Source organism: Furipterus horrens, unplaced genomic scaffold (assembly GCF_987537825.1).
Source record: "Furipterus horrens unplaced genomic scaffold, mFurHor1.1.pri manual_scaffold_6, whole genome shotgun sequence".
NCBI classification, from domain to species: Eukaryota; Metazoa; Chordata; class Mammalia; order Chiroptera; family Furipteridae; genus Furipterus; species Furipterus horrens.
The window spans coordinates 1,205,072-1,274,393 of NW_028327176.1; the positions used below are offsets into that span (position 1 = coordinate 1,205,072).

Genomic DNA, 69,322 nt, shown 5'->3' on the forward strand with positions numbered 1-69,322 from the left:
CCCTGAGTGCTCTCGGAACCAGCAGCAGCAGCCGTGCACAGGGACTTGTTAGAAGTGGCTGCGCAGGGGTCCCCCCACCCACCTGCTGAGTCAGACGCGGGGGGCCTGTGGCCCTGTGCTTCAGGAGTGACAGTGTCATCAGGCGTCACAGGATGGCATCCTGTCTCCGGTGTCCAGCGTCCGCACTGCTGAAGAACTCGGGCGTGAAGCCAGAGCGCCGTGCTGGGCGCTGTCCCGGCTCTCAGTGCCGCCCGGCCAGGCTCAGGGCGCGGGCCCTGGGGAGGCGGGGCCGTCAGCGCGGACTGCCAGTCCGGGAGGTCTTAGGTGGCTCTGCACGTCCAGGGGGCCTGGGGCGGGGGTTGCTGCGGGGAACGTCCTTAGGGGCAGTGTCCCCGCGGTGGGGCTGCGCGGCTCTGTGACCACCAGTGAAAATTCCCACCCAGAGGCAAACGGGCCCCATCTGGCTCGTGAGCAGATTTCTCCGCTATCTCTGAGCAATGTAAACAGTAACTGGGAGGCAGCCAGATTCCCCGGCACCTCCTGGAAGGGGCCCGGCTGGGGGGTCAGAGTGCACCAGGGGAAAGGCCGTTCCCAGGGGCCAGGACTGCAGTCTTCTCAGAAAAGGCTGCGGGGAGCAGAGGAAGGGAGGAGTGGCCCGAGGGGCTTCCGATGGCCGAGCGAGGTGCAGTCCCAGAAGCGTTCCCGCTCGGAGTCCACCCGCAGCAGGCGGGCCAGGGTGGCGGCATCACCCAGGGTTGTCTCTGAGGGGAGTTCTCACGTTACTGGCGCTTTTTAAAAATAAAAGGTGAGCCCTGGGTGGACTGAGCGGCGACCAGTGAACCAAAGGGCTGCTGGTTCGATTCCCAGTCAGGGCACAGGCCTGGGTTGTGGGCCAGGTCCCCGGTTGAAGGTCTGGGAGAGGCAACCGATATGTCTTTCCCTCCCCACCTCCATTCCCCTCTAAAAGTAAATAAACTTAAAAGGGAAAACGAGACCTCAGGGTTTGCTCCCCCAGCGTTCCTGTTGGTCGTACTGCGCGTTAGCTCCGTCATGGCGTCCCCAGCACCTACTCTACCCGAAAGCACGAACCCTTTTTCTTTAAAGATTTTATTTATTTTAGAGAGAGAGGAGGGAGGAAGACAGAGAGGGACAGAAACATCAATCAGTTGCCTCTCCCACACCCCAACTGGGGACTGAACCCACAACCCAGGCACGTGCCCTGACCGGGAACTGAACTAGCGACCTTTGCTTTGAGGGACGATGCTCAGCCCACTGCTCCACACCGGCCAGGAGCCTCCACCCCACAGTGTAAGCTGGATCTGCCCATCCCCCCACAAAGACATGTTTGGGGTACGTGTTGCCTTCAATTGGAAGTTCAACAAGGGGAGTGAGCCTGGGGTCCCCCCCGGGGCCAGGCCTGCATGAGCAGTAGGTGCGCTTGGTGCTTCTCTGCAACCCCACGCGGCGAGAAGGGAGCGTGTCGGGCGTGTTTACTTCTTCTGTCCGAGGGCTCACCTGCCAGCGGGTCATTACCGCTCTTCTTCACGCTCAACTGATTTCCGAAACCCTCACGCTTGCCTTGAAAAAAGAGACGGAGAACAGCCTGGGTGGAGCGTGGAGCCTCTGCAGGGCCTGCAGCCCGAGCCCTGACCCCCGCGTCCGCCTGTTCCCACACTCTGTGCGGCGCCCCCCGCCCCCCAGCAGGGCAGCAAGGGCTTCAAACAGGAAGCTGTTTGCAGATAACGCTGCAGGCGCCCAGCCTGGTTTGCTGGGCGGTGGGGCAGCCCCGGCGCGCTGGCCTCCCTGCGGGCCTGCAGGCACAGTGTCCTCGCCGCCCGACAGTCAGGACGCCCCTTTGCCTCCTGTGCGCCTCAGGTAGGGGACACCCTGGCCGATGGCTGCCCGCTCGGAGACCAGGACGGGGGTTGACCAGAGCCAGGAAGGCGGATTCCAGATGGTCCGAGGGGGCCCTGGGTGGGAGAGGACTGGACACTGTGCTGAGATCCAGACTTGCGTCTGCGTTCATCGGGAGGCAGGAGTTCCGGGTCTGATCAAGTCACCAGCATCAGGGAGTCACCGTGGCAGGGTCCTTGGTCTGGGTACTGGTGTCCAGTTGGGTCGCGCAGGTTCAGAGAGGGGAGGCCATGGCTTCCCTCCCTCCCAGCCCAGCGCGCACTGCAGCTGGAGGGCCAGGGAGTCATTCCTGTGATCTGTCTCAGCGACAGGTAGATCAGTAGCGGGGATCCTGGATGTGGGGGACAGACAGACCATCTCACACAGCATGGGGGTCATCTGGTCTCCCAAAGTGGAGAAGACAAAAGTGTCACGGGGAGGCCCGTCCTGCTTGACACCGGGGCGGAGAATGGCCATCCCCCCGGCGAGGCGTGAGTGAGGTGTGGATGCTGAGTGTGCATGCCCGTTAGCGGCTGTCGCACATGTGTACAGAATGTCTCTGTTTGCTGGGGACACTGCCTGGCCGTACGCAGAGCAGTCCCCAGACTTGCACGGCTATTCCCTGTATTGCAGTTTTGAAGAACCTGTGTCCCGGAGAGGACAGACAGGGTTTGCGTACAGCTATGCGGCCTTTGTGAAAAGATAAGAAAACCGTGCTATCCCGGCGGAGAGCGGCCCTTGCTGTGGCCATGGGAGGCCCCTGGGGCCCCACCGGGGGTCGGCCGGCTGCAGCCCAGCTCCGGGGCTTCCTGGGCTTCTCCCCAGGCGCTGAAGGTGTTTCTAGAGCTCTGGGTCTGCTCTGGGGACGTAATACCTTGTGCAGTTGTACGTTTGGCAGGTTAAACCTTCACTGTTCATTTCGTCCTTGTCCTGTATTCCTGCTGAGACTCCCAGCGGAGTCCCCTACCCTCTGCAGAGCCGCCGCCGCCTCCCCTCCTGGGCCCGGGCCTGCAGATCAGGGTGCAGCTGTTAGATTCGGGAGGGGCTGTAGCTTCTCCGTTTATAAAACGAAATTCCTCCTCCCAGATGGCAGGAGAGAGCCAGGACTGGGGAGCGGCTCCCGCCCGGGGTCTCCCCCACCACCCACCATCCTGCCCGCAGGACCGCGGAGCCGGCCAGGGTCAGGGCGGCCCGGGGTGGCCACGGATGTGAGGATGGCAGTGGGGTCAGCGAGCGAGGGAGGGAGAGGCCGGGAGTCCAGCTCAGCTTATGCTGCTGACCCTCACTGCTCCCTGCTCTCCTGGGATGCAGCCGTGGTCTTCCTCGAAGCCGCTCCTCCGCCGTCCACAGGTGAGCAGTACACCTGCTCAGCATGTGCTTCTGGCTGCAGAGGCAAGTCCATGTCAACTCCCGACACCTGAGACGCTTAAAAAGTCTCATCCCAGTTTGCATCCAGAAAATACCAAGGTGCGGGCGTCGCTGGCCTGAGTACACAAGTCGGTGCAGCGAGAGTTCACAGTGACATGTCACGGAGGTGTAATCGCCTTGTGACGTTACGTCATTTCTGGGAGGGCAGCTAACCCGCTGCTGAGTTCATGATGGTCAGAGGCACAGGGTGGCCATCTGCCCTGGCTGCAAACTTGGGTCTGGGACAGTGACAGCGGTGGTGACCAGCCTGTCCTGCCCATGTGGCCGGGAGCGCTGTGGGCAGCAGACCCGGCAAACACTCCAGGCCGTGGGCGCCCTGGCGCCGAGCAGAGCATCGGATGACCCGAACCACATTGTGAACTCCCGTCTGTCTGCCTGTTCACACACTCAGCGCGGCATCTGCCCAGCTCAGGCCTGAGCACTCCCAGCTCTTTCCAGGTTGCAGACCGGGGTGCGCCGCCCTCTTCCAGCCGGCATTAGCTGACGTGGACCGGCTGGGCCCGCAGAGGGGCAGGAGGAACACGCTCAGCCCGGGGCCGGCCAGAGGGCATCTGTTTCCTTCGTTCCCTCTGGCTCTGCTGTGTGTGTGTGTGAGCAGAGGCCGCAGCCAAGTGGGGGGCAGCAGAGGGTCGGGGAGGCGGCTGGGGTGCCAGCGACCCTGACCAGCTGGGACGGGATGAGGGGCCGAGCCCCCAGCTGCCCGCTCAGCTCAGGTGAGCAGCCGCCCCCTTCAGGGCGGCCCTGGGGTCAGGTGCGATGCCGGTGTCCCCATCATGTCCCCGTCACACACGGCGAATACTGGCCTCTGTGCTCACCACCAGACAAAGCACCGCAGTCCAATGAGGCCACAGCCATGCCCGCTGCTGGCCGGGGAGGGGGCGGCCCGATGCCCACATGGGCAGGCGGCAGCGTCAGCGAGCCCAGGCCCAGCCGTCGTCCCCACCGGCCCCAGGGGCAGGGCCGGGAGGCCACCGCCTTCCGTGTGATTCCTGCCCTGTGAAGGGGACTGGGTGCTGGGCTTGTGAAGGCTTCAGGGCCTCCTGCTGTCCCCAGGGCAGGGCACGCTCACCTTCATCCCTGGGTCAGTCTGGGACCTTGCCCGCCGGCCCAGGTCACGGATGCTGCGGCCTGTGTCCCAGGGGAGCATGGCGCGGGCTTGTCCCAGCAGCTCCAGCTTCCGGCTCTTCTATTTGTCTGGAGGCCCTTGCAGGCCGTGAGGCCACCCCACAGCCTGTGGTCACAGTGACACTAAGGCTGTCACTAGGGGGTACTTGCTGGGGGCCGGGCCCAGGCAGAGCTCTGGGGGCATCAGAGTCACAGGGAGCAGGGGGAGTCTCGCCTCCACTTCAAGGTGAACCAGGTGGACAGAGGAGAGGCCACTGGGTCAGGGCACTGGTCCCGGCAGATGCATCGTGGTCCCCAGACTTGATGCCATTCAACACCTGAGCCCCATGTGGCGGGGAGAGGTGGCAGCTGTCCTGCCCCACCCTGGGGGTCAGGGAGCCTGAGCTGCCTGAGCACTGTGGGTGAGCCTGGGTGCTGTGGGGGTGCAGTGGTGTGTCCAGAAGACTCCACACGGTGTGACGTGCCGTCCTGTGACAGTAAGCCAAGCACAGCCGTGCAGCCTGCTGTTCAAGGATGCACGTCTGCGTGGGGGTGCCGTTTAAGAGTCAGCAAGAGAAGGGGGGCTCACTGTCCAGGGGAATGCTGGTGCCGTGTGGGGAACCGGGGGGGGGGGGCGGGGGGCAGGCCCGGGACGGCAGCACGTGACAAGATCTGGTGGGCGAGGCCGGCCAGACGTGCTGCGTGGCGTCCAGGCCTGTGAACATGCCTTTGCGTGAAGACGGTCCGTCGTGGGGAACTAGAGGAGGGGGCTGCGTAGCACCTCACCAGGCGGTAAACAGAGAGGCCGAAACCACAGGAGCGCCCCCACAGCAGCCCCCCTTGGCCTGCGGGGCGGCCGGCACACTGCCCCCGGCTGCTGCTTTGGGGAACCCCTGTCACTGCGCCTTCCTTCCCCCAGGAGCGGCGCCCGCCTGTGCCCATCATGAGGAGCGCTCTGGCCCTGCTCGGCCTGGCCTGCCTGTCGCTGGTCCTGCCCGGGGAGCCCCAGCAGCCGGCAGAGGACGCCTGCTCCGTGCAGATCCTGGTCCCGGGCCTCAAAGGTAACCCGCGGGGACCCGGCAGGCGGGCGGGGGGCACCCCCTGCACAATCACACAGCAGCCGTCCCGGGGCTCCAGGCCTCAGTCCCGGGGCCGGGGCCGGGTCTGACCGTGGGGGCCTCAGCTCCCCGACCCGAGGAAGCGGGGGCTGGAAGGCGTGGCGTCCACAATCCGGCCGCCCGGGAACTCTGTAAACTGGGAGCCACTCTGCGCAGCTCAGGCCTCGGCCCGGGACATGGAGAGGCTGTGACCCGTGTCCCCGCTCAGCACTCACCGTCACGCGGCCCCAGGATGAGCGGCTCTCCGGTCCTTCTGCAGACGAGGACCCTTGGGTGCAGGGATTCAGCGAGCGGCCCGTTGGGCTGCGCGGCTCTGAGACCTGGGCGCCTGCCTGGCCCCCCGGTAGCTCTTTATCCCCCTGGGAATCGAGAGCCCTTTCGCGTGTCGGTTTGTCTGCAGTCTCCCTGCTGGTGCGGCGGCCCTGCAGACAGCGGGGGGCGGGCCAGCCCGGAGCCCCGGGCCCAGAGCGGCTCTTCCGGTGAAGAGTCACTGGTCTCTGCAGAGCGGGGGTCCTGCACTGCCTTGTCCCCACGCAGGTCCAGCTCCGCCCCTCGGGGGCCCAGTGCAAAGGTGGCAAGGAATTTCGGGGCAGGGGCAGGGCACCCCGGCCACGCGAGGTGAGCCCGGGCCCGGAGCTCCTGTGCAGGAAGGCAGGTGGCGGAGGGGCCAGCCCAGGCTGCCACACACCGGTGGCCTCCGCGTCCCCAGTTCCATCTGCACTCCCCTCCCTGTGTGGGCCGTGGGCTGCTGGCAGGTGACCAGGGGACACCCTGCTTTCCCTGTGCCGTGCGGGCACCAGGAGGACAACCCGTGGCCCAAACCACCTGCTGGCTTCTGTGTTTGGACTTGTAACAAACACACTGACCCTCTTTAAAAAGTAAATCATGTTGGTAGCAACTCAAACCGTCGGACGTTTGGGTGAAAGGGTGAGTTTGGCCCCTGACTTTGCAGCCTGGTGTGGGTTTCCGGTGGGACCCTGTCCCAGGCGGATGTGGGTGGGCTCCAGGGGTCCGCACGTCCCCTCCTGTCTAGTGTCCAGGAGCAGGGAACACCGGACCCTGTGGCCCCACATGTCGGTGGGGAGTCGGGGTGGGTCCCAGGCCTCAGGCATAGTCCTTGTCTCTCTCTGGGTGAACATGGTCTGCAGCCACTTCTCAGAAGCGCTGAGGGGGGAGCTTTGTGCATCGGCTCACGTCGGCTCTGTGGGAGGGGGGACTCGGGTCTCGCTCTGACAGCAGAGGCCCAGGGACAGCGGGGTCCTGCTCTGTGACGCGAGTGGGCCAATTAGAAACAGCCCCTCGTCCAGGCAGGAAGTTCATTGCTCTGATGTTTAGATCGGCAGCAGGGGACAGTGGGGGCGGGGAAGGGAAGAGAGACCCCGTGGCGATAAGCAAGCTGGGCTCCAGACAGTAACAGTTCAGGGGAGACAGGCCCCCCCACCTCCCCTGTGAAGGGAAGACTGGCCTCCGAGGGACCCTGCTGGTGGCTGTGCAGGGGGGAGGGTGCGGGGCTGCTCCGACAGCTGCTGGGGGCGCCCGTTTGCTCAGCGGGTCTGTCCCTGTCGGGTGAATGAAGGCCTTCTCGGTGGCTCCCAGGTCGTCTCTGACCTTGCAGAGATGCTGTGAAGGTCGCAGCGTAAAGCCCGTGAGCGCAGGGGGTGTGGGAACCTCAGGGCAGAGGCGTGAGGACCCTTTCCACCGTCAGTGGCTCCACCTTCTTCTTTCCGGAGGCGTCCCGGGCCAGTGAGGACTTCTTATCACAGGAGAGAGAGAGATGGAGAGAGAGAGGGAGAGAGAGAGAGTGTGTGTGTGTGTGTGTGTGTGTGGTGGCTTCACGCTCACACCCAGCTGCAGGGCGGCGGCGACCACAGGACCGTTCCGTGTCCGGGACGTGGCTACGCTGCCCACGCCCCGATCAGGGAGTGGACGAGCCCCTGGCATGAGCCAGCACAGCCCGTGAGAGGGTTTACTACCCCAACTGTCGGTCAGTCAGTGGAGATGGGGGGTGCGAGGGACCCCACTCACTGCGGAGGCAGACGTGGCTGAGACTTCCCCAGAGCCGGGCTGGCTGGGAGCGAGCGGCCGCGGGGTGCGGGGTGCAGGGTGCGGGGTGTGGGGACACTCCCGAGGCCAGCCTGGGCCGCCCACACTTTCCCAGCGCAGCTCCACGCAGCCCTGCCCCTCGCCAGTGTTAGGGCTCCAGCTGAGATGTATTTGCTGTTAGAGGCCCAATAATAACACGCAGCCCCGGCCGGGCGGCTCCGCTGCTTAGAGCGTCATCCCCACGTGCCAAGGTTGTGGGTTCGATCCTCGGTCCGGGCTCATACAAGAAGCAACCAATGAACGTGTAAGTCAGTGGAACCAGCATTGATGCTTCTCTCTCACTTTCCTCCTCCCTCCCTCCCTTCCTCTCTCTCTAAAAATTAGTAAATAAAAACATGTTTAAAAATATATAAATAATAACACATTATCTCTGCGTCTGGAGAGCAAGAGCTCCCGTGACGGGGACACCAGCGCCTGCCGGAGGGCGGGAGCGTGGGCCGTGGTGGCGCAGACACGTGTGTCCGTGCACCTGCTGCAGGGCCCGTTGAAAGGGCCCAGCTATTCTCGTGGGTTTTATCGAATTAATTTAAAAATCAAACACCATCATCCCTAAGAGCAGGCTGATGCAGCCACGCCGTGACCCAGGCCTTCAGGGACCCTGCCCCTTGGACGTGGACGGCGCTCTGGTCTGGGCGGCCTGCCTGCCTGTCCGCAGGGGCACAGCCGGCCTGGGTCGGGGTCCGTCCTCCACGGTGCCCAGCGCTCCTCTGGGCTAAGGCCCCACACCCGTGTGCTCGCAGGGGCCGCGTGGGCTCGCAGACTTGTTTGTTCGGCTGCAGAAGCAGGTGTCACAAGGTCAGGGACGCCCGCGGCCTTTCTGAGCTGGCTGCCACACCAAAGCGTCCCCAGACGTGTCCTGTGTAGCTGCCACGCGCCGCGGCTTGGGCCCAGCATCGCCCCAGTGCGGTCCACGCAAGAGCGTTCTGCGCACGGATGTTTGTGTGAGCTGCAGGGAGGCAGGCAGGCAGGAACTCCTGGCGACGCTTGCCTGGTTTCTTTGGGAGGGGAGAGCCGCTTGTTCGTGACGGCGGGCACAGGCCCGGCCGCTGAAATGCGAGCCGCTGCTGGCGGGGAAATAGCTTGGTGTGGAGAACTCCGTAGGAAATCAGCCCTGAATCAATACCTGGGAAAGAGGGGCTGCGGGAAGGGCTGCGCTCCCGGGTGCACACGGGAGCGCATGTGACTTCTGAGTGGAGAGGTTTATAGGTTTAGAGAAGCAGCCGGTGGAGTTATCACCAGCTGGGGCTTCGGGCTTCCTGTCCCCGGAGACGAGCTGACAGCGAACACAGCAGACCTGCCCCCTGTGTGCAGAGCTGGGACACTGCCTCAGGACTGAAACGCCGGGCGTGCGCAGGTGGCCTTTGAAATGCCCGCCGGCATGGTGTTTCTCCAGACATGGTCATCCAACCCCGTCAAAGCTGAGGAGTCGGGGGGTGGGGTGGGGGCAGCTGACGTGGGCCCAGGTGGCTGCCCGGCTGCCGCTCCCCGTCCAGCAGGTCTCAGCCCGAAGGCTGCAGTCCTGGGACAGACCGTTAGGCCGGCCAGAGCAGGAGCGTGGGCTCTGGGGGGCTCGTGTCAAAGGACTGGGGGTGCCCGTCCGAGCAACCAGGTGTGACAGGGAGACAGAGGTGGGCAAGGCCAGGAGGGTCGCTGGCCCTGAAGGACACTTGGAGACACTCCCTCTTCATGGGCAGTCGGGGTCCTGCGGAGGAGGACGGGCGTCGGGGCCAGACTGGGAGCCGGCCAGGGCGGCAGTTGGAGAGAGTGACACCCGTCCCAGAGGGAGACGGCGGGGGGCGGGGGCGGGGGTGGGGGGAGAGAGGCAGAGGCCTGAGAGCAGCAGGGGTGGGGAGCCAAGCACCCTCTGCGTGGAGGTCGGGGTGGGAGGTGAAAGCAGAGGGGGCCGAGCTGCAGGAGAGGGGAGCCCGGGACCTGTGGCAGCACAGATGGGGCAGGCTTTCTCCTCACCGTCCCTCCACCTGTCACCTGGGTCCTGTGCGCAGAGCGAGCCCTAAACGCGTGTGACTCCTTCCGCAGGGGAAGCTGGAGAGAAGGGAGACAAAGGCGCGCCCGGACGGCCTGGAAGAGTGGGCCCCACGGGGGAGAAAGGTAACGCCTCCGCCGCTCCGGGCTCTGCACACGAGGGCAGGGGGATGCGGGGGGGCCCCACAGCCGGGGGGGTCTCAGGAGGCCAGCCGGCCTGCTCCTGGCGTAGGCTGGCGTGGAGTGGCCTCTCGGAACAGGGGTGCCGGCACCGGCCTGCTGGCTCCAGGACAGGGGTCCTGGGTGGCGTTGGCAGGCAGCTGTGTGCACGGGACCCCCAGTAGCCTCATCTGCAACACGGGGGGCCTGCGGGCATCACACGCCTAAGACAGGTGTGAGGGTGCCCACAACTGATCAGCCGTGCCGGCAGCCAAGGGGGAGCACACGCGTGGGCAGGCGTGCTGTTCTGCATGGCACCCACTTACCGCTGACGGGCGCTAACCACTGTGAGTGTGTGTCCACGCATGACACTTGCAGCCTCTAGGGCGGGTGCCTGGCCCTGGGAGCCAGGCCGGACGGGTGGCAGCGCAGCGAACGGGAGATGTCCAGTCAGTGGCGTTAGTACCAGCAGGCACGACCGCGGCCGCCTCAGCGTTAACCAGGCCATTAGAGCCGCCTGTGAGCGGGCGTGGTCTGTGCTCCCACGCTGTTCGTGAGACCGGAACCGAGGCTCTCCCAGCCGCGCCCCCGGCGACCTCCCAACACTGGACACTTAGGCTCTTCCCAGCTTTTAAAAACTATTATCACGGCCCCAGTCAAGGCCACTGAGCCTGTGTGCTCAGCCCCACACACGAGGGTCAAGCTCTCCGAGGGGCGACTGGCACCCCTCCTGAAGGGCACGGTGCGGCGAGTGGGCCGCTGCGCCCGCCTGTGGACGCGCATCGCAGTCACCACCCACAGCGTCTCCGTCACCACCCGTCACCGCTGGTCCCTCCAGCAGCCCCGTTTTCCTCTTGGCTCACAGAAGTTAATTAAAAAAGAAAAAAATGCTAGTCTTATAGTTTCAAGTTTAAAACCTACAGAAATGGCTCACAGGGGACAGTGTCCTCCCCGAACCCCACCCCCGCCACCACTGCCAGGGGTATCGGTCTTTCCCGACTTCATGACTTTATTGGCAGACAGTGACACCCTGTTCCCCCTTTTGTGAGAACAGGACACACACGCCACCTGCATACCACTCCGGGCACCGCCGGGCCCTCTGGAGATGTTCCCCTGGGGACCCAGGATTTCCTCGTCCCCTCCCCCATGCTGGGAAGTGTCAGGCGGTGTCTGCCTGGTCCCCTGTTCCTGGGACTCACGTTTCCCGGGGGGGTTTGGGGGGAAGGGTGGGCGCTGTAGTGAGCGATCTCGTGTCTGTCACTGTTTAAAGTGTGAGCGCAGCTGGAAGACACACCTCACAGTGCGACCGCGTGTGTGAACTTTCTGTGACGCCTCGGAAGGACCAGGTTGGTGCCTGGTGCCCGCTCACTGACTCTGGCAGAGAAACGCCCCGGGTCCGGGCCTCCTTTGCCTCTGCCCTCAGGCAGGAGGCGGGGGCACCTGTCCCAGTGTTTCAAAGTGACCTGTGTCCCTTTCCTGCCTTTGTGCCCTTTGGCCAGGTTGTCATTTTCTGTGTGTTCTAAAGCCCTTCTTGGGTTCTGCTTCTGGGTGCATAAGACACGTCTCTGACTCTTTCCTTAGAGTGACGAGCGGCCGGAAGTGGCCGTCATGCTGGCCCCGGTGCTTCCCCTCCCCACCAGCCGCCTCTGTCCCCTCTTCTGTCTCGTGTCTGCTGGGAGAACGCCGCAGCAGCAGCGGGCCTGGGCGGAGAGGCCCCTTGCGGTGTCAGGGTGGTGGAGGGGGGGCTCGTGGGCCGCAGCCAGCCCGCTCCCCCACCTGCGGGGAGGGCGGCGACGTTGCTGCTTCATCAGGTTCCAGATCACAGCAGCTGAAGGCACCTTAGACCAGAGGGCTTATTACTCTTCCTTTATTACTCTCATCACTTATTTCATTATCGAACTCATGACGCAATTCACACAGCGAGTGCACACGCCAGTCAGGGAGTGGGCGTCTCCGAGGCCAGACGGCCACGGGTTCAGGCTGATTTCAGTGACGTTTTTTCAAAGTCACGAGGCGTGAGCTGCGGCTGTCGGATTCTGTGTACAGACGCTTCTCTGCTCGCCGGTCTCGGTCATCGTCGCTCGGCCATCTCACCCCTCATTCTCTCTTGTTCTCGCTACGTGAGCTCGCAGCGACCACGGATGCTCTGCTTTCGCCCCTGAGTCAGGATGGACTTGGCTGGCACGGAAGCGGCCTGGCTCGTGCCTCCTTCCCGTCGCGAATTCCCAGGCTGAGCACTTCCAGGTGCCGAGTGCTCGGGGGACCAGCCTGGAGCCTCTCAGAGCCCGGAGGGGGCGCTGTGTGGAGGCAGAGGGCACATTGTGGCAGAAAGCCACGTGTCAAGCCGTGGCGCTGGGCAAGGCGGAGGCTGCAGAGCTCAGAGGCTCGCTGGGGCGGAACGCGCGATTCCCGTCCAGAGATGTAGTTCCAGCCCCGCAGACGCGCTGCGCCTGAGCTGCTGGGGGCGAGAGCAGCCCCTGTAGGAGCCCCTGCACTGATGATCACGGGTCCATGCAAGCCCACGGGCAAAGCCTTGCTCCACGTGACAGACGGCCAGCCACGCTCCCCCTCGTTCCCGCCTGCCCTTCCTTCTCCTCACCCGCAGGGGCGTCCCTTCCTCGGTGACTTAGACCATCCTCCACGAGTCTCCAGAGCAGGGCTTCCTCCCGGTCTGGGAAGGGGGGGTGGGGGGCTGGGGACGGCTCCGTGGTCCACGCACAGCCTGGCAGGCTGTGAACTAGACTGTGTCAGCAGTCGCCGGTGTGGGCCGGTCCTCGCCTCCCCCCCCCGACACAGCCTGTCCCCACAGAAGTCGCAGCCGGCACCAGTGACAGGTCTCGGGGTGTGGAGCTCGTACGGGGCGGGCCGGTGTGCAGCGGGAGCACCTCCTGGCCCCTCAGGGGCTCTGGGTTCACGCCTGGCTCCTGCTGACCAGCCTCACAGCCTGGGTAGTGCGAGCATAAAGGCACCCTTGTGCACACATGCGTGTGTTCATGCGTTATTTTTGTGTGTGTGCACCGCATAGATGCATACACATGAACAGCATGCGTGCACATGCAACGTGCACATGTGCACACTTGTGCAGACAGCACACACTCACATGCATAATATGCGTACGCACACCCACACACCTATATGTGCAGCGGCGGACATGCACATGCACACGTGACATGCGTGTGCACACGAGTGTGCATGCACTGATGTGTACATGTGTATAGCATCTGTGTGCGTGAATGACTGTGTGATGTCATGGGAGGGACAGCGCATTTCCTGTGCATTAACCGCCTTTGATCTTGCTTTCTGCAGGAGACGTGGGTGACAAAGGACAGAAAGGCAGTGTGGGTCGCCATGGAAAAATCGGTCCCATTGGTTCTAAAGGTATTTCCGCTGCTTCTGCCTCACCTTCCTGCCCAGGCCCACGGCACCCGGCTGCTCTGGCGGCCCTGCCCGGTGACTGTGTTTATTCCTGAGGTGGTGTATCTGATAAGCTGTGTCCTGTGGTGTGTGTCCAGGTGTGATCACAGTTACTGTGTTCAAGTGCCACCATGGCAGGCCGGGCCTCTAGGGACACAGGCCTGCTGTTTCCAAATGTGTCCACCTCGCGACCTCATCTGGCCCACACAATGCTGGGAGCGAGGCCCCGTCGTCAGGGCTGGCTCAGAATGGCACAGCTCTCCGTCCTCCAACATCACTGTCAATGGATGTTGGACCCCTGGTTGGTCCCGCACCTGTGCTGGGCTCGGGAGGCTCAGTGGGGTGCGGGAGGCACGGAGCCCAGCCCCTGAGTTCAGTGGGTGGCGCCAGAGGGTCTCCCGCAGGTCCTGTCCTGGTGCAGGAGGAGAAGCTGAGGCCGGGCAGGCGAGGGATGGCTCAGAGCTGCCAGGCGCTGAAGGTGGGAGCGGGCCGGCTACGTCCACCCGGAGCTGGAGCTGGCTCCCGTGCGTCATCACCGGCCGGTCGGCGGTCACGGGCCTGCCCCCGCCTGGCCCGGCCAAGAGTGTGGTGGGGAGTGTGGCCAGCTCAGCTCAGCCGCCCGCTCCCCCAGCCAGCTCCTGGGGGCACCTGCCTTGTGTGTGGCCGACTCATCCCCAGCACAGAGATGAGAAGTACATGCCTTAACAATGTAACTGTGGAGAAACACGTGCAACATAACATTTGCCATTTAAACTATTATAACTGTCGAGTTCAGGGGTGTGGCGGACGTTGGCAGTAGGGCACAGCCCTTGCCGCTGTCCATCCGCAGATGTTCCCGTCACCCCAAAGAGACTGTGCTCAGGGAGCAACTGCTCCTGCCTCCCAGCTCCGGGTGACTGCTGACCTGCTGTCCTGGTCGATGAACTTGCCCCTTCTAGATACTTCATAGGAACAAAATCTCCTCTGGGGTTGGGTGTGATGTTTTTGAGGCTCATCTGTGCTGTGGCATGTGTCAGTTTCCTTCCTTTTCAAGGCTGCATAATATTCCACTGCACGGAGGGACCACGCTCTATTTATCCGCCCATCTGCTGGTGGGCACCTGGGTTGTTTCCACCTCTGGCTACTGCAGCAGGAGGGGCTGCCTGTGCGCAGGGGTGTGTGAGCTTGAACGCACAGCCTGTGCTCTGGACAGAAGTCACTGCGCCTCCCGGGGACACCCCGAGGCCCTCCCGTGGCCTCGCTCTTTGGTCAGCTTCACCCCCGAGGTCGCCCTCCGGGTCCTTGTCAGGCCCCAGTGTTGATGAGGGACACAGAGGAGCCCACTGGACAGAGTCAGGCTCGGGCCCTCCCAGGAAAATGGTCACTGAATCCACGGACGGAGGAGTCGCTGGCCCTTCACTGTCCCCTAGCTGAGACTCAGGTTCTCCCTGGGGGAGGAAGATGACACTTCTGGAATATTTATGTGGCTTTAACGTGAATATCCACCATCTAGGTTTAGAGGAGCCAGAAGGCCGTGTGGCCACGATTCTGTTAGAGGGAATCGGAGGGCAGAGCAGCCACGTGGCGTGTCCCGTCCAGCAGGAGGCCGGAGCCCAGGCCTGGGGTGGCCATGCCCTCCGGGGCCACCTTGCTGCATCCGAAGGTGGGGCCGGCAGGGCTGGTCTCCGCAGGATGGGAACCCATTACCAGTGGGTTTGATCATCTCTGAGGCCCCTCAGCTCTGGGACCACATGTTCTTTCTGGCTTTTCCCTGCTGTGACGAGGGACCTGGACTGAACGGGCATCAGGTTTAGTGGCTGCTTGCTCCTAGTGTCTGGCCTCATGACGTGATGTCCAAGACATGTTCCGGGAGGCAGCCGGCATTTGCCAGAGCTGGCGTAAGAAATGATCGCCTGCTGCTCTCTGAGACCTGTGCAAGGCGTGTGCTTCGTGCCACGCACATGGGCGTGAGGGATCAGTGGTCTGCAGACCGTCACTCCCTGTGGTCTGGGAGGAACCCGGGGCATCACACGTGGAAGACATGACATGTTATCCTTATGAACTTGTGAAACATGTTCCCCCTCTACTTGGTGGCTTTGACCTTGCTTTTCTTTTTCAGGTGAAAAAGGGGATTCTGGTGATGTAGGACCCCCTGGCCCCAATGGAGAACCAGGTATTGCATAAAGGGTCCAAGGATTTTTAAAACATGTATTCAAATTGCACTTCTGAAAACGTGTAACTCATGAACTAAAACTGCCCCGGGCAGGGAAACGAGGTGCCTGTGGCCGGCAGGGGTGCCCCTCATCCGCCGCGCCCTCCGAGGCTGTTTCAGGGAGCCTGTCCTCCCGCCGCACACCGGCGTCCTGCTCAGGGCTGCAGGCTGCTCGCCCACGGCGTGCGACCGTGTCGCCGCACAGTGGTGCTCAGACATGCGGTCCCGAGGCAGTGTCCTCTCTCTCTGCTGCTCTGGGTGCCACAGGGTCCCCCTTCCTCTGACCACCAGACTCCGGAGAGAAGCACAGCTGTCCTTTCCGGGTTTTCCCCTCGTTTCCGACGTCTTTTTATCCAGCGCCCACGACCCCTCCTGTAGTCCCCACACAGGCCAGCGATGCGCGAATCTGCGCCCTGGCCCGGGTGTCAGCTCCGAGTCCCCACGTGACGTCCCAGAGGCACCTTCAGCTCACGGTCCCTCTGCTCAACGCAGCTCAGCGTGGTGCCACCTCCCACCAAGTCTCTGAGATGGGAACCTGGTGTCCCCAATATTTGATCACTGCGTCCCGGTCCCACCGCCACCCTTGTCCTCACCTGCTTCGTCTTCCCTCCACCTCCACGGGGACCGCCCTGAGCCACGTCCCTGCAGTCCCCTGCGTCTGGGCGCCGGGGCCCATGGGGTCTGTTGGGTGACATGTCTATTTTGGGGAGCGCTCCTTCCTTCTTTTCCGAGCCCCGCCCGTGAGCCAGTCTCCCAACACAGCCCTGTCTCCGCAGGGCTCCCGTGTGAGTGCAGCCAGCTGCGCAAGGCCATCGGGGAGATGGACAACCAGGTCACCCAGCTGACGACCGAGTTAAAGTTCATAAAGAATGGTAGGCTCCTCTCGGCACGCTCTCTGGCCGTCCCCGCGTCCCCCTCCCCCGTTCCTCCGCCTCCCTGAACCCGGGGATGGCGTGGCCCCGCCCCGCGCGTGTGCACGTGGCACCGCCCGCTGCCCATGGCGCCGTGCAGCGCGGGGCGCGCCCTGAGGCTGTTCCGGAAACGCGAGGGCTCACTTTCCAGCACTGCCCTCCCCGCAGCTGTCGCCGGCGTGCGCGAGACCGACAGCAAGATCTACCTGCTGGTCAAGGAGGAGAGGACGTACGCGGACGCGCAGCTGGCCTGCCAGGGCCGAGGCGGCACGCTGGCCATGCCCAAGGACGAGGCCGCCAACGGCCTCCTGGCCGCCTACGTGGCGCAGGCGGGCCTGTCCCGCGTCTTCATCGGGATCAACGACCGGGAGCGCGAGGGCAGCTTCGTGTACGCGGACCGCGCCCCCATGCAGACCTTCAGCCCGTGGCGCAGCGGCGAGCCCAACAACGCCTACGACGAGGAGGACTGCGTGGAGCTGGTGGCCGCCGGCGGCTGGAACGACGTGGCCTGCCACCTGGCCATGCCCTTCCTGTGCGAGTTCGACAAGGAGCACGTGTGAGCCCAGCCGGCCAGGGGTGCCCGCCCCAACCCCCGGCGCCACGCCCACGGGCCTGGGGGTGGGGGCCGCTCCTCTGGTGCGCCCCAGCGCGCGCGCAGGGGCTGTGGCCTGTGCTCAGGAGGAAGGTGCCCCTGGTGGGGGTTCGGGAGGGGTAAAGCTTTGCCACTTGCATGGTAGCGGGGAGGGTCCCAGGGCCACAGCGCTGCGCTCGCCTCCGTCCCGGCTGGGAAACAACCTGCCACGTGTCCCGGTGGGGACGCCCAGCAGCGGTCGCTGGGGCTCCATCGCTACCTTCCTTTTATCTTCTGTGTGGGGAAGAGCCCACTTAGCTTTCTCTAAATTATATTAAAATATACCATCCTTTTTGCTATTAGCCAAGTAGGAGTAATTTTGCTTTGCTGCAAACCCAGATTTCAGGAAAAGGAGAAATAAAAGTCTCCCAAACTAACAGTTGAGTGTGTGCTGGTGGTTTATTCTCGTGATGTCTCCAGTAGCTGTATCTGTTATCTGTAGTCGTATCACAGATCCCCCCACAGCGCAGTGGCTTGTGACAAAAATCTTACAGCCCCCTCCTCGTTCCGGTGTTCAGGACTTGACCTGGCCGAGCAGACCGTGCGGTGTGGGCGGGACTCAGCCCGGCAGGTGGCCGCCAGGCCTGTGAGCAGCAAAGGCGCCAGAGCCAGCGTGCGGGCAGGACGGTCACTGCTTTCTGGGACCTCGTCATTAGGAGAGCCACCAGGTCCCGCCTGCACGCTGGCTCGGGGAGGGGACTTCAGGGGGACGTGACCACGGGAGGCGGGACCCTGGGAGCCATTCCGGAAGCTGCCTGCTGTCCCCCTCCGTTTTGACATTGGAATCCCTAGAAAAAAGTAATAAACACCTTCATTTGGGAAAGATGACAGACACATATACAAGGGACCCCCTGGGGCTGGGGCCTCGACAGGTGGGCACTGCTGGGAGACACCCTGGCCTGGGGGTCTCGTGGGTCTGCGTGAGGCCCCGACGCCCACTGTGGCTGTGGGCGATGATGTCAGGATGCCGTGGGGCAGGCTGCGCTGGAGGAAAGGGCCCGCTCTGTGGCTGCCGCATGTGTGGCTGTCACCCGGGCCACTTCGCCTCCCCTGCAGGGGCCGGGGCGCGGGACTCTGGCTCCTGCTCTTACTGTAGGAATCAGAGGAGCTGCTGGTGCAGGTGGCCCCAGATTCTTGCTGGGCCCCAGGTGGGGTGCTGGCTTGGGGCAGGCACCTCCCTCGTGTCCAGGGCAGAAACCGTCTGTGGGGGCCCAGAGGTTTATAGGATGTGGGGGCCTGTGTGGAACAGGGTGTGGTTGGGGGTCTGGGCGGGGCCTGGGCAGGGTGGGGCCGAGCCTGCGCTCCCACAGCCCCTCCCCCCGTCTGTCTCCTTGGGCAGGCACCCCCATCCCAGAGTGGGCCCCCTCCTGTTCCAGGGCAGCTCAGAGTGAACCCCTCGGAGGGCAGGCTTCTCTCCTGCTGGGCCCGCCCCAGCCCCAGCCTCCCAGGAGCTCAGAGGTCCCTCCCCCACCAGGCTTTCCTGGGGAGCGAGCTAATGGCACGCAGCAGCCTGCACGCCTGCCCTCACCGGCCTCTGAGTCGCACAAGGCCATAGGGCAGGATTGTTTTAAAGCAAAGTGACAGGAGGTGGGCAGCTGGCCTGCTGCCATCACGGACCCCAGCTCTTTGGGAGGGCAAGAGTCTGACGCACAGAGTGGGAGGGGACTGGCCGAGGACAGTGGCGTTTGTTGGGTGCTGCAGTGAGCCACCTCCTCGGGGCCCTGGGGAGTGATGAGCCAGTGCTGACCTGGGCGGGGCCCAGACACAGCCTGGGCTGCATGGGCGACTGCATCTGCACGGCCACACTGCCATCCAGCGGCGGGAGGGGGACCGCCAGGGGCACAGCTGCTGGGGGCGGGGCGGTGGGTTCCGTGTGTGTGTGTGTGTGTGTGTGTGTGTGTGAGGGGGGGGGGGGAGCCGGAGAGCCAGCGCGGAGGGGCAGAGGCTGTCAGAGAGGAGGGCCCTGCGGAAAGAGCGAAGGGGAGGCGCGGCCACACCCTCTGACCCTCCCTGGGCAGCGTCCCTGTGGTTTCTCATCCTCAGTCCAGCGCATCCCCAGGTGGCAGGATCCGCACCGACAACAAAGACTCATCAGAGAAAGAGCAGGTCGTTCTGACTGTCGGCGGATAGACAAGTCTAGGGAGGGGCGTGGTTACTCATCTGATCCCAGGGCCCCGCAGCCCTGGGCACACAGCTCAGTCTAGGCGGTGGTGCGGCGCAGGTGCGGGGCAGGTGAGGGGCATGGCAGGTGCGGGGCAGGTGCAGAGCAAGTGCAGGGCAGGTGAGGGGCATGGCAGGTGCGGGACAGGTGCGGGGCAGGTGTGGCGCAGGTGCGGGGCAGGTGAGGGGCAGGTGAGGGGCATGGCAGGTGCGGGGCAGGTGCGGGGCAGGTGAGGGGCAGGTGAGGGGCATGGCAGGTGCGGGGCAGGTGTGGCGCAGGTGTGGCGCAGGTGCGGGGCAGGTGAGGGGCAGGTGCGGGGCAGGTGCGGGGCAGGTGTGGCGCAGGTGCGGGGCAGGTGAGGGGCAGGTGAGGGGCATGGCAGGTGCGGGGCAGGTGCGGGGCAGGTGTGGCGCAGGTGCGGGGCAGGTGAGGGGCAGGTGAGGGGCATGGCAGGTGCGGGACAGGTGCGGGGCAGGTGTGGCGCAGGTGCGGGGCAGGTGAGGGGCAGGTGAGGGGCATGGCAGGTGCGGGGCAGGTGCGGGGCAGGTGCGGCGCAGGTGCGGCGCAGGTGAGGGGCATGGCAGGTGCGGGACAGGTGAGGGGCATGGCAGGTGCGGGACAGGTGCTGCGCAGGTGCGCGGCAGCGGCTGACGGGCTGGGGTCCTGATGGGGGCCATGGAACTCCCCTTCGCTCTTGTCCCTACAGCCATCGTTGGGAAGGCCCTGCCTCACACAGACTCTGACGATGGCTCTCACCGTCTGCCCATGTTGGGTGGCCACTTCTGGGGACTGACTGGCTTGGACAGTGCACCCACTTTGCGTCCCACTGGCGGTGTCGGGGGTGGGAGGTGGCAGATGAGAGCTGAGGGGCAGCCTGTGGGCTCAGATGGGGACCGACCTCGTCTGTGGCTCATTGCCGCTGGGACCCCCACTGTGCCCTGCAGGGACGCTGGCTCCGCATCTGCGCTGCCTCGGGCTGTGGAGCACGCGGCACTCAGCCAGCGGGACAGAGGACCGAAACGTTACCTGTGACTCACCTTTATCTCTCAGCTTAGGTTTGATGGCAGGCTCCCATGCGGGGCAGTGCAGCGCGGGGGCCCTGCTCTCTGAGCCTGGTCAGTGGACAGGCACCCGGCCTCCCCTGGGGCCTTGGGGGCACGTGGACTGCCAGCCCCTCAGATCTGCTCAGCACCACATGGTCATAGCGTCCGTGACCGTGGTGCACTGGAGATTCAGGAGCCGGCTCCACGAGCAAGTGAGTCAGGATCGCATCACCCGCCCCAGGGCCATGGGGTCTGTCCTCTGCGCTGGGGCCTGGGCTTAGTGACGATGGCGGAGAGGAGTGGGCCCCTGAGCTTTGCTGCTGTGGGACCTAGGGAGGCATCCAGCAAAGAGCGTGTTAGCTGCCAACTGGGAAAGGTCACAGGGGACAGGAAGCGTCGGGATAGAATCACACCTGTTAACTGAGCGGCACACAGTCCAAGGCAGCACAGGACGTGGTTTGTGTTCTCAGGAATTTCATCCAGCAGCGGACGCCTGTGTCTGCAGGGACCCCGGCGCCTGGTGGCCTCTGGGGTGGGCGCAGGCGGTGGCGTGGGGGGCAGGCTTTCCAAGTTCATCAGGGAGGGGGAAGGGCAGGCCAGGTCCGGGGAGGAGTGCCCAGGAAGGACATCGGGAGCGTGGGGCCCTCCCCGGTCCCAGAGGCGCACATGCTGGGTCCCCTCGGAGCCCCGAGTTCCCGCTGTGGGTTCAGCCAGAGAGGACACCGTAGACCTTGGTGGCTTTCTGGTCCCCTGGGCATGTTTCTCAGCTGTCACCTGGACCCTCACCGTCAGACGCGGGTGCTCTCCGCTGGGTGCTCAGCTCCCATCTCCCTGGGGCTCCCAGGGTGAGTTGCACAGTTTTCGTCTCTCAGCAGGAGGCACGGCACCACTCGGCAAGGGGCGTCTTCTCCGGGCCGCGGACGCTGGGGGTCACCTGAAGACGTGGGTGCACCTGCCTTTTCCTGCGGCTGAAGGTCCTTCCCCTCTAGGGCAGCGACCGGAACTTTTAAAACATGTGGCACCTGACTGCTGAGTTGGGGGCACCGACCTCTTTTCCCTGAGGTTGTCAGAGAAAAACGTGACAGCAGCCAACACCGCAGCCAGCTGGACTGAATGCCCCGTCGGGAACCGTAAATAGATAAATGTCATATAATAAAGTTGCATCTAACTGGTCATGTTGCATGATCCGCTTGAGTTAATTGGTTAATTCTCGGTAACAGAAATCCTTCTATAGAAGCACAGGCATCTGGTTTTTAAAAAAGTCACTTTGGAGCAACAGGGTAGGTAATTACTATTATGATTATTTTTTGTAAATCAATCAAAATTGTATGTATTTTTTGTTGGATCGGTAAGAATTATGTTTTCTGGTGTGCTGCCAAATTTTAGTGGGTCGCTCCCATGTGCCGTGCGATGAAAGGTGGGAACCCCTGCTCTGTGGGCCGCCTGAGTCTGTCCCCTCCAGCAGCGGGGAGCCCGCCTGGGGAGCCCTCTAGAGAGGAGAGTACCGCGGAGTCACAGCCAGATGGGACGCGGGGTTACAGCCAGGGTTGGTGGGGCCTGGGGACCCAGGGTCCGTGTCTGTGGAGCGACCGGGCCCAGCTCCCTCTGCACAAGCATCTGGCAGAGCCGCCGGGCTTCTCCAGGGCGGGGCTGCTCCACCCTGAGCCCCTCCCCGCAGCCCTTGTGACATCACACAGGCTCGCCCCCCCCCCCCCCCACTCTCCCTCCCTCAGCTCGGCCGGGCCCCTTCGTTCTCTCCTGGTCAGTGCCGAGCACCATGGGACCTTGGCTGGCTTGTGAGGAGCAGGAAATCCAGTCCTAGACGCTGCACTTCAGATCCTGGGTGAGGTCGGGTGCTGTTTAGAAAGCACTTGCTGAGTTAAAGTTGTCATGGTCCAAAGAACCGGGTGACCGCAGGGACGAATTTCATAGTCATGAGCGCTCGGCATCTTTGAAAGATGAGGGTGGGGCAGGTCACGGGAGACACGACCTGGCGTCCGTCGCTGGCCCTGGGGAAGGCCCAGCGCCGGGAACAGTGTGTCCAGGGCCGGGAACAGCCCCGAGTGATCCGAGGGGCTCTGGGCCCTGCTTCCCTCTTCGCTTGGGTTGAAGTCATGTGACTTGGGGCTTTGAAAATCATCCAAAAAACTAAGCTCCCAGGTAAAACAAACCTCTATTCAGAAGAAGAGCCACACATTCCAGCAAAACCTGGAGACATGCGCAGGCTCCAGACAGCGTGGGAGCTCCTGCGCCGCCCGCTCACGGCTCCTCCACGGCCCAACGGATGCTCCTGCTGCGTTTGTCTCAAAAGTCAAACCGCCTTCTTTTATTTCAGTGTGAATCTCAGACCTTGGCCGAAGGCCTTCTCAGGACTTACCGGCAGCCACGACAGAAGTCTCTGCGGCTCTTTAAGGGGGTCGTTCCTGCCTGCAGAGCCTCTTGGGCCAGGCATGACAGCAGGTCTTCCCCAGGAGGAAGCCAAACGAACGGCTTTCCCCGCTTAGGGGTCGTTACTCAGCCCTGTGAGTGCACCACATGTCACTGATAAAAAGCATGTTACAGTGATGGGCGCTCTAGAATGTGCAGGAAGACGCGTCGTGACCCGTCCACTGGCGCGGTCACTGGAATTTTCTGCAAGGATGCGGTGTCTCCCCCGAGCCGTCCTGCACAGTAGCTGCCCCTGGCTGCTGAGACACTGAATTCTAAATTTCATCCGAATTAAACTTGAACAGCACAGGTCCATGGCGGCAGGATAGATGCCCACGGCCAGAATCCACCCCGCGCGTGCTCGGGACCGAGTGCGGTCTCCGGTTTAAGTCTGATCTCTTTGTCTGATGGTGATGGTGACAGTGACAGTAACGGAGGCGGAGTAGAAGCGGGTGTGCGTGGCCGCGGGGAGAGGGTGGCTGAATTTCAGCCTCCCCTCCCCCACCCCCGCCATCATGATTTCTATTAAATTGCCTTGGGGTTTAATCCTCCTTTGAGAGTGATCCTTGGGCGGAGCCTCTGTATATTTTGCAAACGCCTGTTTGCTTTTCCTTTATCTCAACGTACCACATTCAAACACACTGGAGCCGCCGTGCGGAGTCTTAGCTGCAGATGGAGCTCCGCCAAGAGAACGATAAAGCTTTTAAGCGACTATGTCTTGGATGTGGCTGGGGAGACCCCTCCAGATCCCCGTCTCTGGGGAAGTGAGTGGGCAGTGGCTTGTGGACGTGGGATTTCCTGCCCCAAACCGAATTCATTTCTGCCAGTTAAAGCAGGTGCGGGCCTACGCCAGCTCTCATTTGGAAAAGCCAACAGCAGTCTGGAAATTTCTGCCTGTGTTTGAGGTGCGCCTCAGTGGGCGCACGGGGACTGTGATGGGCATGCGAGAGCGCATCCGCCAGGTGTCTGTCCGCGTCTGTCCCACGTCCGTCCCACGTCCGTCCCGCGTCCGTCCCGCGCCCGTCCTGCATCCATCCCGTGTCCGCCCAGTGTCCACCCAGTGTCCACTCAGTGTTTGCCCAGTTCCTGCCCAGCGGCTGCCCAGGTGGATGAGGCTCGAGGTCGTGGGCCACAGAGGGCGCTGCTCTGACTCCCACCCATTTCGGTGTTTGTGCAAAGTCACCTTTTCCTTCCACCCGGGGGGATGCTGGGCAGGAGGCACCGCCTCTCCCACCCGGCCCCATCTGTGCTGCGTGACCGTCGCAGGCTGGGGTGTGGGGGCCCGGAGGAGGGCCTGGCTCCCTGCCCCACACAGCCCCGGGGTGACCGCGCCTGCCTCTCTCCTTCTAGGCAGCATGGCTGACTGTCCCCGGGAGGGAAGACTGGCCTGGTCTCCTGACTTCATCCAGCTGGTTGACATGGCGTCTGCGTCCGTGGGAGGAAAGGTGAGCAGGGGTCTCGTGGCAGGAACGGGACACAATGACGCTGCGCTAGGAACCCAACTCGCCACGGCAGAGAAACCAGGGGTCGGACAGAAGGGCCTGCCTGGCCGAGGAAGCCCCGGCTGCAAGAGGCGTTTTCTTCCCTTGGTGCCTTGAGTTTAAAAAAAAAAGGGACATTTTTTGCGCCTGTGGGAAGGAAGAATTCACCCCCCCGCCCCCCCGCCCCGTGGGCTCCCTCGCAGGGCAGCGCAGCGGTCCTCAGCTTCGGTGAGAGTCTCCTGCAGAACCTGTTTGCGCCGTGCGCCAGGCGCTGGGGCGGCTGCAGGGGGCCGAGGGGCTTAGGGGTCAGTAGCGTGCGGGTGGGGACCCGCCAAGGCAGGAAGGCGCCGGGGGTGTGCCGGGCTGCTGAGCTTCAGTGCGACCTGCACAGGTTCTCGGGCACCTGCCGCGCGTGGAGGCGCCGTGTCCGGGGTGAAGGGGAGGAGCCGGCCTGCGTGGTGATGCTCAGAGCAGGGCAGGGAGCTCCCGCGGGTGCTTCAGACCGAGGGGCCGCAGAGGGGCAGGAGGGTCCGTCCAGCTGGGCTAGTGTTTCCGGAACATCCGGAGTTTGTCGGGGGAGCAGGAGCCTGGAGAGGCAGGAAAGGCCCCCGGGGCCCCCGAGGGTTTCCACTGAGGAGCCACGGGCGGATCTGCAGCAGGCGGGGGGCACCCCACACACCTGCTCACCTGCACGTGACCCTGACTCATTCTCGGGTGCAGGTTCACCCCAACACAGGCTCTGGGTGGGGTCAGGCCCGTGCCCCGCGTGCCCCCCCGGCTGCAGGCTCCCAGGGCCCCGAGTGGGGCAGGGCGGTCAGCAGCCTGTTCTGCTTGGGGACGTCCGTGACACCTGCTTGCTTAGTGCAGCTGGGAGCACGCGCCCGTCTCAGAAACGCCCTGTGGTGGCCGATAGGCTCCGGCCAGTCCTCCGAGCGGCGCCGACCGCGGGCTCTGAGCGTGTGTGACAGGCGCACCGCCCACGGCCCTCGTCCTGGAGAAGAAGAAAGCGGGTTTGTTTCCTCCCCAGTGTAAGGAGTTGGTGCTTCAGCACCCAGCTGGGAAAGGGGAGTAAGGAAAACGGGGTGGGGGGAGCCCCGGGGGAGACAGGAGGTGAAAGGTGGCCTCTCAGGGCGCTGCGGCGTAATCGCTTGCTGCTCTCCCCCGGCACGTCCATGCTTCCTTTTCACCGCGCCTCACAGTGTTCCGTGCGGGAGTGGTAGAAACTGTTTCCAATTTACGGTTATTTCCTCGTTACCTCTCCCTCTGTTTGCCTAGGTTTTGTTTGCCACCGATGACTTTTTTGCTCCGGCAGAAAACCTCATACAGGTATCGCGACGGGCATTCTGGGAGGTGCGGTGCCGGCTGCGGGAATCAGCATCCCCTGGGCGGCTGGGTGGGGGTCCCGGGCCTGCCCACGGGAGCTGCGCGGGGCCAGTGGACCGGCCATGGGAGCCGTGCCCTCTGTGGGCCGTGGATGCAGTGACATGGTTCCACTCACGGAGCCACGGTCAGTTCTGCGCAGAGGCCACAGAGCAGGGCTTCTTTCTCTGAGGGCACTGCAGAGGCCAGGAGACCCCTGGCAGGAGCGGGTGCCTGTGTGGGGGTGGGTGGGGGGCACGGCCACGCCCACGGAGGACGCCCGGGTGCCCGTCTGCAGGCCCGTCTGGGCTTTGCGGGGGCCCGGGCCCTGGAACCAGTCCCTGCCTGTGCCCCTGCGCTGCCGGACGCCGGCCCGCGGTTCAGAGAGCACGAGAGCACGGAGTTCGGCAGGCGGATAGACGGCTGGGAGACCAGGAGGAGGACGCCAGGTCACCGGCGGCGCCTCACTCAGAGCCGGGACGCCGAGAACCGGCCCGTTTTGGGACGCCGAGAACCGGCCCGTTTTGGGTCGGCGTTCACATGGGGGGTCCCGGGCTTTGTGATCTCAGACACCCTGGTGGGCTCGGAGCACTCGGGAAGGGGTGGTGGAGACCTGGTCCCTCGGGCGCCCCAAGAGTAAAGGGTGACAGTGTGTCGGGGGCGGGGGAGGGCACCGTGCAGACGTTCTGTGGCCCGAGTGCCCACCCGTGGCCTTCACGGCCCTGAAGGACGTGTGCCCAGCACCGTGTCATCGCTATGGCAACAGGCATCTCCTCGCCACGCGGAGCTGGGGAGGCGGGTGGGAGGAGCGGAGCCTGCGCTCCACCACCGCACGCACGGCCTCCCCTTCCCCTGCGGTGGCCCGTTTATTACCGCTGCTCCTCAGGCTCCGTCAGATGCATCTTCTCAAGTGGAAGACATGACTTCCTCTGCTGTCTCCAGGGCCGCAGGCGGGTCAGGCGGTTCTCACTCTCAGCATTTGCTGGGCTGCGGGCATCGTTAGGGTCCGGGCGTTGTTAGGGTCGGGGCATCGTTAGGGTCGGGGCATCGTTAGGGTCCAGGCGTTGTTAGGGGCCGGCACAGCTGCGCCTGAAGCAGGGCCCGTTCTCGCTGCGGGAAGTGCACAGTGGCCTGCCGACCACAGCAGCTGTCAGACAGCAGCGTCTGCACTGGAGGGCGTCTGGGTGGGGGCAGGAGGGCAAGCCCGGAGCCTGGGGTGACAGTGAGGCCACCTGCTGAGCAGGGCGGGTGTCCCCTACCGGACAGGCACATGGAAGGTCTGGGGAAGTGAATCTCACCCCTGTCCCACTGGGGAAGGAACGAGGCTCAGAGAGGCTGAGTGGTCTGCCCAGGACACACAGCGGCCACAGCGGCCTCGGGGTCAGCCTCGGGCTCTCAGAGTCCCCCCTCACCCCCCTGTGCTCTGGTCTGGCGAGGACGGGGGTTCCTGTGGGGAACGGTGGTCCCTGGGACCACGCGATGGGCGATCCTCGCGTTGTAGCTGAGAAGAACCGTCCAGGTTGCTGGGCTGGGCAGAGGGTTACTGTGTGTGTTGGCATTTTTGTCCCATCCTGTCACCTGCTTCACCTGCCGGCCTCGAGGTAACGGAATGCTCTGTCACTTGGGTCCCGCAGGTCACGACTGGTGCATCATCAAGCTGGGGATCCAGGGCATGATCCGGGGCTTCGACCTGGACATTTCTTACTTCACGGGAGACTACGCCCCTCGAATTTCAATTCAGGCAGCAAACTTGGAAGAAGGTGCCTTGGGATCGCCTGGCCCCGGGGTGGCCCTGCGGAGTCAGGAGGCCCCTCCGTCCCCCCGACTGTGTGTTTCCGTCCTGGACAGGCTCAGCGGCTTGTCAGGGCCCCTTGGCTGCCGTGGGCTCCCGCGCTCGTATTCCCGAGAGCGCGCCTGTGACTTATGCTTAGCTTAGCCACATTCTGTGACCCGGTTAGACCCGTCATGTCCTCACTCCTGAGGCCTCATGCAGCGGCGCCTCATGCCGCCGAGAGGAGTGGCGGGCAGATGCTGGGTGGCGGGGCCGCCTAGAGGAGCGGACGGCCTGGGGCTGGTGGCAGCAGCCCCCTCCCGGTGACACCGCAGCCCTGGGCTCTCGGGTTCCTCCCTGCCTGCTGGAGTCACGCACACGCCCCCAGTTAGCCCCGTCTCTTCGGTCCTTTCCCCGGCGTCCTCTGAGGTTGGCCCCAGAGTTAATTTTTGAGAACTGAGTGCCACCGTCTGTGTGGACAGACACAAACTCGGGAAGATGGGTCGTGTCAGCGGGAAAATTTACGCTCAAAGCGCCAGAGCGTCTGAGGCTCTGCTCCTGACTGAGGGCTGGGGCCGAGGCGACGGGGGAAGAGAGGGCCCCCTGCGAGCGGGAAGTGACTAAGGACGGGAGAGCAGGCCTCCTGCTGCCGGCCGTCCGCGGTGCTTGGTCCCAGCGCCCGGGACGCCCCGCGGGGAGGCGCTTTGGAACTGCCCTTGCCAGATTCCCCTCTTGAAAACCCTAGTCCTGGGGTAAATGGTTCAGGTTTGACTTCACTGGGAAACGCGCGCTACTTTGACGAGCAGAGGCACCACCCAGCGTCGCACGACTGTTGAAGCCACCGCGAGCGTCTCACAAGGGAGGGCCTTCGACAGGCGTGCCTGACACTGTGCTCACAGGACACTCTGACCTAAGAAATGATGGCATTAGTGTCATGGCCAGGTGCAAACGACCCACTAAGAGCACCTATTCTTCCTGGGGTTGAACCCTAACCCTAACCCTGCCGTCCCTCTAACTTCAGGTAAGGAGCCGGAGATCCCACAGCGGAGTCCGGGTGGGCGTGGAGGCCACACCCGAGGAGTGGGAAGCCGTGGCCGAGGTGCGTCCCAGGGAAGGGCGGGCTTGTCCGGGCCCCGAGCGGCCCGGCCGATGCTCGTGAGTGGCTCAGGCAGCCCGTGTCTGGGGGAGGCCATGGCCGTGGGTCCAGGGGAGCGATTCTCATAGGGCGCGGGTGGACCCCGCACCCACAGGTGCTGCCCTCTGAGGTCCACGCAGACACCGACCGAGTTCAAATCTGCTTTATGGGAATTTGACCGAGTAAGCTTATGCCAATCAAACAGTCTGGGAGTGTGTTTTGGTGCCTTCCTGCTTTTAAGGCTTATGTGTCCCGTAATTAATTCACAGTGTGTCTTACGAAAGTGCTGATCCGTACCAGCCCAGGAAACAGGTCACAGCCGTGACAGGCAGGGCCTCCCGTTAGGGAAGCACTGATCCTGGGGACATGACTGTCCCCCGGGGACAGTCCTGGGGCACCTGAAGGTTCAACTCGCTGTTCTGGGGTCTCCTTTCTAAGGCTCCTCAAGGGGAAGGCCTTCGGAGCCTCCCGGACGGGTCCTTCCTCCCCAGGGCTCACTGCCCCCCCCCGCCCCCCACCTCCCGCAGGGGCTGCCCTGACCACGTGCAAACAACCAAGACCATGTTCTGTTTTTAAACCTGGGACCGGACCTTTGTCATGATTTTTATTCAAGTGGTCCATGAGGGGTCCGTCGTTAGCGGCCGTGGCCTGCCAGCCCCACGCGGGCACGTGGCCGGGAGCACGGTCGTCCCGGGAGCCGTGGCTAACGGTTTCACATGTCCCACAGCTGAAGTCCGAGGCCTGGGAGTGCCTGGTTCCCATGACGGAGCTCACGCCTGGGAAGCCGGCTTCTAGCCACAACTATTTCCTGGTGAACTCCGTGCAAAGATGGACTCACGTCAGGCTCAACATGTTCCCAGGTGAGTACGGCGTGGCCCCATCTCCGCGGGTCCTCTCTTTGGCTTCTTTACGTCACGGTGGCTTGTTGACTCTGAAATGCCGTCCGCCTTTCTCTCCTGGTCACGGGCCTCTCCGAGAGCACGGTGGGAGTTCCGTGTGCCCTTTCCGTTCTCCGGGAAGGCGCATCTTCACCACAGGCAGGTACCGCAGAGCGTCGGGTCAGTTGGCACGGGTGGCGCGGAGCTGTAGGAGCGTGGGGGCCCCAGGAAGGCCTGTTTCTCAGGGGCACCGGCGGTGCAGCGGTGCGTACAGATGGCCCTCGTTAGTTTTACTTTATAAAAGCTTTCCTGTAATTCATGTCCCACGCGATGCAGCCATTCGTACTGAACAATCCAATGGTTTGCAGTATGTGGTTGGAAGTCTGCGTGGACACGCAGTAACCATCACCATAGCCAACTTCAGAACACCTTCATCCTCTCAGAGAGAAACCCCACGCCTGTTAGCTGCCCATCCTCTTCTCCGCCCGCTCCAGCGACCGTTCATCTGCTTCCGCCTCGAGAGCTGGGACTCCCCTGGAGGGTTCATACAGACGGTCGTTTGTGACTGGCTCCTGTCCGTGAGCGCACTGTTCTCAAGGCTCCGCATGCTGAGCATGTGCAGAACTCCGTTCCCTTCTGTGGCTGAACAAAGTTTCCTTGCGTGGACGGACCACATCATGTATCCATAGCTTCGGTGGGGGTCTTGTGACCCTCATTTAGATGCTGTGTATTTCTGGTCATCATGCTTTACAAGGGGATACCCGCATGTAAAGATCTGAACACACGTTACTAATAGTGATGCCATAGTCCAGCTCCCGTTAAATGACTCCCTCTAGTGTATTTTCCAGGGCTTCATGCCAGCGTAGTCTGGGTTTATTTATTGTAAACACCAAGATTTCCACTGTTCTGCTGAAACAGTTTCAGATCACTCAGTTTCACATTTTTCATGTGAAAACACATAGGGCCTGATTTCGGCAGAGTACTCCAATAATGATTTTGAGTTTTGATATTAAAAAATCGTGGCTCCTACCTTCTAGGAAGCAATATTTGGACAAATAAAAAACATTCCCCTTATGAGAACCAGATAATAGGAGCTGGTCGTCGGACCTGTTTTCTGCTCTGCGGACCTAAACCAGGGCTTCTGTGGCTTAGCAGCTACTTGCTTCTGTGACTACGACCTTTTGTGTTCTCGTCGCGTCGCTGACCGATGGATCGTTGTGAAAATAAAAATGAACGGCTCTCGCGCGAGTCTGTGCAGAATTGGGCCCTGCTAGTGCCTGACACCAAACATCACACCTGTGGTGAATTCACCAACTGCTTTTTGACTTTCCTGGAGTTATTAATTCAATTAAGAAATGAGCACCTACTGTGCGCTGGGACTGGTTCTTGGTAGAGATGATACAGAGGGAACATGAAAGGCAATAATTCTGGCCGCAAAGATGTCACCTTCTGGTTTTTGGGAGACATGTCAGCAGGGACTTACATGGCAGAGGAGAGAACTGTGGAGTGACCACACGGGGGGACGATGAGCCTCAGCCGGGAGGCAGGCCGGGCCAGGCGAGGTGGGTAGGAGGCCGGGCTGGTGCGTGGAGGGAGGACGGGCCTTGCTGAGGTGCTTCGGTGAGACCCCGGAGGGACAGGCGGGCGTGGGCCGCTGGGACGTTGCTCCAGAGCTGGCGCGGCAGGTGCGCAGGCCCGGGCGGCGCACTCGGGGTCTTTGAGAAAAGAAGTGGGGAAGCGCGAAGGGCTCCTGTAGCTTCCAATGCACAAAGGGCTCCTTTTCCAGCTGAAAACCCACTGAGGCGCCTTCTGTTCTCAGACGGCGGGATCGCGCGCCTGAGGGTGTACGGCGTGGGGCACAGGGACTGGGCCGCCGCCGACTCCAAGGGGCCGCTGGACCTGGTGGCCGTCGCCTGCGGGGGCGCCTGTGTGGGGGTCAGCAATGCGCACTTTGGGCACCCGAACAGGATGATAGGTGAGGTGGTGCGGTGGCGGCCGGGGGCCAGGGGTCGGGGCCCGCCCAGGACACCCCGATGTGCTGTGAGGACGATGAGAGCAGTCGTGCGAGGGCAGGACGCGGTGCCGTGAGGACGGGGGGTCAGTAGCACTCTGCCTTCGTGACGGCGGCTCAAGCCGTTGGTGTGAAAGGGAAAGCCCAGTTCACTGGCCCCTGCGGCGTCTGTGACTCGGCTGAGACACCAGCTTCAGGGACAGTAACTTAGGCGGTGAGGCCAGGGGTGTGGCTCTGTGATGTCCTCGCATTTAAGACCCAGTCGCCCGGGTCCCCGTCCGTGACGCTCTTTCCCGCAGGTGTCGGCCCGCCCGCGTCTGTGGCAGACGGCTGGGAGACGGCGAGGAGGCCGGACCGGCCGCCCGTGCTGGAGGTGAGGGGAGCGGCCCCCTAAAAAGCGGGGTTTCCATCTTACACCCAGGACCCTCCCTTTATTTTAGAAACCCCGTACGCAGTGTTCTAAAAGCTTGTTTTCCACGTGTTCGGCACTCGCCCGCGTCGTGCTGGTGTCAGGGCACAGGCCGCCGGGCCACGCGAGACCACCGCAGTTTAATGATCTAAAACGCAGAGTAAACGCATTGACAGACCTGGAGGGGAAAAGCCAGTTCAGTTACCTCTACTATCCGTGCGTCCCTGGCTGAGACCGCTTACGTGACCTGTGACAGGCGGGCGCCCAGAGACGGCTCGGCGGCTCAGCCGAGGGCATTGAGGGAAAGCCAAATAAAGAAACGCTCCCCCCGTGTAAGTCCCACTGAGATCTCCGTTGCAAACACTCCTTTCTTGGTGTAGCCTTCCAGGGACAGATGAATGGCCTGTCCTCGCTACGGACTAAGGTGGGAGGGCAGATCCTGCCCATACTGGTTTAAACTGGACTGACGAGAGGCCCTGTGGGCTGGGTTAGACCGGACCCCGTTGTGTGCAGCGTTCTGCCTGAGTGTGTGCCTGACGGAGAAAACCCTCTTCCGGATTTATAAACATTTACCAACTACCCGATGGACGCAGGAGAGACGATAGCCAAGAGGCAGCCGGCACAGACAGTAACGTACCCGCCGGCGCACAGGACGCAGGGTCACAGTGGCTAAATAAATACACGCGCGCCGGCCCCTTCCCTGCGGGTCGCAGGCCGGCTTCCGCAACGACTCACGCCTTTTCCTCTTGAATCCCAGAGTGACGAGAACGGCGCCCTCATTCCCGGGTGTGAGTGGGCTGTTTTCCGGCTGGCGCATCCGGGAGTGATCACTCAAATTGAGATCGATACAAGATACTTTAAAGGTAAGTGTCAAGCCGCGACTTACAGGTAACACGTTCCTTGGGGGTGGGGCTCAGGACGGGGCTCTGGGCCTGGCGTTTCCTGTCCCCAGCGTGTGGCTTTGAGTAAGTGACGTTACCTCTAGGTGCCCTGGTTTCCCCCGTGATAAAATGTCAGGCTGAACCGGATGTCCCCCAAACCACGGGACAGTCTACGCTGCTGGAAGCCCCTTTGCTGAAAAGGGGAACGCGGGACGTATGTTTGCACCTCGAGAACACTTGGGCATCCTCACCGTTCTCTGAGCTCAGTACTTCTCCTTTGTTTTGGTCACGTTACAAAACATGTCGCTGTGAGGAAAAGCTGTTCCAGCTTCATGACAATTTCAGATGAGCCACATGGCAAGTAATTAAATCTGCAATCTAGGAAGCATATCAAATCCATTCCTCGTTCACAGCCAAGCGCATTCATTCAGACTCACGGCCGGGAACGCACGCCGGGCTCCTCCGAGCCCCGTGGAGGACGAACGCCTATTTCCGGGGGCGACCCAGCTCCCGCAGACAGGGGTGCTGCTCCTCTCTGTCTCCATCCTATGCTTCGGCTGAGAGGGACCTTGGCTTGTCCTTTGCTGGGCAGTGGGTCCGATTTAAAACGTCTGCTGTCCCCTAAACCCAGCTGAGCCGACAGTGCAGACAAGGTCACTCTCTACTCTGTGCCCACGGGCAACTCACCCGCCAGCTGTAGCCTGGACGGCTGCGTCCTGACGTCGCAGGAGGAGGAAGACATGATCAGGCAGAAGTGGGACCCCCGGAGCCACCGGTGGAAGGCGCTGCTCCCAGTCACGAAGGTGCGGCCCGGCGGGGCTGGTGGCGGCCTGGCCAGGGCCCGGCTCCCCACTCGCTGCAGGCCTCCCGCCCAGCCCCCGAGGAACATGTGCTGGCCTGTAAACGCCATATCTGTGCCTTGATGCGATACACAGACAGGCTCATTTTTCATATGTTTGCATGTCAATCACATATTGTTGTAAATCATCATGTGCAGAGAATACACGTGGGAAAATGTTTCTGCACTGTGCCAACTTTTTAGAAAGGGTGATAGTTCCTCGAGGCTGTGACCGTGCGTCCAGCTGAGGCACAGATGCTGGACTGGCCGCCTAGGAGGGTCCTGGGGCGGGTGAAGCACTCCCCTGGGAGGCCTCTGGGGACCTATGGGCATCATTCGGCATCCCTTCCCTGCTGGCGGGCCTCTGTGTAAGCCGGGCTATTGCCAGAGAATAACAACCGGCGGGCGGTGCTGGGCAGGCCGGCCCGGCAGAGGTAGAGCTTGGCCAGGGGCTGCACGTTTGCCTCTCTTTCAGCTGTTGCCCAGCGAGCGTCACGTGTTCGACAGCCTGACGCTGGAGCTGCAGGACGTCGTCACCCACGCCAGGCTCACCATCGCCCCGGACGGCGGCGTGGGCCGCCTGCGGCTCAGGGGCTTCCCCAGCTCCATCTGCCTCCTGCGGCCCCGGGAGAAGCCCACGATGCGGTTCTCTGTGCAGGCCGGCTTCAGGTCCAGTCTTTAGCTGCTCTCGGGCGCAGAGCGCTGCGTGCCCGTCACCTGCCGGCTCCGTCACCTCCTCCTCCTGAGGGCTTTTCAACCCCCGGACCTTAAGAAGGGTCCCACAATGAACCGTTCTGAGATCAGTACAATCCCTGGTGATTTAATAAAGCGGCCGCTCGCGCAGGCGCATCTGTGTTTAATGTCACACGAGCGTGCAGCCGGTGAAGGATCGCTGCAGCTGGGAATGGCAGGTGGTCTCGTGAGGATGACTTTTCCCCAATGCGACAAGATGTTGATAGTTGCAGGAGCAAGAGTCTGTACTTTCTGGGTGGGGACCTGGCAGGTAAGGCGGAACCTATTGTCCGTAAGGGTTCGCTTAAGACCATCCACGGCATGTATTTCTAGATCATTCCTGTCCCCGCTCCGAGGACCGGCCGATCTTCACCCAGGACACCTGCGCTCGGAACTGTTCGTCCCTGAATGAGGCACGCCCTGAACGTCAGCCTTCCGGACACCGGGCACCCGGGGGAGCGCCCCCCAGTCCCTCACAGGCCGGAGCGCTTCTAGTTGCTGAAATAAGCCACGCAAACACTCGTTCACGGCCTCCCGGCGCCGTGGCGCGGGTCCCTTCAGGAGGGCCGACGGGCTGCTCTTGCTGCACCTCGAACTCCTCCGAACTCGTGGGCTCCACGCAGTGTGCCCCGCCTCCCGTTTCTGTGAGCGGCGGTTTCGGAGTGGGTCAGCGAGCGGTCCGGGCTCCGAGCCGCTCATGAGGAGGCCGCTGCAGCATCGGGGGGCCCGCGGGGAGGGCAGGGGGCTGGGGGCTGGGGGTGCTTCCCGCCACGCTTGCTGGGGGGGCCTGTCCTTGGTGTCTCAGCGCCTGGGGCCCCCGCGCCGGAGACCCAGGCTGGAGCCACATGTGTGTGGCCACGGCTGGTGCTATTCCGCGGGCTCCTCCCTCTGCGTGGCTTTCTGCGCCGGCCGGTCCTTCTGAAACATACTTGGTGAAACGGTTGGAGGCCCAGGAGGACACTGCCTGCCGTTGGCCAAAGTGGGTTTTTGCAGCGGAATCACCAGCAGTTGGCGATTGGTGTCACAGCGTGAGACACCGTGCGGAGGGTGGCCAGGTGCTCCCTACTGCACAGGTGCCGCGCCGTGCTCCCTGCGCCACGACCGGGGGCTGTCACTAGGGGCCCATTGTTGGAGGGTCCCGAACGTGTGCTTTTGCTCGCTGGCCACCAAAGGCTGTTTGTTAAAAACCTGCTTCAGCCCGTCAGCTGTCTGTCCCCGTCGAGGGTGACCCCTGGGCCAACATGTCCCTGGGCACTGGGCTCCTATCTTTGGGTTTCCTGTCTTTCCTGGATCTTACCTGATAATCCCTCACTATCTTGTTAGATGGCTTATGTTTCAAAAAGAGGTTTTAATTTTGTCCATTTTATTTTGTGGAAGGGATGGCCAGCAGGGGATGTCCTCTCTCCTGCTATCATTCTTCACGTCTTTTAAATGAAAATACTGTTTCATCTTTGCTGGTTTAGAGTCATTCTTGTTTATGTCGCGGACCGTGGGCTGTAGTCTAAACGCGTGCTGGCTGGGTTTCCAGGCCCTGGTGTGGGGCTGTCATCGTTTTTGGAAAAGTCTCTGCCATTGTGTCCTCAGCTGGTGCCTCCCGTCTCATGCTTTGTCCCTTCCTGTCTGGGTCTTTAGGGACCTGGTGAGAAAGGAAGTCGAAGTAGATACTGTCTATGCTCCCTCTTTGATTAATAATGACATAGGAAGGAAAACAACACCATTTAAGAGACTGTTTTGACTTCCGGCCAAGATGGAGGCCCAGACAGACATGCTGCGTCTCCTTCCACAAGTAAGAAAGAACACAACTACCTCAGAACTAGAGACAACCAGAAGTTCCAGAAAACCAGGCTGCATGGAAGTCCAGCAAACAAAGATATAAAGAAGAAATACTCACCCAGACAGGTAGGAGGGGCGGAGCCAGGGTGGAGAGGGCGTGGTATGGTGGTGGCAGCAGTGGCAGGCCAGCAGAATGTGCAGTAACACATTTAAAAAAGTCAGGAGGGACACCTGGGGAGCCCTCCCAGCACCAGACCAGACCGTGCAGCTCATGGTCCCAGCGCCGGGGAAAATCAAGCCTCATTGCCTCTGACTGTGCAGACCAGAGGGGTTTGGGACAGAGGCAGAAACGGCCGGTCTCAGCAGAGTCCGCTTGTTTAAAGGGCCCCCATGGTCCTAGAACGTCCACAGACCCACCTACTCTGGGAACGACGGCCAGGCAGCAGCTAGAGAGGCACCAGTCCCATACAGAAGTGGGAGAAGTGCCTGGAAAAGGGGCGAGTGCTGAGCAGGCAGCATTGTTCCCTCTCGGACCCCTCCCCCACATACAGCGCCACAACGTGGTGAAACGGGTCGCCCTGCACTGACGAATCCCTAAGGCTCTGCCCCTTAAACATAACAGAAGCGACAGCTCTGCCTAAGACACAGAGGCAAACACACACAGGAGGCTGTCGCGATGAGGAGAGAGAGAAGTATGGCCCAAAAGGGGGAATGGCTCAAGGTTCCAGTGGGAGAACCAAGCGACATGGAGAAACCCAACCTCACATATGCAGAGTTCAAAACCCTGGTGATAGAGATGCTCACAGGCTTGACAGACATGCTTGAGTACGGCAAACGCATAAGGGAAGAAGTGAAGGCTATGCTAAGTGAAATGAAGGAAAATCCACACAAAACCAATGGTGTGAAGGAGAGGAAACCGGGGTATTCCTCGATTCCTTGGAATTTCTCCTGACCCCACCAGCAGCTCACTGTTCCCTTGAGGTCCTAGAACACACCTGACCTTCGCTCAGTCCTTGTGACCCGGTAGTGCAGCGGCCCCTCCCATGTCCGGCCTTGTATCCCCTGGCCCCTGAGAACCAGCCCCCGGAGCCTTTGGTTTCCACCATAAACTGTTCTCCTCTCCCCCCTGCCCCTTCCTCCCCATCGTTCTTGCCGTCCAGGCTCCAGACCAGGCCGCTAACCAGATCCCTGCCTTCTCTGCTCCGCGCCTTCCTTCAGCTGAGGATGCTCACCGGGCAGAAGCCAAACCGCCCCCCGCAGGGCAGAGCCGGGCAGCCTGACCTGCAGCACCCAGCACAGCATCTTACGCGCTTTCCATATTCAAATGGGAATAGTTTGAGCACTTAGTGCCTCTGCAGTGGGCGGGGGTCCTCACTCTGTCCCCAGGACCCTGAGCCTCTGCCGTCGCCCCTGAAAAGGGGAGCAAAGAGCCACCCCCGCCTGCCTCACAGCTTTCAGGAGTAACCAGACGAACGTGGGAAAAAACTTTCTGAATCAAAGGTGTCCCGTTGCTGCTTCGTTTTTGGAAGCCTGAGCCCGGGTCGCCCGCGCAGTGTTCGCTGTGGATACTAAACACTCAGATCCATAAATTCCTTGGATAATATTTTTTGTTCTGGAAGAGAGAGATAGTTTCAAGCATGCGCTCTGTGTACTATATTTTCTGAGGGCGCACAAAGAAAAACATGAGGTAAAAAGAATCCGAATCCCTGAGATGTTTAGGGAACGGTGTATCCAATACACCCAGTTTCCGGTTAATGGCTCCCAGCGAACCCCTCGCTTTGAAACGTGTTACTGAGCGTGCAGAGGCCTCAGCTGATTTTCTCTTTGTAGCCAGTGTAATCCAAGTGCGGATCTTTAGTGACTCTCATCTTACATCAAGGATGGCTTTATCTGAAAATATTAGCAGCCTGTCGTGTGGCTGCATTTTGGATCTAATTAAAAGACGTTGGTTGGAATTAAACAACCATGAGGTCTGAACTCTGATCATTTGTTATCAGTTTTAAGATGGAGCTTTTAATAATGTTTTTATTTAGTTAACAGTGAGGGCCTCTTACAATGAAATGTCACACACATTAGATCTTTCCTGTTCCCTTTGCCTCCCGATGAAGGAAGCAAATGCTCGTTGATTCTGGAAGGAGGGCAGCTCCGCGCGACCAGGGCTTCAGACCCACAGTGCAGCAAATGCCGCAAACTCGTTCTGAAAAGGGCGTCCCTTCAACCAATCTGTTGATTAAATCAGGGAAAGGAGCAACGTCTGTCTCTGTTTTGCGCTGGTTACCGTTTTGAGCAAAGCAATGAAAGGATCCCGTTTGTAGGTCCTTTGGTCTCACTGTTTTGAACCAGGCACCCCAAACCCGTAAATAAAGTCTCGGGACCCCAGCACCCCGTGATTTAAGGCCTTTGTCCCAGGCGTCACTTATTTCTATACATTTGAAACGTAGGCTTTATAACCGAATGGTCAATCCTGGAAGCCGCGCTCTTTGTGGCCTCGGAGCCCACCCGTGAGCTGCAGGGGGCTGAGCGTGGTCCGCGGGCGCTTCGCTGGCCGGATTGTTAAGTCTTCCAGAGGGTCCGGTCCCGGCTCTGACGCCGCAGACAGGAGTCGGGAGCAGAGAGGAGAGGGTGGCATCAGTGGAGCGGTGACGGTCAGCAAGCTGGAAGCGGGCGTGGGGCTCGGTGCAAACAGGGTGCTCCCCACGCTTGTGAGGCGGGCAGAGTGACCTCCTTTCATGACAACGACAGACTCACGCAGGTGACACCTCCCCAGGACGCCGGGGCCGCAGCCTGTGGCAGAAACCAAGCCCTTCGGGTCCTCCTTTTGGGTTAATTTCCCAGGTCAGCTCTGGAGAGATTCGGAAAGTGACAGCTTACGTGCCGTGAACGTGGCCGAGAACCTGGCGCGGCTGAGTTTCGGGAAGGCGGCGGGGAGCCGGGAGAACTGCCCTCCGGGGTTTGAGGTGCGCGATAGGTGTTCTTCGCATCGACACGCAGGGAGCCCGGGCCGCCCGCTGGGGCCGTGCTGGGGCCGTGAGCCCAGGCCCAGCCTCTCCCGCCCCTTGGAGCTCGCTGACCTCTGGCCGGGCCACCGGGAGCCCTTCAGGGAGGACGGAAGACTCCAGACACTGTTTTCGTCTGTTCCTTTTGTAGGGGTTGGTTTTGTTGGGGAGCTCCCTACAGGCCTGAAGGGCGTTACACAGCGTCCGGCAGGACGTCTGGCCCCGTCCAGTCTTTTAGCAAAAGTCTGCGGAAGAGCGCGACACCTGCTAGTCCCTTTTCTACGCTGAGGCTGCAACGGGTGGCTCGGCCACTAGATGCCACTGTTGACCCACCCACCGCGCGGCAACCCCCCCCCCCCACCGCCCCCCACCCACGGGTCCGGACAAAAGCCTCCGGAAGCCGCTCCAGGTGCAGGGGTTTCTAGCTCCTTCGCACAAGGAACCGGTTTTCTCCCGGAAAAGGCTGGTCCCCGAGTCCTTCCACCCCAGAGTTTCCTCCCTGGTGCGGCTGGGATCCGGGGCTGCGGGTGTGCTTTAGCCCTTTGTCCCCCCAAAGAAGTTTTCTTCCGCTAACACAAGCAAGAGCGTGTGCCTTGCAATTCTGCTGGGAAGCGGGAGCGTTATTCCCACGAGACGGCGAGGTTTCGCGTGGAACGTGCACACGAAAGGCCTGCAGGTGTTTGGAATAAATTCTGTCTCCTTCCGCTGTGGTGAGGGGCGCGGACCTGCGGGCGGCTCTTACTCTCAGGCAACAAAACCAACCCGACCCGAACCCCACCCCCGTTACGTGTGACCCTGCGGATGCCCCTCAGCGTCTCCGATCCCCGGGGTCCCCCTCCCAGGGCGCTGGGTGAGCACCAAGTCCACACTCGACACCCCTCTTGGGCCCTTCGTTCCGGGGTCCCCTGTTAAAATAAAGTCGGGTTGATTGGCTGGACGGGCTAAGCACGACCTGTCCCCTTTGCTGTCCCCCCCAAACGGGCCTGAGGACGGGCAGTGACTTGGGAACGCGGTCTGGACGGGCTGGCCCAAACAGCTGGAATTCCTGAGTCGGAGGGGACTGTGGCCGACTCCCCAAATTGTCTTCATGGATTTCATGCTGCAGCGGAAACGCCCCTCCGAAGACCAGAGGAGCCGTGGGGTGTGTCTAAGTCAACCCCGTTCTTAGTGGCGCTTCTCCCCAATGTTCCACGGGGAGCCCCCAGAGGCCGCAAAGAACGCGGCTTCCAGGATTGACCATTTGATCAGAAAGCCTACGTTTCAAACGTATAGAAATAAATAACGCCTGGGACACAGGCCTTAAATCACGGGGTGCCGTGGTCCTGAGGCTTTATTTACGGGTTTGGGGTGCTTGGTTCAAAACAGTGAGACCAAAGGACCTACAAACGGGATCCTTTCATTGCTTTGCTCAAAACGGCAACCAGCACAAAACAGAGACAGACGTTGCTCCTTTCTCTGATTTAATTAACGGGGGGGGGGGGGGGGGGGGGGGATTGACGGGCCTCGTGAATGGCGGGTCGTCCCTGAAACTCCCCTGAGGGGCAGGCCCAGTGACGTGGAGCAGGAAGAGCTGCACCACCCCCCCCCCCCAGCCGGCCTGGCCCCTGCGCCCCCTGCTGTCCCCACCTATCCTCCTCGGGGAGACCCGAGTCCCCCACACTGTCCGCACCGCCGGGTCTGGTCTAAAGGGGGAAGAGATCTGCACGTGTTTCCCGAATCACACGCTGTCCAGATGGAGCGATGGCGACAGGACTGTCCCCTGAACCCTCCCCGTGGGCGGGGCCTGGGCCCCGTCTCTCCAGGCTCCCATCTGATCCTCACGCCGCCCCCGGGTACTGCAGAGGTTCCTCAGTTACAGGCGAGAAGCGGAGCCCGTAGGGTGAGTGACCCTCAGCGACGCAGACCCGGTGACGCCCGCCGGCCTGTGACTCCCTGGTTTCAGCCGCAGCCCTCACACGCGTGCTCGCGGTCGCCTTATTCAGACTCCCCAGAGCAGCTCGGTTCAACGTATGAAACTTGAGAAACAGTAGGTTCTGCCCAGTTTGCTCTCCTCACCAAAGTCTCCCCAGAGCGGCTGGCGGGTGGCTTGTGGCGGGAGCTTGAGACCGTGATGCACGTGAACCCACATGTGTGAGAGGAGAGACCCGCTGGGTTCCCGTCCAGCAGCGGCTGGTGAAGGCCTGCACCCCTCAGCAGCTGGGCTGCGTGGGCGGGGGCCCGAGGGTCACCGTCTGCGCCCCGATTGCTGAGGGCGTCCATCAGTACTGATTCAGGACACCTGCCAATGCGTCTGCGCTGCTGAATGCCCATCATCATCGTCACAGGAAATGCACTGCGGCATGGAGGTCGGGGCAGCGTGGGGGGTGGGGAGGCGTTCAGGGGCTCGGGGAGGCGGGTCCCCGTCCACGCGAACTTCCTGCTCCAGTCTTAGTTGCTTCTTGGAGCCCGTCAGAGACTCCCGGAACCCCTCTTCCAGGAAGCCCTCTGGTTTCGCCACTCTGCTGTCTGGGTAAAGGGTCAGGTGGTGATCACAGGGCCGGGGCCGGTGCGCAGGTGGGAAGCATCGGGTCGCACCTGGGGCGGGGACTCGCTGCTGGGTTCAGCCCCAAGGGCTTGTCCAGACCTGCAGCGCCTCCATTCGGCGCGTGCGGAGTGGAGGGAGGCAGAAGCCACAGGGGCCGCCCCCAGCAGGTGAGCCCAAAGGCCTCCGGCCCACCTCCCTCTGGGGCGGGAGTCCTCGGTTCTCTGCAGGATGGCTGTCCCCTGAGGGACAGCGCTGTGGCCTGGCTGGGGGGCTCACACTCGGGTTCTGCTCTGCAGTATTGGGGACCCAGCTTCTTTGCTGCCAAGTGGGCAGTGGGGGTGGGAGAGCGGGATGTTACACAGGCATGAAGCCCCCAGAAGCCCCGGACAGGTGAGTGTTCACGGGCACCTCCGCCTCAGGGGAGGGGAGAATGCAGGACTCCGGGGGGCCCAGGGACGCCTTCTTACAACCCTTGTGACACTGGCCGGGACCCTTGCTCCCAAGCTTGGAGTAACCTGAGTCTCGCCTGTGAATCAAGGACACAGATGCCCCTTGGCATGTCGCCCCTGCACGGGGACACGGCGCACAGTCACTGGGTGCCGGTGTGACCCACGCAGCCACGGTCTCCCTCCCTCTCAATGGAGCAGCCGCCGAAGCAGGTCACAGAGGCCCCGACGCAGCACGGGGACGTGGTTCCTAGTTGCAGGTCATTATTCGCCGGCCTCCGGGGAAGCAGGAGCCCTGCGTGCCCGCCCATTTCTCTCTCCACTCTCCAGCTGTGACCCGGTTCCCTGGTGTCACTTGTTTGTTACCTGTGTTTGGTGTATGTGTCTTGACCCAGGACGAGGGACCTATGGCATTTATTGTAACATCTGGAGACCTAGCACCACTCCCAGCCCCGCCCACCTGCGGCTCCCTCCCTGCCTGCCTGCTCGGGGCGGCCGGGGGCAGACGAGAGGAAACCTGGGTGTGCTCCCGAGCTTCTAGAACAGAGGCCCACAGGTGTGACGGGTGCTGCTCCATTAGGTCCCAGGCGGCCCCATTTCAGTCCGCTCAGCTGACCGCCACCAGCGCCTGCTGCGCGAAGGCCACTTTGGGCCAGAGCCGGACGCGAGGTCCGTGGGCTGGGTTCCCGTCCTCGGGGCAGGGCCTTCTGGCCAAGGAGGTGACGCTCACCGGCCCCCCTGGGAGGCGAGGAGGGGAGCCCCTCAGAGCCCGGGCGCCGTGGGAGCGCAGTGCTGGGCCGGCTGCTGCGTCCCAGCCTCCGCCTCCGCGCCAGCCACCTGTCCTGTCCTGAATTGCTGTGGGTTTCTGATGATGCCACCGTTTAGAAAATATTTTTCTGAGGGTTAATGTTCACGTTTACAAATGTGTGCAGCTTAACTAACCATTTAAGTGGAAATTTTAACGTAGCCTGTGAATTATTGGCTCATTTGCATGTTTTATCAGTTCACCGTCGTTCTGGGTTGTACGCTGTGCGGTAATTAGACATAGACTCAGAGAGAACTGTGCACGTTTTCAGTTGCACTTCGGGCTGTGAAACGCCGGTTATCTAACTGCCGCCTTACCAAGCACGCGCCGTGCCAGGTGTGAGGGGGGAGGTGACCCCCGGAGCCTGGGAATGTGCATCGCCGCGGGACCCGGGAACTGGTGCGTCCGGGCGCGTCGGCAGCACAGCACGGCCGGGGTGGGCGCCGCGGCTGAGGCCTACCTGCTTTCTGCTGGGTGTCCACGATCTCAGGGGCGCCCAGTCTCCCCGCGTCTTGGCTCCCACCCAGAACTGCAGGCCTGGCATGCCAGAGAGCTGTGCAGCGTGCGTGCTTCACACAGGTGGCGGTTCCGATCACAGCAGGTGCGTACTAAGGACCCTCCCCTCTGTGAGTAGCAGACGACCCACTGGGAGAAGCGCAGGGAAGGGCTGACTCCCCTCCCGCCTGCACTGGGTCACCACTGTCCTCGTTGTGGGCAAGACTGGCAGGTGCACATGCCAGCCTCACACATCTCATCCCCTCCATGGACAAAGTGTCAGCTGTGTAGGTGACATTGAGGACACCGGGTCCCCTCTGCTCACTGCACCTGGATGCCAACTTGTCCTGACCATAGCCGTCCACAGCCAAGTCTCTCAGATGCCCCTCCCCTGCTGTATTTCTGGAAGAACTGGGTGCTGCTGTGACAAGCAGGGACTTCCCTTCAGCGCATCTGCCCTGGCCAGCTGCTTTGTTCCCGAGCCTCTCGGCAGCTGCTCAGTGTATCAGCCAGGATCGTCTGGGTTATGCTGTGTAACAAACACCCCCCCAGCTCTCTGAGATGTGTTTCTTTCTCGTGCATTTGTCCTTTGGGTGGGCAGCGGCTCTGGAACACTGCCTGCCATAGGGGCAGGGAAACGGTGGATTGTGTGTTCACACAGCGTGTCCATCCGCCCAGAAGAAACACAGCTGCTCACACTTCGTTGGTCAGAGTGAGTCATGAAGCCGCGTCTGACTTCAGAGAGAAAGAACTGGACACATGAGTGAGCAGCATTGGTTTCCGACACACTCAGCCTGTTCATCGAGTTGAACCAGGGGTGTGCAGTGACTGTTCGCTGACGATGCTGCTGCTAGCATGTCCCTTCCTCATGGGCAGATACTGACACGTAACTGGGTGGAGGTCTCGTAATGCAAAAGCAGAAGTCCCTGAAGACCTAGAAGCCTTAAGACACTGAAGAGTTGTCTGGCCCCAGCTCTCTCCTCACTTTTGTAACGAGAGCCAGTGACTTGCCCAGTTCTTCTAGGATCAGTGTCCTGGCCCACGGCCTCTGCTGGCTCTTCTGGGACACGGGCCACAGTCTGTGTCAGGTGGTGACAGTTTCAGGCGGCCACCACATGACCAAGTGGGGCCTGCATAGTGACGTTTTGTTGGCACAGCTCCGCCTCGGCCCTCCCGCTGGCCTCGATGGGGAAGCGGCAGTGGGCAGAGTGCCAACATGGAGCTTCAGCCTAGACCCCCACGGGACGGGCGGGACACACCCCTTCCCACGTTACTGTGTTTACCCAAAACGGGAAGGATAGCCTGGAACTTCTGTGTGGGCAAGAGAGCTGTTTCTCTTCTTCCTGTCACTGTTCTCTGGAGGCCCAGAGGGTTTCGGCTCTGGCGTTAGACTACAGGGAGCAAGTGGGATGGGGGAGGCCAGGGGCTGGGGGGACCGTGTGCCGGTGGATGCCGTGTGCAGGCTGGACACTGAGTTCAGGGTGGACGTCGTGCAGGGTGGACGCTGAGAAGGAGGAGCCTACTCCCCTCACTGGAACTAGCTGGGCGGGGGGCGTGGCGCTGTCAGGGAGAAGCCCTGGACTCAGAAGGAGAGATGGGAGGATGCTTCCCTTAGACTCTGTCCTTCCCCGTGGGGGGGGCATCGGAGTGTCCAGGCTGCCTGAGCTTTCCTTAGATGGCAAGAAGTTAGGGTGGTTAAGGGCCTGCACACATTTCGGGAGGACAGAAGCAGTCTACAGCAGAGGCTGATACAATAATAACACTCATAGTCTAAATATTCGTCCTACCCTACTGCGTGTGTTAAATCCTCACCCCCAAGGAGGTGGGGCTTCTGGGAGGTGGCGAGGTTGTGCGGATGGAGCCCTCCTGTGGGGTTAGTGCCCTTATCTAAGGGACAGGGGGTCACCCACTCCTTCCACCACAGAAGGACACAGGACGCCGGCAGACTGACCAGAGCCCCCTGCTCTTCGACGTCCTGCTCCCCGTGTGAGGAATCAGGGTGGGTCGTGGGAGTCCCTTGGCGTGTGGCATGTCATGGTATTCCAGACGCACTGTGAGAAGCATGCACTTCATGGCTCAGAGAGCAGGTAAGGCAGCTGGTGGCAGACGTGTGACCTGCACATCTCTCTGTAGATATGACACGTATACAACAGCTAAATAACAGGTGACAGAGAAAAGGTAAACAGAAGGTGGACTGATTGGTGACCAGACAGGCGGCAGAAGGGTGGGTGCACAGACAGGTGGGCAGATCAACAGTTACGGGAACAAAATGTCGTCAGCACTCTCAACTGGGCTCTGACCCCTTGCCGTCACCCATGTCTCCAAGCGCCTTGTTCGTGTGACACCGTGGTTCCCAAAGTGACTTTCTGTCCTTGTGTTGTGCCGGGTGGCAAGTTCTTCGGCTGTGCCCCAGAATGGACCACAAGGCGTCCGTTTTAGTTAAACCAGTAGTTGAGGAATGTACATTTCTCCAGTCTGTTTATTATTTTAATAATTGGAGACCCACTTTGCCTGCGGAAATGCCCCCACTCCTTAAAGGCGCACGTGTAGCTCTGCCGAGGTCAGAAGGAAGCATGGATCAGCACCCCTAAGAGTCTATAGTCAGAAGTGACCCCCCGGAAAGTTCTGCCCAAGGTAGATTGGGTACATCCAGGCTTCATGTAGGAGAAAAACAAAATTTCTGGAAAAAGAAACGTCTGCTAATCAAGAGAACCGGAGTCATGCCTTTGTTTGTGATTTTCATTGTGGGCCCTCCATCTGGATAGTTCTGGCTTTGATCCCCCACTTCCAGCATTTTTCTTTTTTAAACAAAATTTAATTTTTGGAACGTATTGGGGTGACATTGGCTAAGTTACCTTACCTCACCCTCACAGAGAATCCCACCTACACCCCGGGTTAGCTCTCCGCCCCGAACCTCTCATATTATGTGGGGGCCCCAACCCTCTCACGTGTGTATGCAGGGTCCCCATATATACAAATGTAGTTAAACTGGGTTACTTTCTCTCTTTGCTTGTCTCGTGGAGGTTTAATGATTAGACCAGCAAAAAGAACCTTGAAGAGCAGAGGAAAGCTTTTTCCTCCCTCATACAAGTGTTCACTTTTTAGGAATTGGTTCATTTTGCCAGAATTTCTAATAATTTTATTTTCTCAACTCAGAAGTAAGAAATCAGTTAAGTTGGCAATTTTGGTCCATGGCCAAGTTGCTTGCCCTGTCCTTTGGTTAGAAATCATATGAAGAGAAGAGAAAGTGGAGCTTGTATTTCCCAAGCATAATTAAAATGACTGACTCCAATAACATGTGAACTTCCAACCTGGAAGGAAGGTGCGTGAGACTCAACCTTAAGAACGGACGTGCGCAAACGTGCTCCCTCCTCCTGACACCTCAGAAGGGGGTCCCCACCCCGGCGCAGGCATGTAACTGCGTGCTCTAACTGCACGATCACGTGTGTCACGCTAATTACATGATCAGACTTAATGATGACGACTGCACAGTACGCAGTATCAGAACCGACATGGGTACACTAGACATCCGGGGTACATGAGAATTACAGACGTTTTAAGGCAACCTTCAAAAACGTCAGAGCAGCTCATGGTCCCTTCAAATGCTGGAGCTGCAGGGACGGAGACACGCGCCTAGACTCGGGCTCCTGTGGACTTCTGGGATTTCCCTGGGGGCTGGTGAGAGCCGAGGTGAAGGCGGCGTCTGGAAGGGGGGACTGAGGAGAGGAAACGGAGGAAGAAGCAACGGTGAGAGCGAGCAGGACTTCAGGCAGCGCGGCCCTGCGCTCCGCTCATCTGACGGCTGTCAGATCCTAGTCGCGCTGAATTCCTGTTTCTGCCTCTGGCTGCCAGTGGGGAGACTCCCTGTGGTGACCCCTCCCAAAGGTCCTCGGGCCTGCGGGTCTGCAGGGAGTGTCCCAGGACGCTGGAGTGCTTCCTGTCAGTACTGTCAATGGGCCTCGGTCCTGGGAAAATAAGGGCTCGTGGGTGGTTCTTTCTTTTCTGTGGCGACATGATCACTTTTGCTCATTTTTAAACCGAGGGTCTTAACTGTGAAGAAACTGTATCCGCCCCTCCCAGTGAGGGCTGTGACCCCTCCACAGCCCAGGCTGCACGAGAGCCAGGTGCTGACCTTGGCGGGGGTTTGGGGGGGCCTAGCAGCTCCCCACACAGCACGGACACTGACACACTGTTGAAAACTGTACTTTGGCTCTGGCTGGTGTGGCTCAGTGGACTGAGCGCCGGCCCGCAAACCAAAGGGTCGCCGGTTCGATTCCCAGTCAGGGCACAGGCCCGGGCTGCAGGCCGGGTCCCCAGTTGGGGGCGCACAAGAGGCAACCACACATGGGTTTCCCTCCCTCTCCTTCTCCCTCCCTTCCCTCTCTCTAAAAATAAATAATTAATTAAAAAAAAACACCCCAAAACTGCACTTCGAACTGCGTGTACTCCTGATCTCCTGAACATTGAGTTTTCAAAATGGCTGCAGCTTCATTTTCCCCAGGGAGCCTGTTCCCGCCCCTCGTGGGTGCGGGGACTGACCGGCCCCTGCTGACAGAGAGCGTGGGTCTGTCTCCTCTCCCGTGGGTGCCCGCGCTGGCCTTGGATGAGCAGTTGCCGCCTGGAAACGCACAGTTCAGGTCCCTCGCTGCCTCCCTCCCCGGTCAGGCTCCCAGGACACCGCCCGCCTCCTGCCTCAGCCTGCACGTGTCCCCGGTCGATGACACTCCTGGAGCTGGCGGTACCCCTTCCCTGCAGGCGTCATTAGCTGCAGCCGCGCTCAGCTGTCTGCTCGCTGGCTGTCCCCCAGCAGGGGACTGTCGCCCCGGCCAGCAGCCGTGTGCAGGGCGTCCTCCTGGGCCCCACACAGCAGGAGCAGCGTGCACCCGACACCCCACCCCCGGGAGGCCGGCCTGGGGTGAGCGGCACGCCTGCTGCCAACGGCCGGTCAGGCTGCGTCCCACTGCTTTCCCCGGGTGTGGCCAGCGCTGCCCTCTGCGCCCCGGTAATTCTGCGGCGGTGCTGCGCGCTCTGTGGTTTTGATCATCAGCATATTCCAGGGCTGCAGTTGCCCCACGCCCGGGGACTTCCTGGCCCCAAAGCTTTTATATGTGTGCTCAGTCATGTTCATTTTCTTCCTGGAATTCAGGGTGATTAAACTTACCTTGTAAAACTGCCAAAACAGGACGTTGTAAAACGCCAGCGAGCTGGAAGAAAACCTTCAATTATTTGGGGTTTTTGCTGCATGTGAATGAGAAGGTTTTAGAGGAGCAGGAGCCTTCAAGAATGTGTGTCACAAATGCGGCATTTGATAAGGAAGGGCTGTGTCCTAGCGCTGAGGGAGGGGTAGTCTGAGGTCGCCCAGCCGACCGGGGGGACGGCCATGACCTACACCTTCTGAATTCTAATTCTGTGCTGTCCCCGCTGTCTGCCAACCGGCCTCCCTCTACTCATGTTCATGCATTCATCCATCCATCCATCCATCATTCATTCATAATTCACTCATCATTCATTCATTCCCTCATCATTCATTCACTCATTATTCATTCATCCATCCATCCATCATTTATTCATCATTCCCTCATCATTCATTCATTCGTTCATTATTCATTCATCATTCACTCAACATTCATTCATTCATCATTTATTCACTCATTCATTCATCCATCCATCATTCATTCATTCATTCACTCATTCATCCACTCATCATTCATTCGTTCATCCATCATTCATTCATCCATCTTTCATTCATTCATCCATCATTCATTCATCATTCACTCATCATTCACTCATCATTCATTTCTTCATTCACAGAGTGTTTATTAACCATCCATGACTTGGCTGAGCCACGAGGAAGAACAGACACATGAAGCGGCTGGCTGCCCTCTGGTCCGTGGGGTTGACTGGCGCTGTGGTGTCTGTGCGCAGGGGCACAAGTTAAGGCAGAGGGGGGTGGGGAAGGACAGGATCCCCGAGGCTTATTAGGGGCAGTTATTTGAGGTTAGCCTTTGAGGGTGGACAGCTGTCCATGTCAGTGTGGGGCGCATGTGGAGGGTGAGCAGTCCTGGCAGTGGTCCCGAAGTCAGGGAGGACCCCGTTTGAGCAGAGCTGGAGGAGTCTTCAGAAGGGAGCTTTACCAAGTCATGGACGTCTTACTCTTGGGCTGATGAGCTGCTTTGTTTTTAAACCACAGATGGCATGTTTTAAAGCAGCAGTTTTAGGTTCACAGAAAAATGAAGAGAAAAGTGCAGGGATTTCCCATACGCCCCCGGCTCCCCCACATGCACAGGCGCCCCCATTATCAGCACCCCCACCAGGGGGCACCTGTGTCACAACTGCTGAACCCACATTGACACGCCATTATTACCCGAAGCCCATGGTTGACATTGCAGCTCTTGGTGTTGTATGTTCTGTGGGTTTGGACAAACTTATAATGATGTGCCCCCTCACAATCATCCTGCACATGCCCTGCACCCCGCCTGTTCCTCCCTCTCCCCCAGCCCCTGGCCACCACGGGTCCCTTCCTGCCTCTGTAGCTCGGCCTCTCCAGGGCGTCACATGGCTGGAACCCTAAGTGTGCAGGCTTTTCACACTGGCTTCTGTCACGGGCGGATCTGTTTCGCTGAGCTTGGAGGTGAAGGGGAGGGCACTGGGGTCAGAGGCCCGGTTTGGACAGGCCTGTCCATCCACGGAGGGTGGGTGGGAGTGGGTGCACGTGAGTCAGGAAGAGGGGGTCTCCTCACACCTGGCTGGCTGTCCTGCTTCTTCCTCAAAGGTCACAATCTTACGTGGACTCACCTCTTTCCCTTCTTCCTCTCTGTCCCCCTCTCCCCCTTTCCCAACATTTATTCAGCAATTTCCGGTGGAATCCCAGCCCCACCTACGTGCCACGCTGCTCCAAGCGCAGCTGACAAGGATGGTGTAGGACACACCCCTCAGCCTGGAGTGGGTGCTGGGCAGGGCACAGAGAGGTGTCCAGATCTGGGTCCACATGGGAAGGGGTGGGAAGGCTTCTTTGGAGACCTGGCTGCCCTTTGGGGTGTTGAAGAAAGATTGATAGTTGGGTGGGTTTGAAGAGAGGACCCCCCAGGCCAAGGGAACCTGGCTCACAGGTCACGACCCAGTCAGGCTGCCCGCCTTGCACACACAGAGCTCCCTGGGGACTTGCGTTGTATTCGTTTCAGCTGCACAGCAGATGCTCCTATATTTGTATGAATGCAGAATGATCGCCGCCATAAGTCCAGTTAGCAACATCCCCACTCAGATACGAACATTTTTTCTTGTGGTGAGAATGGGAAGTGCTTTTGTGTAGTTTTTGTTGTGAGAATGATAGGGAGTCTATATTTGAAAAAGCACCGAAGAGCTTCTTTTTAGCAAACTGTTGTCTGCGAGCTGAAATTTCAGTTTGTATCAGCGCACGCCCCCATTATTCAGTGTGACTTAAGGCTGCCACATGTACTTTCTCGTGCAGAATGGATCTATGTGTTCTTCCGTGGGACATGTGTAAATATAAATACACACATGGGTGATATATGCCCTCATTAGTAGTTTCTGTGTGCAGCGCTATAATATTTATGGCTCCTAATATGATTCTCCCGAAGAGCTGGGCACCGAGATACCAGTTCACACGTGAGCTGTGAACGTTACATGTGGATAGAGGCGAAAGCCACCCACCTGCCCTAACCCCCCAGTCTCCTGCAGCCTCGGGAAGATGGCGCACTGGTGTGACCTGACCTACTTTTTGGGGTTTCTTCCTGTCTTTTTGATGGGAAAATATTGAGTGGGTGATATCATTAAGGTTTAAATGCTTTTAAAATATTTGAAACTTAAAATCATTATATTTGTGGAATTTGTATTCTGTGGTTTCATTAAAATTATAGTAGATGGTTTTTAATGATAAATCACAGTCTACAGAGTCAGTACATCTCTATTATATATGACACAACCCTACGGCCATGGGTGCAAATCTGTCCTGATGAAGTCATGTTCCTAATATGTTGAGCAATATCACTACCACTGCCATCATCCTCATCACTGTCACCACCACCACCACCACCACCACCATCAGCACCATCACGATCACCACCACCATCACCATCATCACCACCATCATCACCACCATCACCACCATCACCACCATCATCACCACCACCATCACCATCATCACCACCACCATCACCACCATCACCATCACCACCACCATCACCATCATCACCACCATCACCACCATCATCACCATCACCACCATCACCATCATCACCACCATCATCACCATCATCACCACCACCATCACCATCATCACCATCATCACCACCATCACCACCATCACCACCATCACCACCATCACCATCACCACCACCATCACCATCATCACCACCACCATCACCATCATCACCACCATCACCACCATCACCATCACCACCACCATCACCATCATCACCACCATCATCACCATCATCACCACCACCATCACCATCATCACCACCATCACCACCATCACCACCATCACCACCATCACCATCACCACCACCATCACCATCATCACCACCACCATCACCATCATCACCACCATCACCACCATCACCATCACCACCATCACCACCACCATCACCATCATCACCACCACCATCACCACCATCACCATCACCACCACCATCACCATCATCACCACCATCACCACCATCACCACCATCACCATCACCACCACCATCACCATCATCACCACCACCATCACCATCATCACCATCATCACCACCATCACCACCATCACCACCATAACCATCACCACCACCATCACCATCATCACCACCACCATCACCATCATCACCACCATCACCACCACCATCACCATCACTGCCACCACCACCACCACCACCACTTTTGAGTTCCTACTATGCGCTGTTTAAATGTTATTTCATTTTACATGTTTTCTCATTTTAATTTTTTACCTTTAGTGCCTTCTTAGGAAGCAGACATCATTGTTTCCAATTGACAATGATGGACACTGGGCCCAGGGCCGGAGGACATGCTCGGATGCTCAGCCACCAAGTGGTGGAGACAGAAGAGTGCCACCTCCTGCCATGCTGGTTGATAACTTCCTGTCTTCTGTTATGGCTTAGAGCATGCATCTTATTTTCACACCTATGTCTTAAGTTTCTGCAGAGACCTTGCCTCATGTTTGTTCTGTGTCCCCAAAGCTACGCTGCAGGGGACGATCCACTTAGCAGAAATGAGGGGTGATTTAATGAATCAGTGGAACAGACAAGGGACAAAAAGGCAGGGATGGACCTATGCTCTCTGCTTATTGTGGTTTAAATGCACACCACTGCCCCACCACACAGGGCCAGGCTTCTCCATGGCCGCCTGAACACCACAGTCTGTGTGTAGTGCCAGCAAGGAGTGAAGATCCCCGGATCCTTCGGGTCAGGTCCAGGGTACGCGTTTTAGGGCAGCACTGACCATAATAGCCATAAAGGTCACCACGCGGGAAGGAGGACATGGTACAGACAAGTCTGCGAGCTGTTGACTTTCACCAGGTGTCAGTTTTTGTAACGGGCTCGGTGCCTTCTGCTGGAGGGACCCCCTTCTCTCGTTTTCTCAAAGACAGCAAACCACGCTCTCACTGTCCTGTGTTCTCCTTTATTGTCTTGGAAGCTACGTGCCTGACGCACACGCACTGACGGACGTGTCACGGTGACGTCGCAAATATCACACTGTGATGAGCAGCTACGAACCGTCACCTACCCACGCCTAGGGCCTGATTGTTCTCTGTCCCCATCCGCTCCATTCTCCTGCTGGCCCGGAACTGCCTCTTGAGTGTGTGTTCACTGTTCTCTGGCTCCTTTACAATAGTTTCATTGTGTATGTGTATGCTATGGGCTGAACTGAGTCCCCCCCCCCCAATTCCTATGTTGGAATCCTACCTCCTAGTACCTTGGACTGTGACTTTATTTGGAGATAGAGCCTTTTCAGAGGTGAGGAAGCTAAAGTGAGGGCATTGAGGCAGCTCTGATCCGATCTGACTGGTGTCCTTACAAAAGGGGGCACTTCAGAGACAGACACTCGCAGGGAGAGGCCTTGTGAAGACGAAGACGGCCGCCTGTAGCCACGACAGCTCCTGGCGCAGACTGGCCCGCACCTCTCAGCAGGGACCGACCTGGGGCTTCCAGCCTCCAGACTGTGGGGCGATCGGTCGCTGCTGTTAAGCTGTCCCGCGCGCGGGTCTTTGATACGGCAGCTGGAGGAAACTCTTCCAGGAACAGATTCACCCTGACTTCAGGGAAGGATGCTAATGGGTACGGTTTCAGCCACAGGACCCCGCCGCGGTCACGGTAGGGAGGGGGTCAGAGCGGGGGGCTTCTCCTGCTGGCGGAGTGCGCGCACGATGCCGTAGAACCTGCGAGGTGCGCGCTGTGCCCACAGCTTTCCAGGTGGGAAACCAAGGCTCACGACCATCGGGCCGCGTGGGCGGGCCCGCAGACGAGGTCACTCCCAGGGCCTGAGACTCCCCGGCTGTCCTCAAAGCGCCAGCACGTCAATCCTAGTCCCCGATGCCCTACGAGTTGAAGAAAAGAAACGAGGGTTTGTTGGTTTTTATAAATAAACGCCCTTTAAGAATCTGAAGACGCTGAAACAGGTCCCCGGGGAAGAGAGGCCAGGAAGGGCCGTGACGTGCCGCTGACACGGAGGCGCACACGCGGCTGAGGACTGTTTCCCTCTGCCCACCCAGCCCGACACGCATTTCCTTCTTAAAGCGCTGACTTCGGTGTTGTCTCGGGACGTGCGCTCCAGCCGCCACATGACGCCGATGCAGAGAGGGAGGGCCACACCCGTCCTGCTAGCTGAAGGGCCACGGCACCCACGGGTCCCAGCGCCCTGCCAAGCATCGCACACGTCGTGCGTGTTCACCTGACTGCCCGCCTCAGACTCACGGGGTCCGGCACCGTGCTGTGGGCGGGGGGCGAGGCGTGGCCGTGGGCCTGACCCACACACGTGGTGGCGATGGGCAGAGGCCACGCTGGGTTCTGGCCCCACTGTCACCGTGGCCTCATCTCACAGTCACAGCAGCAGCCACTCTGGCCACTGTCCCGTCAGCCTTCAGTCCCTGGGCGGGGACTGGACCTCAGGACGTCATCTGCAGCAGGAAGCCCATGGCCGGGCGGTGGTGGGGAGCGGGTTACAGAAGTGGGCGTGGAGCATCGGGACGGTCTAGCCACTGGTGTTCAGAAGCAAGCGGGGAAGCCGTGTTTCCCTGCGCAGGCGTGAGGCCGGCCAGCGCCGGGGAGACCACCCAGGAGAAGCGGACGGGGCGGGCCGGCTCGGGCCAGCATGGTTTCGCCCCGGGGTACGAGGGAGCCTCTGTGCTCAGGTGGTCCCCGCGGCCGTTCCCACCTCTGCCAGCAGCGACGCGAGGATTCTGAGAGGGCGCGTGCCGTTCCCGCCACTGACCATACGCGATTAATTGTGTTAATATTTGCTTAAGTTCACTATTACTATAATTATGCATTATTTCACGCAATACTGAGGGTATGCTGATTTTCTATATTAATGTTACATAATGCATGGCATCTCCTACAATTAACAATCACATAGTAACGGACTGTGTATCTACATCACGTGTTTTATGTACGGAAAGTATGCGTTCAGTAATATATAAAACCCCACGGCTCCCTATCACCTACGCTAATGTCTATCAGAGGAACACATATAACGAATCACCAGCTGTTACCTAGAATTAATTTCAGTGTCGGCCTTAGTAACTATAGGTGTGTCTGTGCTCAAAAGTCCCGACACAAGTTAAGGAAAGAGACGCAGTGGCCTCTCTGTGGAGCCCTTTGCGCTTACGAACGGCGGGGAAGACGCATCCGCGCGTCGCTGGGAGCGCCGCTGCGCCTCCTGTTGCGGATCAGGCCCACGCGGAGATAAGTCACCTTTGAAATTAAATAATCAGTATAAATGTGGCTTAATTTATGGAGAGACTGGCACGCGTTTTCACCCACAGCCCCTCTCACGGCAGGGCCCCCAGGGAGGCGCAGCGGGGAGAAGCGCCCCGCTGCGAGCCCCTCCGCTCGCCAGGCCCCAGTCCCTCCCGGCGCCCGGGGCGCGCGTTACCTGCTGTAGCGCTTCTGCTGACCAGGAACCAGTGGTGGGCCGTCCGTGTGGGTGAAAACGCAGGCTTTTTCTTTAACTCTGACCACTAACTCCTTTTTTTTCCAATAAAAATCATGCTGATTATTACCCCCAAAGAAAAGTTACTTTTGGTAAGAAATTCGTTCTGATTTTTAAATGGCCCCGTCAAATCTGACCCCTCGGCACGTGGTGGTGGTGGCTGTCCTGAGGGTCCCTTACCTCTGTGAGGCCTCCGGGGACCCCGGGGAGGCCGCGGGCCTGGACGGTGCCCGGGAAGCCCCTCCAGAGGTGTCCTGGCTCTGAGGGACTCTGCTGTCCTTACGATGTGGACTGAGAGGCAGGCTCTGCATCTTCTGGGAACGATTACGCCATGAAGGGTCTGGATGGACCCACCTCTTCATCTCCATGCCGCAGATGAAACGATGATTTAAGTACTTCCAGGCCCGGAGCCACTTTGTACAGAAATGCGGTGTCCAAGTGACGTCATAGCTTGAACAGTCAAGGAAGGAAAGTGACCTTCGACACGCCCCTGGGACCTGTGGCCGGATTGGCTGGAGGCGCTGTGCTTTTGTGAACCTATTATTCCCACCTGCATGGCTTACGGGGGCCGGCACGCTAACCCACGGAGCTACCCAGCCAGGGCTTATTATTTTTAAGAAACGTTATTTTATTGCGGTGAGAACACTTAGTCTGAGGTCTGCCCTCCTGACAGATGTCTGAGAACACACCCCAGCACTGCTGGCTACAGGCCCCTGTCAGTTGCCTGGCGTACCTGCCACCTGGCACTCAAGGGAACAGCCCCCCAGTTCCCCTCGCCCGGCCCCTGCAAACGCCCCATTCCCACTCTGCTTTGACTGTGACATCTCCAGCTTTCCCACACGCGGGGCTTATCCCTCTGAGACTGGTTTATTGCACTTCCTGTGAGGTCTGTTCTCAAGGCTCACCCATGCTGGGGCGCACTGCGGGGTTTCCTTCCCAGTAAGGAGGCCCCGCAGGGTGTATGGACCCCTCTCCTGACCCGCTCGCTGGTGATGCACTTAGTTTGCTCCCACATCTTGATGTTGTGAATCAGGCTGCAATGAACATGGGGTGCTGATATGTCTTCAAGACCCTCCTTATTATTCTCTTGGGTAAATGCCTAGAAATGGGGCTGAGGGTCGTATGGTAGCTCTCGTTTTAATTCCTTGAGGAGCCTCCACAGTGGCTGCACCACCTTCCACTCCCACCGAGAGGGCACAGAAGCTCCGGTCACCTCCCATCCTGACTCTGCCGTCTTCTGTGTTTTATTTTTTATCGTCCCCACGCCTGCAGGCGCGGGGCCGTCTCTCCTTGTGGTTTGAGTTGCATTTCTCTGAGGACCAGAGATGTTGAACATCTTCTTACATACCTATTGGCTGTTTGTATTTTTAAATTGGATTACTGTTGTTATTTTTTTGCTATTGAGTTACAGAAGTTCCTTATACATGTTGGAAATTAACCCTTAACAGACACGTGGTTTGTCAGCGTTTTCCTCGCCCTGCAGGCGGCCCTGGCACCTGGCTGGCTGCCTCCTGGGCTGCGCGGGAGCTTCCTAGTCTGGTGGCCGTGACTCCGAAGAGGGCGGCCGCCGAAGCAAACACGGGCAAGTGGGGCCCCATCGTCCGCACCTTCTGCGTGTCGGCAGGCTCCCGTGGAGCTCCTGGGAGCGGGCGTGCCGGGGTCCTCCCACCGCACTGGGTCTGCACGCGCACCAAGTGTGGGGGACCGCGGCGGCCTCCCCGCCCGCCACGCAGAGCAGGCTTGCTCCCTGGAGAAACATTGAGCCTCCTGCAATTCCAGCAGCTCGTGGAGACAGGGAAACAGTCTCAGCTTTGCTACTCAACAAACAGATGAAAATTAAGCCAGGAAGGTTAGCCTTTTCCACTTCCAATACCGATACACAGAAAGAACCACCCCCAGTCTGGGATGGGACCCCTGGCGTCAGCCCGGGGAGGGGTTTGCCCGGGGCGGTTCTTCTGGAGAACAGTGGGTCCTCAGAAGTATTCGCAACGTGTCTGCGAGGTCCGTGGGTGGGCCTCTGAGGAAGCAGTTACAGCTCAAGTTAATTCTTTTTGAATTTTACATTGTTTATAATGTTTGAAATTGAGGATTTTCTAATAGTGTATCTACCAATATGGAATTGGTTAAATAAATAACTACACACTGAACTACCATCCGACCAGTGAACATTTTATAGGTGACTATTTATTGACACAGAAAGTGGCTCACGAAGTTGGAAGTTTAAAAAGCTGAAATGGGCTGTGAGACGTGACGGACGGCCCAGTGCCACGTTCGTGACAATACGTGTGCGTGACCATAAAAGTCTGCCTGCAAAGACCCACACGCGGCGCCGGCAGAGGTCGCATTTGGTATTGCGTATTTTAATTTTCTTCTTACTTGCTTTTATATTTTTCCTCCAAGGAGAGTATGTTGCTCCTGTAATAAAAGAGAGTCGTAAATACCTGGTCCCCTCCCTTCCCCCCTCTCCGGGGTCCGGCCCGGCACAGGGAGATGGCTGTTCTCCCCTCACTGCCTGGCAGCCACGGTTTATGTTCTGTTTGTGGTTTTAAGCTGGAGGTGCCTTAAAATGCTGTTTTCTTACCATTTCTTGATTCTGCAGAACGTCTCGTGTGCGGTTTGCGGCCTGGTAATGGGGGGCCCGACAGCGTCGCTGCCGTAGTGAGAGAACCCCGAGGCCGGGGCCCTTACGCAGCTGGCCAGGTTTGGTCCGTGCTCCTTTAAGGAGAGTCGCGGCTCGGGAAGGGCGCGGGCCTGCGCATCGGGTTCGCCAGAGCAGACCCTGGAACAGACAGACAGAGTACCTGTGGCAGGAGCCTCGCCCGCAGCGCTCAGCGGGGCTGTTGCCAGCGGTCGACGCCGGGCTGGCTGGCCGGGGAGCGGCCAGGGCCGGGCTGTAGGCAGACGGGGACCAGCGGTCGCGGAGAACCCCTCCCGCCCCTGCCGTCCCCTTCACGTCCAACCGGGTGTCTGCCTCTCCTCCCCTGCGGGCTCTCCTGAGGTGTCCCTTCCGTGTGACCCCGGGAGAGGAGCCGCTGTGCTCTGAGCTCCTGGACCTGCGAAGACGCGTCACTTGGTTTCCTCTGCATCTGGTTCCCCGACCTCACCGCATGGCTGTGAGCAACGTCCAGCTGAGATGGGTCCCGCCCAGGCCCAGGCTGCACGTCAGGGTCCCCAGAAGCCAGGCAGGGCCTCCCTGGGGACACGCAGCTGTCACACCTCTAGTAAAAGCGCATGCTGGCTCTTGCCTTCAGGAAGAATTCTGCAGAGCACAGAAAACGTTCCTCCACGCGACTTCGCTCAGAGAGCACCAACGTTCTCCCGCTCCACGCGGTCCCTGAGTGGCCATCGTCACAGTGGCAGGACTGAGGGGTATTTATGAAGTGCCTGAGGGTTTGCAAAATCTAGTGAATTCTCCAATTCAGTGCTCACAGCCACCCCGGTTTTGTCACCTATCACAAAAATTTCCCTGTTTACTGTGGGGAAAAATAGACATATTCTAGAGATATCGTAAGACCATTAAATGTCAGCTTTTCAGTGTATGGAACCTTATAATCCTTGTTCTAGAAACTGCTGGCTCTTGCTCTAGCGTCTAGGACACTGGTGAACATCTCTGCGCTTGGACTTGAACTCAAGACAGACCACCCATTTGCTAAGCGACCTCACCCGCAGCCGGAGGCCGTGGTGCAGATGCCCAGACCGCGTTTGCTCACGAACCAGCCCCACGGCCCTCCACAGCCCATTTCTTCCCGGTAACAGCCTCGTGTTCTGGGTTTCCGCGCCTGGGAATTTATGTCGCTCGCATTTCAATGTTCCCAGTCTCTAGATTTATCTACTCCTTAGGCCAAGATGAGGGAACTTGGCTCCGCCCACGCGGCAGCCGCGTTTGAGAACCTCAGGGAGGAGAGCTGACTGTCCCCCACGCCTTGGGGACGGGGCGGGAGGTGAGACGGGCTCCTTCTCTGAATGTCACCTCCTGGCTCCCTGCCGTGCTGAACAGCCCGGAAGAGGCGCCGGGTCTGCCGCCTGCCAGCTCCCGTCCGTGACAGCCGTCTGCGGTGTGAGTGACGCGTCTGGGCGGTGGAAGGGCTGTCACGGTGAGTGTCGGGCCTTGTTATTAGCACATTCCAGGAGGACTTCGCCAGAACATGTGCCTGGGACATTCCACTTCTCCACGGCTCATGTGCGTTTAATAACAGCCTTGAACTCGCCTCCATCAGGAAAAGGGGACCGAGCGAGAGCACGGGGCGCACCTCCCCTCGGCCGTCGGTTCAGAGTGTGGGTGCCCTCTGCCTCAGCGGGGGCCCTTCACCCCCAGCGTTCTCCCTCTGCAGCGCGCCCTCCTCTCTGAGCTCGGGGCCAGGCGGCTTTCCTTCTCCAGGGCAGACACTCGTGGCTGGGGTATGTGGAACATGTTCTGTGTGCACATGGGTCACAGACCTGGTCTCCTTTAGGCTGGCGCTGGGGAGAGGTGCACCAACACGTGCGTTGGCTCAAACCCAGTCGCTCTGGTTTTGCTCCCCGAGCTCCTCTGTCGGCCGTCCAGGCGCCCAGGACGATGGCTGTCACCTGGCCGCCTAGCGGGAGAGCGGACGTGGCACAGAGGGAGGGTGTGTGGCTGTTCTTACGGGCTGGGTTCGGAAGGGGATCATGTGCCTTTGCCCCCATGTGGGTTGCCGGGACCCAGAAAGAGGAGGAGCGTCTGGGCTTGGGGAGCACGAGGTACTGGTACCCCTGCTTCCCAGGCTCGTCACGGGGAGCAGGTGGTTAGCAGACGCAGCCCCTGGGACGCGCCCGGGTACATGGTCAGCACTGAGTGGCAGCTGTCACTGTCGGCGCTCATTAGCGGTGCGTCCAGAGCCCAGGATGATGGTGATAATTCTCTTCTGGCAGATGGGCAGCAGAGGACTGGGAGACTAACGTCCCGACGTCAGGCACCTGCTGGGAGGGGAACCTGGGACGGACCCCGGATCTGCTGAAGCACATGAGGGTCTGTTCACAAAGCCTCACTGTTTTGGAGTTGATATTTCAGTAGTCTTTGCTGTAGAAGCTGTTCCTCTAGTGCCTGGACGATTATGGACTAAAACAAAACTGTTTAAACCATTGACTGGTTTTGTGGAGAGTTCAGTCTCCTAGAAATATTTTTATTCATTTTCCTAAAAGATGGAGAAGACAATTCACTTCTGTTACTTGCAGCATGAATAATTGTGTTTCTCATGTGGTTTTCAAATGGAGCGTCTTTTCTCCTCCTCCCCCCTCTTTTTAATCTGCATCTGTATTGGGCAACAAATTCTGGAGTCAGAGCGTGCAGGATCTGCCTAACGCACGCGGCCTTGGAGCGGCGTCCACATCCTGAGCTTTGGTCTCTCACACGTGGAAGGGAGATAATAACATCTACTGTCAGATTTGTCATAAAGAGTTTATGACTCAGTGCAGGTATGGGTCTATTACAGTGTCTGGGAAGGAGCCAAACCCTAAATAAATGCTATTTCATTCCTTTCTCAGTATGACTATTGCTCGTCTCTGATAAATCATGTTTTATTTGACATCTACATGCCAGTTGTAAAATACGAGCCTGTAATCACAGTCTGAAGCTAAAGTGTAAATGATCGTCAGTGAAATTAAGTTCATTAAGCAAGAATGCCTCTTATTTTTAAGGTGCCGTGTTTGGCACAGCAGACGATGAAGCGAGTGGAATATAATCCTGTCCCGAAGGCACGTCCGTTCTACTTGAGTCTTAGGGAGAAGCTGACAAATTCCTAGGTTATTTACTAGGTTGGACCTTAGACAAATAAGAGGCATCTAGATGGTAAGGAGTAGGTGATGGGGCCAAGTGTAATAGAACAACAATAAAAAATGGGGAAAAAAAGTAGGTTACGTGATGACAGCTGTGATCAGAGACACGGGACACGTTGATTGCGGTGCGAAGAGTATCAGGGCCATTCCTGAGGCAACCAATAAATCAAGGAAATCTGTTGATGAATTGATTGAAGACAAAACAAGATAAATATAGACATCCCTCCACTTAATTCTGGACCAGAATCCGGTAGCAAGACTCGAACGATTTTGTTTAGGGTGTCCCACCCTAAGCATGCTGTTCGGTGTCCCTGCCCCTTGGAGCGTCTGGGGCTTCTCTGGGTCCGTCACTGCGGAAGCTTTCCTGTCGTCGTAATCGATGCGGCCATCGCTCACCGACACATAAAACACGCTTTCTCTTCCCAGGAAGCGCTCTTCCCTTTGGGGTCCCAGGGTCCGTTCTCTCTGCAGCCTGAGCGCCGACGCTGTCTCCAGCCTGCGAGGGCACAGCAGGACCCGTGACGGGTGGAGCTTCGCTCATGCTCATTCAAAGCAAAGAACTCAAATCCGAGACTGACCCTGAGAAAGAATTCGTCTCGGAGCATCATTAAATGCCCGCTGACATCAGATGAGGTTAAAACGGCACCTGGGGCCCCAAAAGCTAAAATTTATCACAGATAACCAAGGAGTGAGGTAACCGTGAACCTCGGACTCGGGCCCCGTAACTGTCTCCGAAGCGCAGAGAAGCCTCCTTCGTGGTTGGCCTGACCGGAGAACTGGCCTCTCAGCACGGAGACCAGAAGAGCCCCAGCCTCGCCGAAGCGGGGTGGCGGATGGCGCCGCAGTTCCCTCGGGGTGGCGCTCCTCTCCCTTCCTCATTGAAAGGATCGGTTATTTTCTTAAGCAATCTCCTGGATGGGTGGGAGGAGGAAATAATTTCCTAATTTTAAGCTTAAACCACTTTGGCGATGGCATATTTGTTTTGTTTATGGTCCACTCTTTGAAGACATGGTTCCTCTTAAACCCGCCTTTCCAGTGCCCGCGCGGGGAGGCAACGTTGCGGCGAGCGGACTTTCCCGGCCGGGTGCCGGCTGGCAAATGTCTCTCCCTGAAGATTTCTGTAATAATCCTGGCGCTCAGCATAACCGGTGGGTATTCTCCACCATCAGCGGGTTATCACCGGACCCCATGCCGCCTGAGCACAGGAAAAGTGTGTGTGTGGAGGGGACACCTGCTGGAGGAGCCGTCTTTAAAGGGCAGGTGATTAAAATACGATCCTCCTCCTCAGTTGTCATCATTATTTTAAGTTATTTTTCTGCGCGTGACTATGGGTTTATGAGATGCTGAGTAGCGTCTAGGACAATCCCATCACTCCGCGCCTGGGAGGCAGGACACAAAGTCACCTGATGGTGCCGAGACGTATCTGATTTACTAGGATAGCTTTTGTGAAGAGGCACTGCCATTGGCTTAAAACTGGAAAAGAGACGCCAACGTGCCTTCCAGAAATGTCGGCTGAGCTCTGTGGAAGCGCTTGGACAGGACCGGATGGAGCCCCACAGAGGAACCACTGTGAGCGCAGTGACCTGATAAAAAACACGCTACCACGTGGTAGGAGGTGCTCCGTGGACGTGTGAGCCCCCGTGGTGGGAACCTGAGGAATGGAGCCTCACACTGCCCACCCCTGGGACCTGGAGGATGAGTGGGAGGCTTCCCTGGCGGGGGTGGGGGTGCGGGTGGGGGTGGCTACAGAAGCCCGGCAGCCCAGCAAGAGGCTTAGCATCTTCCGTACCCGCGTGCCCCTTGTTCACGTGATCAAGTGCCGTGTGAGCATTTGGGTTGCGTTTGCACTGCGCCCGGTGCTATCCAGAGAGAGAAAGAAGAGCAGCAAAGTCAGAGACAGTCCAGGGCTGAGGACGGAGCTGTGCCCAGTGCGAGAGGAAAATGCATCCAAGGGTCAGACACGCACCTGACTACCGTGCAGCCGGGCTCTGGCCCTCTTCCACCCGCCCCGTCCGGCTGCGGACCAGCAGCACCCCGACGGGGTCAGAGCCTCCGCTGCGTCTGTCCAGCAGCCGGCGCAGCCCTCCCTGGGGGGTTCTCCCCGCACGACCTGGGGCAGCTCCGCCCGCAGTCACCTCTGCCTCCCTCCCTGGGGTTGCACGAGCGGCTGCTTTGTGTCTGCAAGACCCTCCTCGCGCTTCCCACTTTGCTCCTTCGAATCCTGCCTCACGGGGCATCTCCCTGGGGAGCAGGCTGCACCCACGTGGCCAGCACTGCATAAAAGACAAGACAGGGATTTCCGGGGTTCCCGAAGCTCCCGTGGGCCCTTGTTAGTCGCTTCCTCCTGACTCCCAACAGCACGAGTAGCTTTCCCGGCTTCTGACCGTCACAGGGTGGGACACGTGTGCTCTCCCACTAGGCGCTGTTCGGGACACTCGCCTGTCGTGCTGCGCGCAGTGGCTGGTTGGTGACTTTCACTGCCGTGTGGTAGTCTTCTAGGTAAGCCCAGCAGCGCGTGGCTTTCTCGTTTACCCTTGGTTGGCATTGGGGTGTTTCCGGTTTGCAGCTGTTAGGTGAATAGCCAGGCTGTGACCATTCTTGTACGCATCTTCTTGCGAACAGGGTACACATTTCTGTTGCTCATGTAGCAGCAGCGCTGCTGGGCCACAGAATAGAAATATCTGCACATTGGCAGCGTCTCATGCAGTTACCCGAACACACTGTTTAAACAAGCAGTTCTGGACCTTGCCCTTTACTGAAGATAAATGAAAATATGTTTACACGATGCTCATACACTCACAGCATTTATTCTAAAGGGCTTCCAGAGCTTTGAGGACATCATTCCATTGTCTTCAGGCTTCTATTGGTCTGCTGAGAAGTTTGCTATCAGCCTTCATGCTGCTCCTTTGAAGATGCGCATTGTTTCCTTTTAAGATTTGCTTTTCGGCAGTCTTACTCTGCGCCTGGGTATCGTTTCTCTGTATTTTCCCTACGGAGCCTCTTACTTTCTGTGTTGACGCCTTCCATCAGTTTCAGAGAATTCTTGCTCCTTGGCTCACTGGGCACGGCTTCTCTTCCCGAGACTCCAGGTCATGGTGAACGTGTCCCATGTTTATCCACACGCTCGCCTGTGTGCCGTCTCTCTCTTCTGTGACCTCATCTAGTTACGCATCGGGGCACTCACTCCTCACCCCAATTCTAGGTCCCACTTTTTCTCTTGCTGCATTTAATATGCAATGGCATTCATTCACTGAGGTTATCACAGTGTTATATATTTTAGGTCTAGACTGTCACTTAGATACTTTTTATAGTGTCTAATTGTGTGGCAACAATACTACCCCATTGCTTCATTGGCTCACTTTTTGGTAATGTTTTTAAATGTATTATTGAGAGTTATTCTTTTTTATTAACTTCAGTATCTTGATCATGTTGTTTTTTGATTCTAGTTTTTCTTTCTCACTTTTATTTATCATATAGTCTTGTCTCTGCATGTTTAGTTATTTCTAGTTATATTCTGGACAGCTTATTAAGGACATATGGGGACTTTGGTCTTCCTGTATGTCTGAAAGAGCAGGGTCTCCTCCTCGCAAAGGGCCTTGGCTGTGACTCGGCACAGGGGGCCTGGGGGCAGGAGGAGCCCATGCCATGGCCACCATGCCCATGCCCACTGGGTTCCCGCCTCCTCATCGGCCGGTCTGAGCAGGCGGGGTCAGCGGGCCAGCAGCTGCCTGCGCCTTAGCTACGCGCACACCCAGTGCACGCTAAAGAGAGGCCATCGATCTTTGAACAAAAATGCCCGCCACTTTCTTGTTTAGCTGTGGGTTAGTGTTTTCAGATGCTTCTGAAACTTAGAAAATGCCTCATATCGAAACACATGAAAGACGGGCACGCGGCGCCCATTCCAGCTCTCAGATCAGAGAGAAGCTCATCGTCAAGCATTTCCTCTAAAACACACCCTGAGACGCACTTGGAAGCCCACCGTGTCTTGGTGAGTCCTGGACCGCCTCCTTGGCTGAATAAAGGAGGCGCCGCGGGGCGCGAGGCTGGAAGGGACTCCGAACGGCCCGTGTGGCCCCTCAGCCATCGTCGCGGGCGGCGGAGAGGCTGCCTGTCGTCAGTTCTCTGTATCTGAGGGCGGTACCTTCCGCTCCGACGTTAATGCCCACGTCCCCCGTCTCCAGACCCCCGCCCTCCTGCTACTCCTCCGCCCTTTCGAAGCGCTGGCATTCTGGGGACCTGAGGCGGAAGGTGGCACTGCACAGCAGGGCTGGAACAGGGCTCCACGGGCAGGGTGGTCCCCCGGCGTGGACGGTGTCCCCACATGGATGAAGCTGGGGTCGTGGGTTGCAAGTTACTATTCCTAGAAGCCAGGGCCTGCCTGTCGCCTGTCTTTTGGGGTTTGTGGGTCTCTTTTCATTCTACTTTAGTTACGAATAAATGAACCTGGATCCGACGAGACTTCTGTTCATTCGCTGCAGCCCCACGTGCAGAAATGAACAAGGAGAGACGGGGGAAGTCCCGGCCCGAGCAGCATGGCCCTGACACGTTTTATGTCACAGAGCCACTGCCCCACTGCAGAAGTTGGACTCGCTGCTTCAGAGGAAGCCGTCCCTGGGCCAAGTGTCCCCAGCGATCCTTTCCCTGGTAGCCCAAAGCTCACAGCTGGCAATTTTAAGATGCCATGTGACATGGCCGTGACGGGGTTTTTTTCTCTTTTCCCTCCGCTTCCCCCCATTTTTTGCGGCGGGGGAGTAGAATAGCAGTGTTGTAATAACTCCATTTCTGATATTCAGAGCTCTGATCTAGGCTCTAACTGGCCCGTTCTTAGATCTATTTCTGTCTTCACCAACGCTGCAGACCCGTGCGCATTTCACAGTAATTGCAAGGGGATTTCTCCGCTTCCCACGCGGGCCTCACACTTACCTGTGCGAACAAGGGGCCTGGCAACGATTTTCTGCTGAAGAAAACGCGGTCAGCGGAGTTGGCCGTGAGTCATAGGTTTTCCTTTAAAGGTGTTGTGATACAGGTAATTGGATTGAAGTTTTATTTTCTTTTAGAAAAGCAAAATATATTGATCTAGAAAGGCTGTTGTATTGAAAACAGCTCCTTTAACGTCAGCGCGGTTGGTGCCGTCTCACTGCGAAGAGGTAATTGAACTCTCGGGGACTGCAGCCCCAGAGACGGTCTAGCGGGGGCATTTGGTAACAGCCTGCTTTTTCCTGGAAATGCAGCATCTCTGCAGGCCCCCAGGTTATCCGGCCACCGGCTGTTGGGGCCTGCCGTGGCCGTCCCTTACGAGTTCTGCCCGGTGGCCGGCTCCCTGACAGAGAAGCTTGGTAGACAGCAGAGGGGTCTAGGCCAGGAGCCAGTTTAGGGCCTGCAGCCCCCCACTTTGTAGCCCGGATGCGACCCCGGACTGAAAGCCCTCAGAGCGCAGGTCCTGCTGCAGGCTCAGGAGTGGGACGCTCACCTCTGCTTCTGTCCCCCGGGTGGTAACGCCTCAGTGAAGACTCCACACGCTGTCCTGCGAGGGGATCTTACGTGCGCAGGCTCGGGCAAGCTCAGTGATGGCTTCCTGAATCCTAAAGCCAGGAGCCCCGCACGAATGAAGGAAAACGGACCAAGTCCTCCTCCCCGAAGAGAAAGGCAAGAAGGGCCGAGGCGCCTCCTGACGTGAACTGACCTAATGTCCTGGATTTTAGTGTCAGGGGTCCTTCTAAACAGCAGGCTGGGCACAGGAATCCATTTAAGGCGGCAGCACGAGGTGTTGGGCTTGGACCCTGTCAGAAGACCACGGCCCTGTCCTGTCCCCGGCACTGGGCCTGCGTGGTCACCTCCCACCTGCACCTGGGCTGCTGCCCGTCGGAGGTGCTCTGTGGCCCTGGCCGCCCCGCGGTCCTGCCTCCGGCCAGGTCTGCTGCCTGAGCCGGGGCTGGTGCAGCAGTGGCCGCGGTGACTCCCAGCAGGACAGCTCGACAGCGGCCGGCAGTGTTAGCCCCACAGCGGCCTGCATGCCTCCTGCAATGCTGCACCTGCTCAGCGTGTCTAGAATTGCCAAAAGGGCAGGAAATCATTCGGCTGTAAAGTCTGATCAGAAAGGGGCCCGAGAATTTGGTTGGTTGGGCTAAACGTTATGTCTCTACGACATTTACCTGTTGTGAGGATTTAGGCAAATTAATTCGGCTGAGGCTCGCAGCCCGTGGGTGACACTGTCTGTCCGGCCAGCTGTCCCCGTCTCTGCGTTCCACGCCCCGGAGAGCAGAGGCTCCCGCAGAGCGTTGCACACATGTAGCGGCCCCTCCCGTGTGCGCCGTACCAGGCACCGTTCAGGTCTAGGACCGCAGAGCAGCGTGAAGAAGACCCACGTCCCGCTTCCGCGGTGCAGAGGGAGAGCGGCAACCACGGAAGGGGCGTCCGCCGCCTGCGTGCGCGCCGCCCTGGGCTTCGGGCGTGCGGGTCCCCAGTGGGGGAGCGCCCCTGGGGCCTGCCGTCAGGGCATCTTCCTTCCCTAGGACCACAGTGACAGCGTCCCCTTTACAGAAGAAATGCCTGCCTCATTGCCAAGCGCAGGGAAGCGGGGGCCGTCGCGAGCGGTTTGCAGGTTCCACGCGGCGGCGCCAGGGTTGCCTCCCTGGGCCCTGGGTGTTCGGGGGTTGGCAGGTCAGAGCTGCTGTGTGGCTGTTTCTACGTCAGAGCGGCCTCCCGGCCTGAGCTCCTGTGACTTACTGGTCACAGCCACATGCAGCACCGTGTCCCCTTCCGGACGATCAGGTGGAGGATGGGACAGGACTGTTCGGGGGGCTCCTCAGAGCCCCGGCTGGGGAGTCGCTGCAGGAGCTTCTCGGGGACCGCGTCTCTCTGACTCTGTCTGTCTGCGGGTGGACTCACAGTCCCCCAAGTACAACGCACCTGCTGTTACCAGGAAGGAGGTGATAGTGGGTGTAAAGTGGACACGCGGCCGCCGGGGCCGCAGGTGTGGACAGGTACCCAGCCTGCTCCTCTGCGTGACGTCCTAACATCCTGTGATTAAACCCTCCCCCTTCCCACGGCATGTGAGACCTTGTCAAGGGACTGTCTGTCTGCTGCACTTTCCTGGTGGGAAATATTTCCTTGTCGCTTTCTCTAACTATGAAAACTGGGGTTTTCATTCAGATGTTAATGAGGAGGTTTTATGTATTTCTTCTTGTTCCTTATAACATTTCTTTCACCCTATTTCCGTCCGATTGTTTCCCTTCGCTAGATGAGATATTGCTTTGACACACTTTGCTAGAAGTTTTTACAAACGCCATAAATTCCGTTAGGAATTCATTATTCGGGATACAGAACGGAATGCGGTTTACAGGGTGTTTAACAGAGTCCGTGAGCCTGAGGCGTCGGCCTAGAGTTTTGCCTCTAACTGGGGGGCCGGGCCCCATACCCCGGCTCCAGCCGCTCCGGCCTCGGCCCGTGCCCCTGGCGGCCGAAGAGACGAATTTCTAAAGGGAAACGGGCACTAAGTGAAAAACGACCAGAGCGCCGTCTTCTTGATTTATTTATCAAGGTGACATCTGAGCATATTTTTATTTTCTCTTTTCTGCCCTCTTACCCCTCCTTCCTAATCTATTGTCAACATCTGACAAAGGCAGGAAAGGCCTGAAAACTTGTTCTCAGGCACCTCTGTCCTGCACTCACAGCCAGGACCCTCCCTGGCCCCCGTCCCCGCACCAGCTCCCAGTGTGACCTTCTCCACCTCCGTCTTCTGGACGCCGGCATGTTCTCCCCGACTCTGCTCCGAGGGCGCTGATTCTGAGGGAAACGCGGGGCCGAGGCAGTCTGAGAATGTCAGCTCTCCAAAACTTAAAGCTGATGTGACATAATTTCTCTCAATCTTGGGCTCTCTTTTTTAGAAGTCTTAAATGCAACTAGTTTTTGTAATTCTACTGCATTTTTATGGCCTAAATCTTTCACTAAATGAATGGACTTCTAGATCCCTTATTCTTTTCCTCTGCAATTTGTCCTCCTTTTTCCCCTGAAATGCTGACTTAAGATACTTTTTGTTTAAATAGGTTTTATATGTTTATTAGACCCTTAAAAATTACTGTGTGCATTTCATGGGTTGGCTTCATTTTTCATATTGTATTTTATACATTGGCATACCAGGTTATTTTTATTTTACACCCTGGGAGACCAGGTTCATTTTTAATGGCAAATTTTACCTAAAAAAAAAGAGGGCTTTAAATCAGTCAACAACATTTTTGTGTATGAATACATGTGCACATAAAGAT

General features: G+C 59.3%; 2 protein-coding genes across 2 annotated transcripts; both read left to right on the forward strand.

Annotated features, from left to right (window-relative positions):
* The first annotated feature begins 5,344 nt into the window (after window positions 1-5,344).
* Window positions 5,345-16,946, forward strand: COLEC11 (collectin subfamily member 11). Its single transcript, XM_090280150.1, has 6 exons — window positions 5,345-5,486; window positions 9,684-9,755; window positions 13,095-13,166; window positions 15,301-15,354; window positions 16,170-16,265; window positions 16,473-16,946. Exons 1-6 carry the CDS (start codon window positions 5,369-5,371, stop codon window positions 16,862-16,864), a joined length of 804 nt encoding a protein of 267 aa, XP_090136276.1. The 5' UTR covers window positions 5,345-5,368; the 3' UTR covers window positions 16,865-16,946.
* Window positions 16,947-23,921: 6,975 nt separating this feature from the next.
* ALLC (allantoicase) lies at window positions 23,922-34,011 on the forward strand. The gene is given in 12 exon segments (XM_090280151.1): window positions 23,922-24,011; window positions 25,323-25,397; window positions 25,795-25,855; window positions 27,041-27,166; window positions 28,199-28,220; window positions 28,222-28,276; window positions 29,040-29,172; window positions 31,010-31,165; window positions 31,501-31,574; window positions 32,368-32,471; window positions 33,168-33,294; window positions 33,805-34,011. Coding segments are annotated over 12 exon segments (1,230 nt in total).
* The last annotated feature ends 35,311 nt before the right edge of the window (window positions 34,012-69,322 follow it).

What these genes read in the sequence shown, in the direction of transcription:
- COLEC11 (XM_090280150.1), top strand. Translation starts at nt 5,369, where the DNA reads ATGAGGAGCGCTCTGGCCCTGCTCGGCCTGGCCTGCCTGTCGCTGGTC. An exon ending in TGGCCCCAATGGAGAACCAG is followed by an intron (nt 15,355 to 16,169) that starts GTATTGCATAAA and finishes CTGTCTCCGCAG; the next exon opens with GGCTCCCGTGTGAGTGCAGC. An exon ending in GTTAAAGTTCATAAAGAATG is followed by an intron (nt 16,266 to 16,472) that starts GTAGGCTCCTCT and finishes CCCTCCCCGCAG; the next exon opens with CTGTCGCCGGCGTGCGCGAG.